At 35.3% G+C, this 72,089-nt stretch overlaps 1 protein-coding gene and 2 long non-coding RNA genes across 4 annotated transcripts; 1 reads left to right on the top strand and 2 right to left on the bottom strand.

The window, feature by feature from the left end:
• Nucleotides 1–25,137: 25,137 nt before the first annotated feature.
• Nucleotides 25,138–32,214, bottom strand: LOC141647362 (uncharacterized). 2 transcript variants are annotated; one of them, XM_074455506.1, is made up of 10 exons: nt 31,882–32,214; nt 31,528–31,672; nt 31,197–31,324; nt 30,487–30,580; nt 28,463–29,031; nt 28,241–28,385; nt 27,557–27,684; nt 27,330–27,456; nt 25,378–26,066; nt 25,138–25,240 (listed from the first exon to the last, which is right to left on the bottom strand). In XM_074455506.1, exons 1-10 carry the CDS (start codon nt 32,101–32,103, stop codon nt 25,220–25,222), a joined length of 2,268 nt encoding a protein of 755 aa, XP_074311607.1. In that variant the 5' UTR covers nt 32,104–32,214; the 3' UTR covers nt 25,138–25,219. The 2 variants fall into 2 exon arrangements, with proteins under 2 accessions (XP_074311607.1, XP_074311606.1); XM_074455505.1 differs by lacking the exon at nt 25,138–25,240 and having other exon boundaries at nt 25,243–26,066.
• A 10,317-nt stretch (nt 32,215–42,531) lies between these two features.
• LOC141645988 (uncharacterized) lies at nt 42,532–47,501 on the top strand. Its single transcript, XR_012545253.1, has 3 exons — nt 42,532–42,683; nt 43,422–43,482; nt 47,300–47,501. It is a non-coding gene; the product is annotated as an uncharacterized LOC141645988 (long non-coding RNA).
• Nucleotides 44,719–46,007, bottom strand: LOC141645987 (uncharacterized). Its single transcript, XR_012545252.1, has 3 exons — nt 45,887–46,007; nt 45,315–45,390; nt 44,719–44,956 (listed from the first exon to the last, which is right to left on the bottom strand). It is a non-coding gene; the product is annotated as an uncharacterized LOC141645987 (long non-coding RNA).
• Nucleotides 47,502–72,089: the final 24,588 nt, after the last annotated feature.

Raw genomic sequence — 72,089 nt, 5'->3', positions numbered from 1 at the left:
TGTCTACTGCTGAAGCTGAGTATATAGCTGCTGGACTGGTATGCTCTCAGTTATTATGGTTAAAGCAACAACTATGTGATTATGGTGTAAATGTTGGTTGTATGCCTATATTTTGTGATAATACCAGTCCTATCATTATTTCTAAGAACTCTGCATAGCACTGTCGTACTAAACATAGACATTAGACACCATTTCTTACGCGACCATGTAGAAAAAGTCAACTTAAACTAGAATTTTGTAATACTGAAAATCAATGGGCTGACATATTAACAAAGGCGTTGGCTAGAAAACGATTTGAGATTTTGCGGTTGGAAATTGGTTTAATCAGTAACAAGTAAATTCGTCATATTTATTTTGCGAACTTACATGACTGGTTAGAATTAGACAAGATTATATGACTGTGTCCGTATATTCAATTGCAAGTATATCTGTGTTCAATATTGTTTTATTTTACGTATATCTTGCATGCTTGAGTATTATATTTTTCTGTTAAAATATGTTCCACAATATTTACCAAAATCCTCAAAAATCTTATTTTTTAGCCGAAAAAATTCCATCTCGAAAACCCTAATATTGCCCGAAATTTTTATATCTTTTAGCCTACTATATTATGCACATATTACATATTTACCAAATATAATCTTATCACATATTTACCATATCTTATTAACATCTACTCTAGATTCCTTTTTAATCCTACCAAAAAAAAAAAACTAAAACCCTACTTTACCATACCCCACGCGGCACACACAACCATCATACAATCACTTTTCCCTTATTAATACTCAATTCCCACCATAATTATCCTGCCTTACTTTTACTCTTCAATTAATTACCACATCATACATCACCCACCATCATCTAAAAAAAAAGAAAAAACCTCAACTTTCATGGCTTCCAATCATTCAACACGGTCCACTACCAAAAATACCAACACCACACCCTCCAAACCTCCATGCATGGCTCCTGATCTCAACCTTTCACTAAACCCAAACCCACAATCCTCTGTTTCGGATGTTGCACAGTCGGGTTCGGTGCTCGAGAGTTCGAAGAGGCGATGGTTGAACAAGGGTAAAAACAAGGTAACTTCTGATTTGAAAATCGTTTCGGAGCATGAAGGTGTTGTGGCCCGTGATGGTGCGAAATGTACCCTGTTTCGCGAGTTCATGCCACAAGCTACGACATCCGGGTTAGACAAGTTGAGATTAACTAAGGAAGAAAGAAAGCTAGTCAATCGGGTTGCTAAGTACAATATCCATGTTGGCCGGAGTTATTGTAAGGTATGGTGTGATAAGCATATAGCTTTGAAATTTTTAATGATTTTCTAACATTTCAAGGTTGGGAGGATGTGTCTCGGTTTTCGGGTCCTATATACCCGATTGAGGTCATCCATTTTTATGCTTCTGTTTCATTTAAATCTGGAGTTTTAAGTGCTGTGGTTAATGGTAGTGAAGTCTCTGTTTCGGTTGATGAATTTTGCACCCTGTTTTCGGTTCTTGATGATGTAGCCGAAATTAATCCAAGTTTGGAATGGGGTGAAATAACCGATGAAGTGAAGCTAAGTGTTAAGAAGTATTTTGATGGTGGTGCTAATATTGCTAGCACAGTCTTGGCGGGTAGTTTTTCGCCAAAGGTGAAGTTCATGTTTAATTTCTTATGGAACACGATTATCCCGCGTCGGGGTGGTCGTGACAAGGTTGGTTCCTATGAGATGATTGTGGTGAAAAAGTGGCTGAAGGAGAAAGGGTTAATTTGACTTTACTTGTATTTTACCGAATATTGCAGACAAGTTACTCGATTACGGAAGATAAGGTTTACACAACCTTGGACTTACCCTATGGCATGTGGATCTCACGCATGTTAGAGGTCAAGAAAGTTGTCGACCGGCTAGCTATGGTGTTGTCCTTCGGGATGACATGAATGATACGTATTTGAAATTTATGAAAATAGCGTTCGTGGGTCCGGATTTGGTTTTTCAAGCTAAGGGTAGTCCGGGTTTGGAGAAACTAGTTGTGGCTGATGTTTCGTCTTGAAACGAAATTAGATGTGTTTATGGGAAGTATGATGGAGCGCCTTGATGCGCAAGATAAAATAATTTGTGATTTTATGGCAAGTATGGTGAAGGAGAAGGCGGCCTCAGGTGGTGTAGGAGGCTCCTCGGGTGGTGAGCTTGGTGTTGAGGTGATGGAGTTTTTACGCAAGTTTGAGGCTAGGCTTGGCGTGGTGAGTGATTGCGCGTACATGAGTGTATTTGTACAACTCATGGGGTCTAAAACTTGACGAGTCAAGGAGGGACGTTGATCATCACGGGTAACACAATGCGGGAAGATATGCGAGTGGTGTTTGAGGCGATCAAGGCTCTGACCTTGAAGATTGTTAACTTTGATACGTGCTACTCATGTTCGGACATGTTTATATCGTCTTGATACTCTCGAGTTTCGCACCTGGCCCGGTTACGTGGACCCGACCAAAGTCCGTTGCCATTTCCCTTGAATCCATCCTACCCGTCCTTATGCCTAAGCTTTATAATTATTTTGCTTGTTAATTATCAAACTCTTTAGCATGTGTGTTAAGTCCATTCGGCCCATTTTGGCTTTTATGTTCTATTCGGCCCATTGGCATAAACTATCCTTTATTTTGCTCCAACTAATCTTGTGGTTTGTAGTTTAATGGATCTTATTTGCTTGCTTATGCGTTTTATGACTCATATTATATTCCATATTTGCATAGTTATTTCTTACCTCGGTTTATATCTTCTAGTTATTTTATATCTCTGTTCTTGTCTTTTCAATGATGCCAAGAGGGGGAATAAATATTATGATTTGAGTCTTTGCTTAAGCTTGCTCCTTGTCAAAACCCGTTATCTCTGAAAGACTTTCAAGTTATAACTTTGACTAGTTTGTTATGTTCTTGCGATCAACTATACTATAACTTTGGTAGTATTATGTTGAGGGGGAACTAGACTTAGTCACAAATCATAGAAGGCTTATAGAAGACTTGTCATCATCAAAAAGGGGGAATTTGTTGGACTTATAGTATAGTTTTGATAATGACAAGTGTGACAAGTGATGATTTAAATGTTAAATAAATGTTATATATCATATGCATGTAATTGTGTGCTTAAGTCTCATTATAGCTAATACCAATTACAAGTTGTGAGATCAAAATTATAACTCGAGGAGATACAACTTTGAAGGTTTTTGAGACAATGTTATAGAAGCTTGAAGTATAACATTGAGGTTCCTAATGCAAAGTTATAACTATTTTGGTTAGAATATTGAAGATTGATTCAAGCTAGATCTACATCAAATAACGCAAAATTCAAGATGGAGAATTTTGTGATCAAGATGAAGCGATGATTCATATACTAAATATCTTTGTGAAGATTAGATAGTATAGGTCGTCATTTGGTAACAATTCCATTTAGAGTGATTTTTAAATAGTAAAGTTATAATTGTTTTACTTATAACTTTACTAATCAAGTTCAACGTTATAGCTATTTCACCTATAACTTTGAATGACACAAATGATGTATGTCTTTGGTAATAGATCTTTCAAATGTTTTCAAAAGATAAAAGAGTATTTTATTTATATTTATCAAGAGTTTAAATTGATTAATGTATTTCTGAATATTCCTATTGGTTAGTAATAAAACTTATGAGTTGTCATGCTACATAGAGTTTCTAATACATTCTATCTCGTTTTGTTATTTAACCTAGAATGACCTAAGGTTTCGTGAGTTGTGTTGGACGGCCTCACGGTGTCGTCTTCCTTCATGCAAATCTTAGGGTTTCAATAAGATATTTTCAACAATCCCCTATTTACTAAATGAATAGGTGAAACTCCCATTTTTCCCGCCTAGAAAATATTTTCTAATTTGGGTTGTATCTGTAACATATACTATAGGTATGATGAGTAATAAATGGGCATAATTTTTTACATGTACAAGATTCAATATATATATTACATTTCCTATAAATATATACAAGATTCTATTTTATGATACCGAAATTATTTTTTTTTTCTTTGAAGAGGTTTATGATAAAAAATTTATTGACATTTAATGATAAGAAGTACGGCCAAAAAATATGTGTTTTATAATTCTATTTTTCTGTTTTATGATACAAAGGTACTACAAGTTGACCAACTCCTTTTGCAATTCATTACTTGAGGTTATTTTTTTGGTTAATGTAATATAAGGTTCTGTTAGAACGTCAATCGTATCTTGTGTGAAAACTATCAAATATTCTTTCTTAGGGAGTATAGCACTTAAACATGTTACTATGCTAATATTTGACATCTTTGTAAGTTATTATCTAAAATACCGCGCATTTGCGCGGAACCTACACTAGTAAACTATTAAGAAGATAAATACATTTCTTGGAAATTAATGTAGGGTTTTTAAAATCTAAAATCTTGCCTCCTTATTTCGGTGGCTAGGGTTTAGGGTTTTACACCTCTTAGACTTTTCTTATAAATACTCTTCACATACAAAGCATAATTAGACTTTTACAATTTTATTTTAAGCATACTTTTGAGCAAAAGTTATTTTAACAATTTTTGTTTGCTTATTTCGAGAAAAAGTCGTGCATCATATTGTCAATCGTTCCAAGTGAAATACGTTATTAGATCATAGTACATCACATAATCTTACTTATTCATTTACTTGAATTTTAATGAGTTATATTGTACTTTCTTAATAACGTAAGTTAGTATATAGTATTTAGCGATACTCAATCTGAGTTATAATCATAGTTTTTTTTTTTTTTTTTTTTTTGATTAGGTAAGAAAACTAGGTTGATCCTCTAGGGTAGGACCAACCTATCTCATCCTTTCGAATGAGGGAGGTAAGTTGAAACCACCGGCTATCAAACCACCTCGAAAGAGTTGGACATGAATGTCCAACTGAAGCCATGAAGTCAGCAACCTTGTTGGCTTCACGAAAGCAATGTTTAATTATCACTTCATCGAAAAAATGAAGGTCTAATTTCACATCCTTGATAATACTAGAAATTTCCCACGGAATTTGCCAAGTACCTCGAATCGAGTTAATAACACATAAGTTATCACCCTCCACAATTAACTTTGAGATTCCTAAGTATTTAGCTGCTAAAATACCTTCTTTTAAAGCAAGTGCTTCCGCAACAAGGATACTATTGGATCCGCACTTTTTTGCTCCCAACAAAACGACTTTACCATTGTGATCTCTAATAGAATATCCTAAAGCAGCTTTATTACCTTCTATTCTCGATCCGTCAAAATTTAGCTTTAGGAAACCGTTTGTAGGTTTTTCCCACCAAATCTCTTCCTTACTATAATTGTTTCTAGCTGACTCTTCTACCTCGGGATTGTTGAGATCCTTAAATCTAGTCACATTCCATGTCTTAGTGCTATTATTACATAAAGTAATAAGTTTGCTGATACTTAAATTAACATTATTAAATATAATATCATTTCTATGGAACCATGAATTCCACCAAATAAAAATAATCTTTATAAAGTCATCTTTTGGAATTGAATCCTTGAGATAATTAAGTTTCGTTAGAAAACTTTGACTTGTAATAGTATCATAAGTTGACAAAAACTTGTTGAAACTAATAATGTTCAGGTCTTGGATGACAGACCCAATCAAGGGACATTCGTAAAAGAAATGATCTTTGTTTTCAATAGGGTTGTTGCACAGAACACAATGAGGTGGGACATCAATATGACTCTTGAGAAGTCTACTTTTCGTTGGAAGGCCGTCAACACAGGCTTTCCAAAGAAAAAATTTCAATTTAGGAGGAATATTCAATTTCCAAATCCACTGAAATTCACATTTGACAAGAGCTTGATCGAACAAACCTTGCGTTAAGCAAGTTGCTGTTTTGGTAGAGAAATTTCCATCTACGGACAACCCCCAAATAAGGGTATCTGGAATATCATTATGTGGCACTGGAATGTTAGTAATCTGATTAACAATATCGTTATTCACTAAACTGAATAATTTACAAACATCCCATTGCTTGTCTGAGGTTATGAAATCTTTAACCAAAAGATTAAGATCGCGGTTACTATCATCATCAACCATACTGCTTGTAAGTGGGTGTGAAAAAACCCAATTATCAGACCAAAACTTAATGTTGCTACCATTACCTACCTGCCATCTCAGTCCTTTTCTAAATAGAGTCCGAAGACTCATTAGTTTACGCCATTGCCAAGAAGAGGCTGAATTAGGCTTATGATCAAAGAGTGAACAATTTTTTAAGTATTTTTTAGATACCACTTTGACCCAAATACTTTCCTTATCCATAAGAATTTTCCATAAAAGTTTCATTTGAAGAGCTTTATTAGCTGCTTCAGAAGATTTAATTCCTAAACCACCAACCGACTTTGGTAAACAAACTTTATGCCAACCAACCAAATTAGGAGAACGCTGGGAAGGATTCTTATTCCAAAGAAAATCTCTATTAATTTTATCTAATCTATTATGGATCGATGAAGGGAGGAGGAAGCTTTGCATCTGAAAAGTTCCCTTCGCTGCTAAATTAGCATTGACAAGAACTAGTCTACCTGCTTGAGATAGAGAATTCGCTTTCCATTTCGATAATTGAGTGCAAGAAGATTGAATAATGTTCTCGAAAGTATTTTTAGTCACTCTGCTATCAATTATAGGACATCCTAAATACTTACCCAAATGAGCTTCCTCGTTCATATGGAGAATGCCTCTAAATGATTCACGAAGAGAGCGCTCTATATTTCTAGTGCATTGAAGAGTTATAATCATAGTTGATTATACGAGTGGGTTGATAATTTTGTAATCCGTAGAGAGGTACTAAAATTATTAATCGAGAATAGTGGACGTAAGTTTCGACTTGTGAAACTGAACCACTTCAAAATTCCTTGTGTCTCTCTTCATTTTGTTTTTCGTTATTTACGTTTAGCATTGATTAATTAATTAGTTGATTTTAATCAATAAAATAAAATAATTAATTACTTATCAAATAAATTGAAACCGCCCCCTTCCCCCCCCCCCTCCCCCCCCCCCCCCTCGCCCCCTTCCCTCTTCTGTCGTATTCGATCAATAGACTCTACAACTTACACTTTTAAAAAAGTGTAAGATTTTAGACTCATTAATGTGATGTCTGCTTTGTCAGACTAAATCAAGGGGTTACAGGTTGATAAATTTGCCTAGAACATACAGACATCTTTCGGGGCCAATACATAAAAAAATTATTATCCTTAGGGGTCTAACTCCCCAAAATTAGAATCAGTTTCTAACTATTAGTGCACTAAGTCACATTCTCCTAAACTCTATGGCGTATAAGAAAGTCATAAGAGGCATTAAATAAAATATATATATATATAGAGTCAAGATCCGGTGCAAACGAACACTCGGTGCAAACGGTGAGAACGAACTAGCTGTACAAACATAAAAGAAAAACTTAACTCTCGCATATGGCATATCTCCAATTGTATACTTATCTATACTTAGACTTCCCGCACTCACGACCCCTCATTTTCCCAATCACAACTCAGCACCTGCCTCAACCACCGACCACCACGAAAACCACCGTAGACACTCTCTCTCCACCGTGTATCTTTCGCTTCACTGATTTATCATTTATCTCGTCGGAACCCTACAACTGGCTATATCTAACCACCACCACCTGTGAGTGTGAAGCCGCTCTCGGATACCACCTCCACCATCGTGACCAATTTCACGCTCCTCCACGCGTATCCCACATTTTGTGGCCGTTGGAAAATGACAGTGACAGTGGCGATGTCAATACGAAGTCGCAAGAGTAGTTCTTCAAGAATATTCTCCATTGCCGATGACATTACGTCTAACAAGCGTGCTGGTGATGGTGACTTGCAGACGGTTGTTGTTGGGTGACTTGCAGACGGTTGTTGCTCATTATTCGTCCTTTTCTACAGGTAATGGGGTTGAATGGCCGAAGTAACCGTCGGCGTAAAGGATTCAGGCGCCATCGTCGGAAGTTGTTGTTGGTGGTTGTCTGGTGGTGCGGTTGGTCATCAGGGGAACCGATGGTGGGTGTTGGTCAATGGTTTATGGCGGTGGTAGTTGCGGTGGTGATTGAGTTTTTTGAATTTAGGGTTTTTTAATTGGGGATTTTTATTTGATTTAGGAATTTTTAATTTGTTTTGGATACATTAAAAACATTATCAGATACATTAATTATAATCCTAAATACATTAATCATAAGTGGAAAAAATGTACTCCCTTGGATGGAAATATATTAGTGATGATTTTACATACTAGGACTGAGATAGGAGCTTGCACGAGGATGACGGAAAGTTGCAGCTAGTTAAATGCACAAGTTTTTTGCACAAGCATGACGGAAACTTCAGCAAAAATGAAGTGTAAACGATATTTTCTGGCCATGACTCTTTGGTGTCTATATCTCATATTCTCATATCTGAGTTTTCGTCATTCGCGAACTCGAAAACCAGTGTCATGAACCATGCATAATAGCTACAAAAAGCGCTCACAAACACAAGTTTATCTGAAACTAATTTTTGTTGTATTTTTCCGCTCTTTTCTTATCAAACTTTTGTTGTTTTGTTGTTTTGTAAGCACACTTAAACCAGTGTCAGGAAGGTATTACATTTCTGGCCCAATTGAAAGCAATCAAGAATTAAAAATATATTTTAAATTTTAATATTAAATAGAGAATATAATATAAAAAAGCCTTTCACATTATTAATGAGTGTATAATTCTGGTAAAAAGTGTACCTACGATAGTCAAAAGTGTATCTGAAATTTGGTAAAAAAAAAATGGTGTATCTACATTATTGAAAAGTGTATATAGAGTGTATATAGAATTCTGGTAAAAAAATGTACCTACGATAGTCAAAAGTGTATCTGAGATTTCGTAAAAAAAAAAAGTGTATCTATATTATTAAAAAGTGTATATAGAATTCTGGTCAAAAGTGTACCTACGATAGTCAAAAGTGTATCTAATATTCGGTAAAAAAAAAAAAAAAAAGTGTATCTACATTATTGAAAAGTTGATATAGAATTCTGGTAAAAAAAGTGTATCTACGATAGTCAAAAGTGTATCTGAGATTTGGTAAAAAAAAAAAAAAAAAAAAAAGTGTATCTGTATTATTAAAAGAAAAAATCTTAGATACACTTTAACCTATCATAGATTCATAGATACACTTTTTTACGTAATTCTAGATACACTTTTTTACAGTATAGATACATTTTTTACAAAAATTATAGATACATTTTATAACGATGTACATACGCTTTTTTTCATTCCAGGTACATTTTCTCCCAAATAAAGATACAAAAAATACAAACTATCTATATACACAAAATATTATCCTAGATACGCGTATTTGTGATCTAGATACACTTTAGTTATAGACAAAAGTCAACCCCAAATAAGAAAATCCTAATCAATTTAAAATCCCCAAATTACAACCCTAATTTCCAAAAATCGAACCACCACCATATCTACCATCGCACGACCACCACCACATATTCTTGGCCAGCATCCGCCACCACCACCATATCTACCATCGCACCACCACCACCACAAATTAGCTCATTTTATTTACTAATTTATAATAATTAATCATCTCAATTTAAATTATTTATTAATCAGTTTTAATAATATTAGTGTTATTATTGTTTTATTGTTTGTAATTTGTAGGTGAGATGGAATAATGAGACGGAGTCAAATGGTAAAGAGATGAGGGTGGAGTCATAATGAACAAATCATGCAAATCAAGTTATGTTGACCAATACTTTTGTAAAAATCCAAACCCACTGTTGCTAAGCCTTTCGTCAATTTCAAATGACTAAAATTTCCACTTAATCTAAGCCAATTCCCATAATCCCCATTATCAATAACTTGATTCATCATCATCACCATTTCCGTAACAATCACTCACAGCATACCACTCCCATCATCATCTCCATTTCGTCATCATCAAAACCATCTGCTCCTCCATTTTCACATCGACATCATCATCATCATAAACTCCTACCTCCATTACTTTCCTGCCTTCATCACCTTGCACCATCACCAAATTCAATCCATTTTCATCCATCGCACCACCACCACCGTCGACAAATTCCTGGCCATCACGTCCCACCGTCGACGAGCATCGCAGCGCACCTCCGACATCCGCCACCACCTCACGCAGCTATACGTTCCAACCCACCGTTTCTCTACCTCAAGCATAATCAAGGAATTCCGACCTCTGGTTCGTCGGAGATGGTGGTAGTCGACGTCCTTGGTTGACACTTTAACCAGTTCGACAACCTTCGTCGGCATCGCAAGGAGGTGACCAAATCGAACCACCAGAATTTAGAGTAGAAGTGAGTATAAAAGAGGATGTCGCGCACCACCGCAAGTTCACAATCACAAACTTGTCGGTTACCCCACTCGACGTCGCGCATTATGCATAGTTGGAGCCAGCAACTGATTTTTCTCCGGCGACGAACCTTGCTTTTTGTAGATCTAACAAAAATGGGAGTGAGCACGATTATATATAGTTGGCAAGTTGTTGGATACAGACGGCGGCGGAAAGAGCAAGGAGGATGAAAGCCGTCGTCGGCATCAGAGCCGCGATAATTAGGGTGAGTAAGGTGGTGACCGGAGTAGGGATGGAGAAGAGAAAGAGAATGGGAGGAGTTTTGTCGCAAAGGGAACGACTGTGTGATGGTGGACACGCATTAACCGACGTCCTGGTGGTGGTGGTTGACAGCGGTGGTGGGGTTGGGGTGGTGGGCTGGTCGGAATGTTTGTTGACGGTGGTGGCTTAATAATTGGGGATAGGATTATGGTAGGATAGTGTTAGTTGTTATAATAAGCGGGGCAGTGGGTTAATAATTGGGTAGTGTATTAGTCCGTTCTCACCGTTCTCACCGAGTGATCGTTCTCACCGGATCCTAAATCTATATATATATATATATATATATATATATATATATATATATATATATATATATATATATATATATATATAGGGTCGGGATCCAGTGAGAACCACTAATATAATGAGAACTGTGAGAACCACTCACAATCATTAGATCTCTCGGGAACAAAGGGCTGACATTAACTTACCTAATTTAACTACCCACACCCTTAGACCCTCCAACCTCCGTCATTTTACATTTTTAATTATCACTCTTCTTCTTGCTTTTTTTTCTCTCTGTCTTCAAACCTCGTAGCACATTTATTTCTCTTTGTTCAAACATCAATCTCACGGACACGCATAGCTACTAATCTATATCTTTCTCCAACGTCAATCGCATTCTTGACTATGTGAATTCAACCTCGTTAGCGTTATGTATTCCTCATCAATGGGCGTTGTGAATTCGACGAGGTAAAGACTTGAAATTGAATTTTATTTTTTTGAAATTAGGGTTTATATTTTTATGTCAATTCAATTTTTCAATGGGTCAATTAAATTTGTCGAATTTGTCGAAATAGTCAAAATTAGGGTTTAAATTAGGGTTTATATTCATCAATTTAATCTTTATTTCTTTTTTGTAGATAATAATTAGGGTTTATATTCATCACTTTAGGTGATGATAATTCGTTGTTGTCAATTATTGTTGTTGATTTTTGGTGTTATGACTGAATTATTTTAGTGTTTAATGGATACATCTCATTTGTTACTGGTATATCAAATCCCGAACTGAAAAGTGGTTACATTAAATCAGGCTTTTTGGCTTTTCTAGTTGATTATGTTTGGCAATCGAAGTATAATTGGGGGAAAAATCTTAGATATGATGAACAAACCAGGGTAAGGTGATAATTAGAAGGTAAATTCACTAAAAAAATTAAGTTTATATTATCTTTGATATAGTCATTACTCATTAGAGTTTCTACATTACGAATATTTACATTTTACTTATATCGAAAGCCAATTAGCTCAAGTGGGAGAGCATTGTGTATTTGTGTAATGCACAAGATGTGGGTTCAACTCCCGTATTGGCTATGAAATACTAGTTTTTCTTTTGCATTTAGATTGTCAGAGACCGAAATGTATGGTCATAGTTTCTTGTACAGCGGTTTCTATACTAGTCTTTGAACTTCTTATCACTAAAAACTTTTACATTCCCTCTTTGGCGTTCTTGCTGCACGTGCGAGTCTAATTATGACATGCTCGTCTTTGCCCAAGTATGAATATATGATTATGGCATTGCCTAATCTTAGCTGAAATGTACAGGTTGCATCTCGACAAGATGAAATCATGGAATTTGTTACGTAATAGGCTATATGGGATTCGAACCCATATCTTTGTGCAAAATTAGCACTTCGTTCTACCATTGAGCTAATAGCCTTTAATAAACGCTAAACAAAGATGAAATGAGGGTTATGTACATAACACAAATGCTCCAAGAAGATAAATAAAAAAATATTACATAAATCGAGATGATATGGCTTCCTTATGTTGTTTTTTTTTTGTAGAATGTGAGTATATATATATATTAATAAATAATCATGAAGTACAAAACCAATCAACATATACAATTTTGTAACATTAGAAAACTAGCATTAAGTATGCTAATTATCTAACTTACACAACCACTTTTAATCTTTAGGATTAATAGGATAAACAATTGTGCTTTTAATTCTTTTCCTAACAATATCAATAATATCCCTTGCCAATTTGTTTGGCCTGTCCACCTGAGCCATCAGTTTGCACCTGTTTCTTTGATCCAAGATATAATACCAGTAGGTGGTAAGTATGAGAACAATGATCTTCCTCATTTTTAGAGCCATAAGTTCTATTCATATTGCAAATAGTAGTCCTGATGCTGCAATGACACCATTCTTCAATCTGCTTGAGGACATTTCTATTGTATATGCAATCCTGAGTTTAATGTTTATGAGTCTCAGGATGCTGATCGCATAGGTAGCATATGTTATTAGCACAAATATCGTGTGCAGTTTTTCCATTACATTCAATGCCTTATGCTTGATGAGCCACACAATCAGACAATGCTTTGGGATTTTCCAGCGACTCCAGATTGCTTTGTGCCAATTGCAGTGAGCATTTTCCTATCTGATCCAGTTATAGCCATCTGCAACACTATAACCTTTTACATCTACAGTCAATGTCCCTTTCAGGTAACCATTCTTGAACTTTTCTTTTACTTGCCAAATCCTTTTTCAGTATCATGTAACATTAGTTTTCGATTGGTATGTATGCTAGTCCTCTCTTTCAAGTATATATTATGTATCTATCTAAACCACAAACATTCAGGCTAATTGTGCACCCAATCTGCCAGTTTGTTAATGGCAGCATAGTTCCAACTAGTCAAGTCTCTAATCCCCAAACCCCCTTCCTTTTTAGTAGTGCAAACCTTACTCCAGGCCACCAAAGGGACTCTCTAAAATTCTGAAGTGTCATCCAAAGTTAATTTCTACAAATTCATTCAATTCTTATGCAACTGAAGAACTTTTTAATGCACGAGGCGGAACAATTGTAATAGTAATTAGTATTATAATATAACAACCTGATGTAACTGAAGAACTTTTTAATGCACGTACATGGTCTAATTATACACTCAAACAAAACCTTATTTTATGTATGTACAGTTTACTTCATGCACATATAACCTTATTGCATGCACATATAACCTTATTTCATGCACATATAATCTTATTTTATGCACATATAACCTTATTTCATGCACATATAATCTTATTTCATGCACATATAACACTTGTTTCATGCATGTACATGGTTATTTAATGCACATATATTGCTTTTTAATGCATCTAAAAGGCTACTTCATGTACTGATACGACTATTGCACCCTAAAATCCTACCATTTTTACTTTCCTGGGGATCAAAAACAAAAAACAAAAGCAGTCATTCAAACGGCGATAAAAAAAAGACAAAACAATACAGATTTTACATATTTCATGCATGTACAAGATTTTTTAATGCACATATATCGCTTTTTCATGCATCTACAAGGCTACTTTATGCACTGATAAGGCTATTTAAGGCTAAACCCTTACTATTAATGCTTTTCTTATTCGATGCATTTGTTGATTTCGGTGAAAAATAATCTTTATTTGACTCACCTCCTTTCACTAGTGGCTTTTTCGTGATCGCAATAGTCTTTCGCCTCATATCTCGCCTCATATATGTCAATGATTTGAGTGCGATTGAGATTTTAAGATTTTAAAAACACAAAGACAAACTGATATATAATGAAGAGATTTTTCAGGTTATCACACTTGACACTCAATTCGTTTAGATCTTGAGACAACGAACTGTTGGAAAGTAGAACACAACACAAGTTGATGAGTACGAAATAAGAGAGATTAGGCTGCGCGACTACAATTTAACAGAAGAACATTGAATCAAAACTAAATGCTACAATATTTTAGATACTAAATGCATACGAACCTAAAACATACATGTACAAAGTTGTTTAATGCACATATGTCGCTTTTTCATGTGTCTACTAGGAGACTTCATGCATTGATAAGGCTATTGCATCAAAAACCGTTGCTATTGTTTTTGGGAAAGAGAGCAAAGACAGCAAAAAAAAAAAAGACAAAAACAGATTTTCATACTTGAATGACTTTGCTCAATAACGGCATTCTTGCTTTGCAGTTGTTGATTTTGTTGGAAAATAATCTTTCACTGTACTGACCCAAGTCCTTGTACTGGTATTTTTTCTTTATTGCAATACTTTTTCGCCCCATATCTGTCAATACATGTGAGGACATATTTCAGGTTAATCAAATCTCTCTAGACTCATGAGAACAAACACGTGTGAGGCTATTAAACAGAGGAAACAACATTACCAATACACGTAGCAGACAACATTACCAATTCACGGCAGACAACATTAACATGTAAGAAGATAAATGTGAGGCTGATAATCATTTGTAACCTCATTTGTAACGAATATAAGCATGTTACATGGTGAATATCTCAAAACATGGCGCGTATATACTACTAAATCAGCATTGTTTAAACTCGAAATGTAAACAATTTCAGCAACAAATCGACAAAGTCCAAATTTTAGACAACGACAAAACAAATGATTCCAACTCAGAAAGCACAATAAGCAACATTTGAATAAGCAAAAACGAACTTGCTAATTAATAATCGAATTTTAAAACTATTATAAACTGTAGAAAAGTGATGCAAGCTAAATTTCAACAATTTACGAGCATAAAACTCATCAACAACAACAAATTTAAAACAAAACTTTATGAAATATTAATCGAAAGAGTTCGTAATGTCATGAGAAGTGCTATACCAGAAACACTGAGTCTTTCACGGTGATTTCCGCTACAAGCGCTTTTTGCGGTATGACTTAAGAATTTCAGAAAGAAGAATTCAACAATAAGCGAATTGAAATGAATCGACCTGAGAATTACATAAAACTGTGAATTTGTATCCTCTTCTAAGTAACCTTACAGACGGTATAATGTTTATTACAGTTACGTCAATCTGCGAATTTGTCATATAAGAATAATAAATTAGCTTAAATTAGGGAAACTGCTGAAAATTAGGGTAGTAACAAGACACAACTTGATGAATCTCATGAAAAATTAGAGGAGCGAAAATGCTTGTTGTGTGATCAGTGATGAATGAGTTCAATCCTAATTTAATAAGCGAATCTGAGAGCGTCGAATATATAATGATCAAAAGGCAACGAATATAGATCAATTATTATCTACTAAATTGAATCGATTAGTAAGTTATTAATCAATATTTAAACGGCATTGAAAAAGCAGAACAAATTAGGATGCAAACCCTAACAAGCTAATTTGAAGCATGAAAATTATAGAAATTGAGGAAAAATAAAGAAAAAGGGGAAATTGAGAAATTACCTAAATGAAGAGAATCGTTGATGAAATGAGAGAACGAAGAAGGAAAGAAGCTTAAAGATGGCCGAGTAATGTGCTGAATATCCTAGCAATGGCGGTTGATCGTCGTAGAACAGCTTGATAATCGAAGGGAGATGAAGAATGAGCTGTGAGTGTGATGTGCGAAGAGATGATGGTAGTAGAGAGAGAAAAAGAGATGAGTGATAAATGGAAATTGCAAAAATTATTTGAGTTACAGGGCTTGGGAGGGTTGGGGGTGATGTTTGATATGTTAGATGCGTTTCTCATCCGTCTAATTCGTCTGATCATAGGGCTGTGACTGGTTCTCACGGTTCTCATTATCTCGTTGGTTCTCACCGGATCCCAAATCTATATATATATATATATATATATATATATATATATATATATATATATATATATATATATATACGTATGTATGTACGTATGTATGTATGTATATGTATATATGTCACAATTTACTAAAATTTTGCCACGTTTATTAGTATTTTATCACAACTATTGTTACGTTTATCAATCTTTTGTCACGTCTATGGTTATTATTGTTGTTTTTGTTTTCGTCGTTTTTTATTAGAGTTATCAATTATTCAAAAAAATATTTTTCGCACTAGGCCTCCAAATTATCAGCTCCGACACTGCTTATTAGTTGTAGGATTAAACTCCATGGAATACTTAGTAAGTGCGAATCGATTAAACTCCACGGAATACACATGGAGGCTAACATTAAAAGATTATATATATATATATATATATATATATATATATATATATATATATATATATATATATATATATATATAGTGTAAAGATCAAGTGAGTCCACCTCTTACATTTGAGTCCATGAGTCTTCCTTAGGGCCATTGGATGAGGGGATTGAAGGGCTAAGATTGAAAGCAAAAAAAAGGCAATTAATGTCTAATTAAACACTTCCCCTCTCTACTTTACTAATCCACTTTAATCAAATATTAATACACTATATAACAATTTTTCACAAACACTTCTCACTCATCCCTCACAATTTCATTATATTTCTCTCTCAAAATACCCTCATAATCTTATTCCTCTTTCCTCTCAAAGAAACCAAAAAAAAAAACCCCAAAAACAAAAAACCCATCCACCACCACCGTCCACTGTCCACCGTGCCACCCCACCACTGGCCACACCACCACCACACCACGCACCTCCCCCACCCCGACTTCTGCCACCAACCTCCTCCTCTTTCCCGCCACCTCATCTGCCCCGACCTCCCTCCCTCACCCCAACGACCACCACCCACACCCCCGCCTGCTGCACCGACCACAACCACCCCCCTCAACCGACCACCAATCGCCTACCATGCTCTTCTCCATCTCTCCCATTTTCCAGATCTGGGGTAGGTATGGTGGTCGTGTGTAGGTGTGGTGGTCGGGTGGTAATGGTGGTGTCGGTCGTGTCACTCGTGTGGTTGAGGCTAGATCTATTTTTTTTTTTTTTTTTTTGGAAATTATTATGGTGACACTTGAGTACTTGACTACTTGTTATTGATTATTGTTGGTCGCCTGGTTGGCGTTATTTCAGGTTTTTTTTTTTTTTTTTTTTTTTTTTTAATTATTTAAGATTTATGGTTATTTTTTTTAGTGTTTTGTTTTGATGTTTAAATTTTAGATCTGTCCATTTTTTTTCGTTAAAAATTGTTGGTCCCTTCTTTTCCCACCTTTTTCGTTTTCAGATCTGTCCTTTTTTTTTTATTTCTTTTTTTTTTTTCTTTTTTTTTTTTTAACTTAGTGGCCTGAGGTAGTGGGGTGTGGGGTGGGTAATGTTATAGTTATTGTTTTGTTTTCTTTGCTCTTTCTTCTCCTTTTTCACGATCAGTTATATTTTTTTTTCTTTTTTTTTTTTTTTTTCAGTTTTCGATTTTTTTCTTGTCAGATTTAGTTTCGCGATTTGACGTTTCAGATCCGGTATTTTTTTTTTTTGAGTTTGTTGCATGTGTAGGCCGTAGGGTGGTGGTGGGTGTCGACGGTTTTTTTTTTACCTTCCCTTTTGAGTTATTAAAGTTAAAATTCTCACTATTAAAGTTCAGATTTTCTTTACAAATTTCCTGTTAAAATTACACTTTTTCCTATTAAAATTACACTTTCTTCTGTTAAAATTACACTTTTCTTCATTAAAATTACACCTTTTTCTGTTAAAATTACACTTTTCTCCATTAAATTTGCACTTTTTTCTGTTAAAATTACACTTTTTTTTGTTGTTAGAATTACACTTTTTTTTGTTAAAATTACACTTTTCTCCATTAAAATTACACTTTTTTCTATTAAAATTACACTTTTCTTTATGAAATTACACTTTTTCTGTTAAAATTACACTTTTCTTCATTAAAATTACACATTTTTCGGCTAGAATAACACTTTTTTCTGCTAGAATAACATTTTTTTCGACTAAAATTACACTTTTTCTGCTAAAATTACATTTTTTTGTTGTTAGAATTACACCTTTTTCTGTTAAAATCACACTTTTCTCCATTAAAATTACACTTTTTTATGTTAAAATTATACATTTTTTTGCTAGAATAACACTTTTTTCGGCTAAAATTACACTTTTTTGTTGTTAGAATTACACTTTTTTTAAAAAAATTACACTTTTTTTTTGCTAGAATAACATTTTTTTTCGGCTAAAATTACACTTTTTGTTGTTAGAATTACACTTTTTGTTGTTAGAATTACACTTTTTTCGGTTAGAATTACACTTACCTCTATTGGACTAATGTTACACTCTCCATGGACTTGGTCATATTCTCATATTCTCATTGGACTAATGTTACACTCTCAATGGACTAAAATTATATTCTCCGTGGACTGAAATTATATTTTTCTGGACTAAAATTACACTTTTCTGGACTAAAATTACATTCTCCTTGACTAAAAATAACAATCTCATTGGACTGAAATTACACTTATCTGGACTAAAATAACACTTTTTGTCATTAAAATAACACTCGTAAAATGCTAAATTACAATAACTTGTGATAAAATGACAAAAATTCAAAATATTATTCGTTAAAATCACTCGGAAAAGATTGAAGTTAAACTTGTAAAACGCTAAATTCTCGAAAATATTCCTTAAAATTACACTTTTTGCTGTTAGAATTACACTCGTAAAATCCTAAAATGTCGAAAACTTGTCTCGAAAAAAAAAAAAAAAAAAAAACGAAAAACAATCGAAAACTTGTCTCGAAAAAAAAAAAAAAAAAAAAAATCGAAACAGAAAAATGTTAACAAATTTTTCATAAACTTTGAAGTATAAGACAAAATATGGTGTTAATTATGTATGATAATGAATTAGTGAATGTATTATTAAAACTAGAGAGAGAAGTGAATTAATTAGGGTTAAGTATGTTTTTTGCTTTCAATCTCAACCTTCCACCATGCATGATCCAAGGGTTGTGGGAGGGACTTATGGACTCAAAAAAAAAAGGGACTTAGAAGAACTTTGCTCTATATATATATATATATATATATATATATATATATATATATATATATATATATATATATATATATATATATGCTTGATGTCCTTCAAAAAAAAATATATGCCGATGTTTCTGATCTTTTCAGATCTTTCTATGATGCAGACTACTCCAAGAATTGTCGGATTGTGTGTGGCGATGACTACTCCAAGAATTGTCGGATTGTGTGTGGCGATCGTGAAGCATGTGATCCATACATTCGCATCCATTTTGTTATTTTGCAAGCTTCTTCTACTTACTACTCTTGGATTTCTCTACGTCGTGCTGCTAATGCTGATGTTTATGCGGATAATCCGTGTCGTTATGCTCTTGATACAGTCATACGAGTTAAGGTTCATGGTGTATCATTTGAGAGTTATTATACATGGTCAGATTCGGCCTTTCTAATAAGCAATGTCAAACACTCTAGTCTTCCCCAAGCTATGAATGCGTCAGTTTACCTAAGCTATTGGAAAAAAGCTCAGTTAAGAGTCGTTGTGAAAGTCTTTAATATTGCACGAGACAATGAAATGGAATCATACGAGGTTGCATTCAGTCTTATAGTCCTATCACTTCTTAAATAAAAAAAACATTGGAACAAATTATGATGATTTACCGATTTACATACTAATTAATCTGAAATGAACGTTTTCAGGCAATTAGCGCACCCAAACATCATTGGAATCATTGGAACATCAACAGTCGCTCAAGACAATGACCGCGACAGAGACAAACGAGCAATTGTATACCATTTTGGTGAACGTGGGCATTTACATGATCACATTAAATAATTGATCAATCACCCTTACAAAAAAAAAAGAAACAAAATCAGAATACAAAAACAATGAAAACCAAAACCTAACCTTTCTTTCAACGTTTTACGACTACAACCACTAATTCGCCAAAGCCACCATCTTTATCATATTTTTATATGGTTACAAGTAACAATGAATATTCAACAGGAGTTAACCAAACAGGCCATAACTCACCCGGTTTTGATCCTTCCTCTAATATGAGGTCCATGGTCTCAGCAAGTCAGTAAGTCATCCAACTAAGGCCTAATCTAAGTACTTTGGAGTCTTAGAAGCAACTTTGTCTAGGGACTTTAAAGCCAAAACCCAAATATTAAAAAGTTAGCTTAAGGGACGAAATTGTTGCTCGGTAAAGGGTGCTTGTTTAGAGAGCATGTGTTGTCACTTTCATCTTTCCTTTTTTGGCCAAGCAAGCTCAAGGAGAGTTATTAAAAGCCTTTTTGGTCTCTTTCTACTAGAATTGATCATTTGCGGGCTTGGGCCAGACACGGGCCGGGCCAACCTAATTAAAAGTGTCCGGCGAGCATATTTTTCCTGTCCGTTATAACATGCTTATTGAAGTTGTTCATACCCGTCCGATATAAATTAGCGGGCCTTCCCATGGGCCGCCGCGCTTTAAAATATAGAAGACACAGACTAAAAATGATGTATTAGCGTACCAAAAATCGAACAATATACTATGTCTTTGTGCTACATATTGCGTCCTCATACCGACATTAGTTGGTTTGAGGCATAATAAATTAGCCAAATTGATGATGCAACAATTTGAGTGTTATTTTTATTTCTTAATTAATCGGGTGTTGTTACATGGACCTTTGTTAATTATTTAGTTTGGTAAATCGTTTTAAGGAAGTAAAAATACAATATAAGCTATTAACGGGCCTAACGGGCTGTCCACGAACATTTTTATTTAGTCTATACCCGCCTATTAATTTAGCAGGCCGAGTTTTACGTGTCCATTAACCATTAATTTAAAAAAATTCCGTGACCAAGCCCGCTTACTTATTCACTATTATTCTATCGATGTGGGACAAAACCCCCTCACACACATATGGGAAGAGAACTCAACAAGCACTCAAGAGCACCAGCAATGCTCTGAAAAATAGACAATACTTGCTCCTACTCTAGCTCTGAATTTAAAATATTAAAATTAGCACAAAGAAAATAGTTACCATATTGAATTGGTGTATGACTTCTAACTGTCCTAAAATGTAGCTAAAGTACTTCAAATGTTTAAGCTAAAACAGGTTAACAAGGCAAGGAATTGTTGTAATTTAGAGCAAGAAATGAACAATGTAATCGGGATATAACTTAGCCAAAGCACACAGCTAATGACTAGGTTTAGAGAGCTATCCCAGCACATAGCAAAGTACAACAACTCAAGCCTCCAGCACTTAGCAAAGAAGCTTTACTCAAACACACAACCAAGAGTAAGTTTAGAGAAACAAAGATTTCAATTTTCATTCAACATAATCTAAATGTTACAATTTTAGCTCCTTGGTTTATATAGGCCAAGAGCTTACATCCTGTGCGTACAATGTAACATCTAAAGCCACAAATGGCTCAGAAAAGAGTACAAATAAACGTCTACAAGGTCTCATGAAGTAGGAAAACAACAACAATAAGCTGAAAAAGCATAAAGCATAAATCATCTTTCCTTGTTTGCTAGCTTAAATAATAAAGGTTGGACTTGTTAGGTGCCATAACCGGACTCCAATTGAAGTAGAAAGTAGAGCTGATCATCTCCGGACTGGCCCGTCCAGCCCGCTACTTAAGCGGGCTTGGTCACGAAATTTTTTTAAATTAATAGTTAATGGACACGTAAAACTCGGCCCGCTAAATTAATAGGCGGGTATGGACTAAATAAAAATGTCCCACATCGCACCTTGCGGTCCCAAGCCGAACCGTCAACTCTAATACCACTTGTTGAGTCCTCCGCACTCCAATTGAAGTAGAAAGTAGAGCTGATCATCTCTGGACTGGCCCGGACTGCCCGCTACTTAAGCGGGCTTGGTCACGGAATTTTTTTAAATTAATGGTTAATGGACATGTAAAACTCGGCCCGCTAAATTAATAGGCGGGTATGGACTAAATAAAAATGTCCCACATAGCACCTTGCGGTCCCAAGCTGAACTGTCAACTCTAATACCACTTGTTGAGTCCTCCGCAGCGGGATTATCAAATTAGGTGCATGAGACCGGCCAACAAGCAAGTGAGGTTTTTTAAATTAATGGTTAATGGACACGTAAAACTCGGCCCGCTAAAACTCGGCTCGCAAGTAAGGTGCGATGTGGTGACGGCTCAAGAAGGCGCGGAGTAGCACCATTCGTTGGACTCTCTCTCTTGGTTGACCAGAGATGCAGAGTAGCCTGGTCGGTTCGACACGGGGTTGTGTTGGGTGAGGAGTAGCGCCAAGTGAGGGGGAGTTTCAGCACACACACACACATGTGAAAAGGGGAGATATGATAGGAGGAGTACCCACTTACTTATAAGATACCCCCTCACTATTATTCTACCGATGTGGGACAATGCCCCTCACACACATATGAGGAGAGACCTCAACAGTGTTGTTCCCGCCAACATCTTACTCATTCAGGTCGGTGTGTGAGAGTCCAAAGACTCCTAACATGTTTTGTAGGTTTGGGACCTAGGTAGCAGCAAAACGGACACGGACACGGTACATGGACACGACACGGACACGTGACACGGCATCCCTTGATATTTAGGACATGGGACACGTTATTTAAATTTAATAAAATATATATTTTATAATTATAAACGTTTGATTTTATTTTTATAAAAGTATTTGATATTAAATTTAAATAAGTGAAGCTAAAACTTGCCCTTGATTATAACTCGTTTTCATTTACCATCCAAACGAATCTTTTAATCAATTTCTTTCGACAGCTCACTTCACGCTTAAAGAACATCATTCAGCCCAAATGATGTCCAAATGTCATGGACACGCGTCGGACGCGGCCGAAATACCATGGACACGCGTCGGACACGTGCTCGAATAAATGTAGAAAGTTAGACACGGCTTTGTAGGTGTCCGACACGTTTTGACGTGTGTCCGAGGAGTGTCGGTGTCCGACACGGTGTCGGACACGGGACGGCTAATTAGGAGAAGTGTCCGTACTACCTAGTTTGGGACTTGGTTACGAACAAAATAATGATTGTACAGCTTATCCTCTGAATTTGCCTTTTTTGTAATTTTTGTATTTCCCCCCATCTATTAGCATTTTCCAGATTTTGCCCTAGCTTTCTAGTTATCTATCATGGTTTATGGATAGCAGTGAGCAAATGATATGAGAGTGAGAATCTAAGGTCTCGTTTGGTTGCCCTCTCAAAAATGGGTGAATTGGAAAATCCCATGAATTGGAAAAATGAGGGATGTTTGGTTACCCCAAATCATGGGATTTTCTTTTTCCCATGAATTCCCAACTCCTCCATAATGGAGGAGTTTAATTACCTAGCCCTTCCTAGGTAATTGGAAACTCCTGTGTCAATTTAATTCCAGGATGTCAACCAAACGAGTTTTGGGCAATTCACATGAATTGGCCAATTCACGTGTTTTGTAAAATCATGGGATATTAATTCCCGTATGGCAACCAAACGGGGCCTAAGAGAGTGAGATTTTCCCACTATCTTAGAGGTCGGGACTGGGGTGTGTGTTGCTTTGCCACTCTTTCTTCAGTTGGCCAAGACTTATGCATGAGTCCCGTAAGATTTTACCCTGACCACGTTAGCCGAGCAAAGTATGACAGCACGATCATACTACAGTTCAAATTAAAATCAGGCTCGCTGTTACAATTTTGTATAATACGGAGTACATGCGAAAGAAATTGCCAAAATAATTTTAACAACCACTATTATTGTTGGAATTTTTGATTAACTCTCAGAGTTTAGGCGTTGGTATAGTCTACTGAACAGGACAATGACTTTGTTAGAAGAAAAACCCATAAAATGAAAGTATGGAGGAGATTGCTGGAAGAAGAAGAGGAGGGAGGACGAAGTTTAAGTCCTCATTGTGTTGCTACTTATGCATCTTAAGTTCTTAATTTAGTTTACACCGGAATGGTAACTAGAAATGTCATTTTTATTTTCTTTTGACCGGTGCCTTTTACCGCTCACCATGACATGTATTATGTATAGCCTGAGAATCTCGTTTCTGCAAATTTTAACAAATTCAAGGTAATTCAAGGTTTCCCATCACCACCAACTCTGGTCCAATTCAGCCTATACACATCTGGGCACAACAAGAAATAGATCAAGGACGATCTATTGTTTCGGACCGTATAAAAAGTACATGCTGCAATGAAGAACACAAAATTGGAAACAAAGATATTGGACATCAGCTTTAACCTCTTGAAGTCTTGAGTATGCCATCTAACACCCAAGCTACTGCTTTACAATTTGGTGAAGAATTTATGAAACTTGAAAATGAGAACAACGTGCTAAAGCTGAAACTATCACCAACTCAGGAGCAAGAGAACCGTGAGAAAGAAGGACAAGGGCAAGATTTATGGAGGGCTGAAGAAAACAGGGAAGATTTTGAAGAACAGGAAGAGTCCTAAAACAGATGCGTCATCAAATGCAACTTACGTAAAGAGTCTGTTGAGTCGATATAGGATGGAAACGATAAGAGAAAAAGAAACTAACCATTATACAGAAACTAATATTATGTACTAACCAGTATACAGAAACCTAACAAGAAAATTTCTCATCGACTTTTCTCATATTTTTGATTCAGACTAGAGATTTTTTTCATTAATAATGTCGTATTATACTATAATACAAATACTTAAGCTGGCGGCCTTGTAATGGCTGAACATGGTCAATGGATGCTGTACAAACTAGGCGTGGTGGTGGTAGAGGGTTGTAGCTTTAGGTACGCAGGGGTAGCAATACTTAAATAGTTAAATGTAATTAATAAAAGACTATTTCACATTACAAAACGATCTTAATCTATAATTCGTGATATTGACAAGAGTGCAAAAACGAGACAAGGACAAAGGTTTCCCACTTGTTACGAAAGCTGCCCGACTTAACTGGTTAAAACTCTAACAGGGGTGAAGGGTACCCTGAAACACAAAGAATAAGCTTATGGCATTGTTAAAAATCATCTCAAATTTACGGCAACAAAACACTTGACCAAGCCAGTATTGACAATTACACAAAAGCCATACAGGTCAGAGGGATTAACTATGAAAGTTTCTACCAACTGCTTAACAAAGTTAGACTGTCTACGCTTCACCTTGTTCCTCTGTAACGCTCTTTGTCTTTCATCATGCTCTATCTCTCTTTTCAGTGACTCGTCAATCAGTTGAATACGATAACAAATTTCCTCAGGAGTTTTCTCATAAATTGAAGGACGTAAGATTCCCGGCCTCTCGATTATCTGTTTTTGTTTAGCGAGCGCATGAGGAGACATTGCCCCAGCCTTACCCGACCGGGAGCCAAAAAAGCTTCTCCTTTTCCACTCCTTGAGCTTATCCCGACTAATACACAGCTTTATAAAAAGCCTGAAGTCATTCCACAAAGATGGATTTTTTTCTCTAATAGAGCATGAATCTATTACCTTGGCCTTGACATCAGTAGAGAAAAGAGACTCAGAAAATAAGGATAGGCTTTCCAACTGTTGGACAATATCACTTGCGGAAGGGCGACTTAAGAGATTATCCTTTTCTAGGCAGGCCATTGCCAACGCCGTCAGTTTGCACCCATCTTTATGATCAAAAGAAGGATGACTCGTGAAGCTTCCGTGAACAAGAGAGGACTCTGATTTGTATCTGTCTTCAACATGCCTATACAAGAAGCTTGTAATCACACTTCTCATGTCTCGTTTACATATGAGTGACATCAACAGAGCACCAAAAGCATAGATATCGGATTGAGGAACCACCAAACCTGTGAATTTTCAAAGTATAGCATCACTTGCAAATTTATTATTATGAGCATATTTCACAACTCCAACTTTATCACCAAACCTGTGAATTTTCAAACACTCCACTTGAACATACATAAAATAAACTAAAACATGCAACATTAAGGAGACATAATTTGGCAAACACGAGGTAATGCCGTAATGTTTACAATTGTGGCCATAAATGGCATCCTTCTTAGTATGGGGGCACACATTGATCAGTAGAAGCATTAGGATTGGGGGTTACTGACTTCAATCGGACCAAAAGCAATCGTAATCAGTCATGCTCGAACTGAGGGAGTAATAAATAAGCTAACAGCAACTCTCCTATAGGACCGTCCTATAACATAGGACGGGACCAATGGAGATATTAGCCCAAAATACAAAACTAAATAATAGACCATTGATAACTCCTATCCTTCGGTACAGATGCAAGCTTCACCTTCCACCAAATCTGAATTCTCCTAGTTCTCTATCAGGTTGCCGCGCTTACCAACATTTTCATCACACCATCTCATAGTTCTCAACTTCTCATCACTTCGTCACCGCCACCGCCTTCACCACCGCCGCCTTCTTACTGTGACTACACCATCGTCACAATTATCGTTCCCATCACTTTCCTTCATTCCCCTCTCTCTCATCAATCAATTGAAGCAAAAGCATGAAGATCGCTGCGAATCATTTCCGACGACCCCTCGATGGCAACCACCACCACCTCGCTAGGTTTGGAAATGATCTTAAAATTTTCAGATTTTAAAATTAATTCAATACTTCAAAAATTAATGGTTATAATTCTAACCTCATGGTTTTACATTGAAAACTGAGTTTTAAGTTCAAAGTTTATAACTTTAACCATCATGTTTTCAAACTTAAAATCCAAGTTTTAAAATTAAAGTGTCCACTTTTACCTTAGATTTTAAAAGAAAGTCAGTCAAAAATTTTCAATCTTAAATCATGAGTTTTCAAATTAAAATTAAGAAAATACGAACATAGAATCGTAATTATTGTTCCCAAAATTTATGTGAAAGAGTTATGGGATAACATTTAAGTTTAAATATTTAAACATGGAAGTAATGCATAGAGAAGTAAAATAAACTTGGGAAATAGGGAGAGAAACGGGTAAAAAGGAAGAGAAAGATGTATCGGTTACTTGATTAACTTACATTGTCTTGGGCTTTTCTTTAGTTGGACTGGTCTTATGCTAAGAGACCGTCCTATACAACAATTTGTGATAAGCGAAAGCATACCTGTCTGCGGATAATATGGGTCAAGGTAGTCAATCGAACAAAGAAGATGAAAACTTCTAACAGCTCTTTCACCAGAAAGAACTTGGCCATGGATCATCGAAAAATCATAAAGAATTGGCGTTTTATCCTAGCAACCAACGACAAAAAGCACAATTACCTCCAACCGAAAAAAGTACATCATAAACCAATTGTTTTGGCAAAACAAAATGCACAAATCAAGATAACACCTGATTAATCATTATATGAGCTCCAGATAAGTTAGAGACAACATACTGTTGTTCTTTACAGTGGAAGAGAACAAGGGTGCGTGCCAGTTCTAGTGCCGCCGCTATTCTATTTTTCCACTCAAACCATTCTGCATGAAAAAGAAAGTAAGAAATGAGACAGGGGCATCCAGCGGAGCAGGAAACGGTAGTAAATTATGCAAACATGATTAGCACGATGCCTACTAGAAGTCAAAAGGGAGATCAAATTAATACAAAACATCATTCTGATATCAGCCATCCAGCAGTTCTGGTTATTTCTGTATCTTGTGTCTCCGGCAACATTGAATTATTCTCCAAAGTTATGTATAGATGATTTTTCACATTCTGAATTTTCCATGTTTTTAGTCTATGTTCTCGCTCATAGCATCTTTATTTTAAAAAAATGGATACATTACCTGCAAAATGCACTAGTATACCACAAATTTTCCAAAGAACACGGGTAGTATCTCTATCGCTACATTATAGATTATGCTGCAGAAATATAAATCGCCTCAGAAATATTTTGAAATATCGACGTTTTTATAGTCATGATGGAAAATGACGTAATGGCAACTTACTTTGAAACACCACTACACGAGCCTCCTCCGCCAAGCATAGGCAAAATTTAATGCCTAATTAACCTAAAACAGAGAAGATTGCACTCACCATCATCAAAAAGGCTCTCCAACGTATACCAGGGTTGAACACTGTAAACAGCTCCCACTTTCTTGTCCTCATAACAATATCCCAACAATTTCACTATACAGGGGTTGTCGATCATGGAGTCCCGAGTTAGTAAGAGAACCTCATCCTGTAAAGATAAAAACAATAAGCAACCAGAAAGGCCAAAAAAATAGCATATAAGAACATATTCACCAGAAGCCATACTCTAAGCCTGCAAATATCATCCACCAAAGTGCTCTTTTTACTATCTCGGCCAGATCTACTAAAATTAACTTCCCCCCACATCTTCACTATGATGTTTTGAGCAGCCACTTCTTTCCAACCTTGCTGAATCCTTCCCCTATATGCCTCTCCAAACTGGGTTATTGCAAACAAATTTTCCAAGGAAAAATTATCTGTCAACTCACAAAGATCACTATATGTGAAATATATCAATGTATGCCCTTTAACAGCCACTTTGCTACAAGATGTTCTGACTGGAAGTGAAAAGAGCACCAGATTTTCCAACTTCTGCACCATTTGGCTTATAGTAAGGCACTTCTCATCATATGCAAGACACTGATTTACCAGACTAAATACTTCGGAATAATCATGTTCATTGAAAAACTTTTGACTCCTAAAAGGAGCATATGAAAGCACACTTGGGATTGGAAATCCACGAGGAAGTTTTGTCCCAGTATCCTCAATATCATTACGTCTGCCACGTATGAGTCGTAGTAAAAGCACACCAAATGCAAAGATACCATTTCGTTTCATCTTGCCAGCTGTTGCATCTGCATTTTGAACAGCCTTAATTATTAAAAGACGGCAGCAGAAAGAAAATCAAGAAAATATTATAAAAAAAAAAAAAAAAAACACATAAATCACAACAAACAGTATTAAGGCCATATCCAGAGAAACCTATCCTAAAAATAATTCACTACCCATATTAGAAGTTGATGCACTTGCTGATAGTTACATCATATTTGTAGCAACTCTAGGAGAAAACACATACTCCCAACATATCAAATACAATATCACAGAAAAGCAAGCACACATATATAGTAATGTTTAAAATGCATAGCATAGGACTGGAAATGATGTAAGATATTGGGCCACCAGATCTTAAGTGCAAGAAGAGAAACCATATGATAAATGAGTTAGTGGGTCTATAATGAAATAACTAGTTGTCGCAGCGTGTACTCGTGTAGGAAAAAGTTCTGAAGCAAAGTAGAAAACAGGCACATCCAATTGACTAGTTTGCTTCCAAGATCCTTCTTACTTCTGTCACTCTGTTTGGTAAGATAGAGAACTACGTCAAATTACCTCCACTCTTCACCCCCACCCCCAACCCTAGTGAAAATTCATCAGAAAATTATCACCACTCAATTGTTCTCCAACTTATGAGGCGTCCCATTTCCTGTTCTATTCATCATCCTTTCCAACCAACTTCCATTCTACATCTTATTTAGCAACAAGGAAGAAGTGATGACCACATAGCATCCACAGAGGATTCTCAGGCACCGACTTACACCCAGCAGCCCACCAAACACAAGTCTAATGTACCCCATTTGAGTTGTTTACTCCAAATCAAAGTCCTATGTCCCTAATTAGGCCATATCCTCTAAGCAATCAAACCCATCAAACCATTTGATAGAAACTTTGCATACAAAGAGCCCTCACTGTCTCAGATTTTGGCCTATTCAAATGTAAAGTCGACTTGATGCAATGAAAATGTAAATGTTCTTAAAAGGCATAAGATTTCTCAATATAAAAAGTGGGATAAAGAGAAAAACATGGTTCCTTTTCTAAATCTTAGAAACCTTTCAAGAATGTCCATCACCGTAAAACCCTGAACTAAAGGACACTGCCAATAATAAAAGTTCCTTTAGATAAGAATGTCCAGAATACCAAGATATCAAGCATCGGATTAGTGCCACTAACTGATTCTTAAAAAAAAAAAAAAAAAGAGAGGTGTTTTGGTGTTACAGTTGCACCACTTTACATACACAAACCCCCTAACATACTCCTAAATTAAGTGGAGATTATGGAATATAACAAATATGTGATCGGTCAAATAGTACAAGGTAACACCATGTCGGATTTGTTGTAAGTTGTAACTACAAAGAATTCCTCCAAAACATCCCATCCAGTCATATGCAGACTCTTTTTCCTACTACTGCAAGACGAGAAAGGCATATTTCTTCCTAAATGTCAAACAGAAAATTAGCTTTCATCAAAAAAATTACCTTTATTCCCTACGGATGAATCTTTATCCACTTCATCAGGCAGCCCAACTCCACTGATCAGCCCTCGAGCATCACACAAAACTGGATTGCTTTCCTACAAATCAACAATATATACTTGAGCATTCAACTATCAATAGGCGAAAACTTTACGCCTCACTTTCCCAAATAAGAACTAAGTGAAGTTCACACAATAACAGAAACCATTCAACAGTTGGTGTTATTCTCGAGTTCGACAGTTGTACCCGTGCTTTTTGACACCATTTTGTGGTAAATAGTGACCACTTTGGAAAAAAATGCATTTTTTAGTAATAAAAAGTAGTCACAATTTAACATAAAATGTCATAAAAAAGTGGTAACGTTTTTGTACACACACATATGAAGGTCGTAGAATAGGTTTTGCTTTAAGCAGTTAAATACTCCCTCCATTCCACTTTTATTGTCCTACTTTCTAGTTATGATTTAAGAATATGTGGACAATATCATTTTTATTAACTGAATCCTTGAAGGTGAACTCCCACTAGAGCTAGGCAAGCTGCACTGAGTTGGCCATATAATTTTTTCAAGTGACAAGAAATATTTGTGTTGCAAATTTCATGCGTGGAAAATGAATTGTGGTTTGTACCATGTACAATATTCCACAGGTTTGTGGGTGTGCAAGTCAAAAAACATCTGAGGATGATATCTAAGGGAGAGCGGAGATGTCAAAATACCTGGTCAAGTATTATATAGCTAGGAAGGGTGGAATGGATCAAGTGACTAGTCCGCTTTACATCAATGAAACAAAAAATTCGTGCAATCCCAAGGGCTGCAATCATTCTATCACGCCACGGATATTCATCTGTGAAAGGCACAACTGTCAGTTGTAAATATAACAGCAAAGATGAAGCATGCTAATTCCTCAGTTTCAATATTGATTGGCCTCGAATTCTCCAACTCTGATTATTGCTTACTCTAACAACAAGCAAAGGATTACTCAAAACTATAAGACTTCACTCAGTAAAAGGACGAATCAAAGAATTATCTCAGAATAAGAGAAATAACCTTTATCCAAGAGATTATCAAGAGTATCAACAGAGTGTAGCTTATAAACCGTAGCAACATGCTCACCCTCAGCACAATATCCCATTAACGTGGCGATGTTCGGACAATTAATCAACCTTGGCTGACCTAATATGGTGATTTCCTTCTGTAATTTTCCAATATCAAGATTTGTATCATGAAATCTTCAATACAAATTAATCGCTTTCAATTAGAGTTCTAATCCAAGTAAAATTGTAAGTGATTGATATGTTTTATCCTAAAATGCAAGAATTTAGCAAAAATAAACAGAATTCAAGCAGTAAATTGAAACAACAACAACAACAAAAAATGAAAAATCAGGAATAAAATACGAACCCTAAATCGTGCAAGTTTATCAGAAGAATGCCAAATTTTAATAGTAACATGTTCGATCACGGCAGATTCAGATTGTGGCGTAATAATACCGCGAAATAGATCAAAATTCTGAGTTTTTACAAGTATATTATCGTCGCTGAATTCATTAGTCATAATCCTCAATTCGTCAAAGGAAAACCTAATTCCCGCTCCATCGACGTGCTCCTCCTCCTCCTCTCCCATGCCTGCTTCGTGCTTCGCAAGCAACTATCTGTATCAAGATTTGTTGAGAATGGTGAGCTTACTGCAACTATTAATATGTATCCTACCACGTCATTTCTCATCCTAAAAAAATCACAAAATCACATTTGTGACGGCACGTATCCGTCACTTTGGAGTGACGGATACCATTTTCCCTTACAAATGACCCAAATAGAGGAGAGAGGGAAGCGCATGGGGGTGCCCCCACCTTGTCCCCCTATCCGTTTTGTGAGTGGCATTATCCGTCACTTACTCCGACCCGTCTTCAGCAAGACTAATTGAAAAAAAATATAGTTCCATGTTCGTTTATTGTTAATATGTTATTTTCAATGAAATAAACTATGTTTCTAACTCACAGGTTTACTATTTGTAATATATTTTTCTACAGCATATCTTGTAATTATGATGAAATGTAAAATTTATTTTCAAATTATGAGACACGTTCACTACCCCGCTATTAATATTATTACTTTTACGACATTCTTCTTAATATCATTATGTTCACTACTCCTGTGGTTACTATTATTTCTTTTACTAATTCCTCTATTTTTTTCTGTTAAATTCATTATTCCCGTTAATTTTATCCGGCCTATATTTAAATAAATAAAATATTTCCTTGAGTCGATTGGTTATTTAATTGTTCATCTTTTTTCTCATTGTTACCACTATTACTTTCACTACATTCGTAGTTACTTTCATTACTCTCACTATCATTATTATAACTGTCACTACTCCCACATTAATACCGTTAATTTTATTAATCTCGTTGTTGCTAGTATGACTTTTACTACATTTAATTTAATTTATAATTCTATGATGATACTAATTAATTACATAAGTGGGGCATGTTAATTTTAAGGAAAATCACTATATTCTTGTGTTTTCTAAATTTAATTACTTTAATTTAATGTAATTTCCATAAATATTCTTCATCAAGGCATCTTTATATTATACTTTTAACTAAAACTATATAATATTTACATTGAGGTCCCTTTATCAAGTCCATCACACGGTGCTCTCGATTTAAAACTATATAGTATAATTAATTTGTATAGATTTCTTTAATTACATTGAAATCCCTTGGTTTCTGGAATTAATATATAGTATTGATTGATTACTAAAATAATTTTGTGTGTATCGCAGGAAATATATATATGAAACGGTGTTTAGTTTTTGGAGTTTTGAGTTTGGACCGCTGAGGAGGACCGAGAGTTCTTTAGCCTTCAAAATATAGTTTTATTGGTGTTCGTACCTTAGTTTGTATGCTTGAATAATTAGGAACGATAAACACCTAAGAGGGGGAAGGGGTGAATTAGGTGTACCTTTTTTCAAATTTGTTCTTAACTTAGTTAATTGATGACTTAAGCAAAGAATCTTGAAGTACAAACCTTGAGAAACTTAATAGAATGTAAGTTCACAAGATAATACATCAGTTTTATGTCACGGTATAGTTGACTGTGACACAGAACTTAAATAAGTATGAACGAGAAAGAGCAAAGTAAGAGAACGTAAAAGTAAATGAGCAAACAAACGACATTTTAAAAATTGGTTCAGCCTTTACTCTGAGGCCTACGTCCAACCGTTATTTTATTGCTTGTTTAGAAATTTACTCAAACAACTAAACCCTTACAATGAAAATAACTCGCCAATCTACCCCGATTGCACTCAAACTTAAAGCTATTCCGCTTCAAGAGTTTATATGTTCTATCTCACAGGTTTACAGAGTCTTTGAATCTCAAGGGTTCACTTAATGAACATGAAGATCACGATTAAGACTTAAACACGAGAATCATGAAACAAACTCATTATGTCACAGTGCAGCGAACTGATACTTGGAAGTTTACGGCTTTTTGAAAACAAATGAAGACTTTTAAAATCTGAAAAAGTTTTTGCAAATGCTTAAAGAACAAGACTTTAAATGCACAAATGTTTTGTAAGGGTTTACAATAAATGCTTTAGAAAGTCTTGAGAAATAAATGAAGCTAAGGCAAACTATTTATATTGGATTTGATCCTCTAAGAAGTACACCTTAGGTTAATTAAATCCAATATAAAATAGATAGCCTTTGAGTGATGGTAAGTGTTAGGCTTTAGACTTAAAGCACAAGTCTTTAATCAAAATCAGAAAACTCTTCCCAAAACACTCAACATGTGACATTTTACCAAATTGGCAAAAAACTTTTCTAGCTTTAAAACTTTGACAAGTTCAACTTACCGTTTTGGTAAAAAGCAAATGCACAAATCTAGAGGATTTAACAATGGAGATTAGTGACTTTAATTTCAGATTTGTTTTCAAACTTTGATAGTTCAAATGTTAAAACTTTGAGAATGTGGAATTTGTAAAGATTTCAACACTTAAAGTTTTCGTATAAAAGTCCCTCCATACGATAGTATCAGAAACCACAGTGTAGTGCACTGTTGCATGGTTTTGTAGCCACTTGATGTAAATGATAATGTTACACTTAGCCCATGGTTAGTCGGTCTTTGGTCATTTCAACATAATTCATAATTTAAAAACATGATCAAGGTATGTGAAAGGGTCAACATGCTTGGCTAGGTAGATGATAAGTCCATTTTATATAAAGTTTAACTCCCTATTTTAGCTCGGTTTTATAATATTATTGCACTTATATTAGTGTATTTGTGAGCTAATCTCGTGTTCTAGGCGTTTTGCATGTATTCGTTACATTTTGTAGGAATTGGAGCTTTTATAGCTTTTTCCCGTCAAAATAGCAAACATCGGAGTTCACGAGGCTAAAGAAAGCAAGTTGTGACCATGAAAAGGTGTTTCGGGAAGTATAGGGGCATTTTGGGAAGAAATGGAAATTCCGAGCTCAAAACCAACTTGGGTTGGTGCAAGAATATTCAAGCTCAAATAAAGTCCAAGAAATTAAATGGATTTGCATGAGCTTTGGATGCTAAATGAAGCTCTTAAGATGCCCCCGGACCCTTAATCACGCATACATTGGATTCTACATTATCATAAAGCAAGAATTTAAGACGAAATTGAGAGAAGTGACTAAAACCACATGACCCCGATCGGGGTGTGGTGTCCTCGATCGGGGTGACCTTTGCATTGATTGTTTACGTTTCGTCCTTTGGTCCTATATAAAGGGTGTTGCATTCCGTCATTTGGACAATCCCCATTACGTTCTAGTTCACAAAATCCTCTAAAATTCAGATTAGTTTTAGTTATTAGGTTAGGTCTAGATTAGTTTAGTCTTTATTTATGTTGTTTACATTTCCTTTAAACATTTCAAGTTATAATTCAATTTCTATTACAAGTTATTTACATTTCATTCTTTATTCTTCATTTGCAAGTTCTTTTATTATCAAGTAATTTCACTTCTTGCATTACTTTTATTATTCAATTGTCATTAGATAATTTACATTATGCCTGAGTAATTTCCTTAATCTAGGGATTAAGGAAGCAATGCTAAATAACTAATCACAATTGTTAAAATGAGATGTCACGATATCAAACAATAGTTTCTATAACATGTTTGCATTATATTGTTTAATCTTTGGTTATTGGCCGTAATCATAGATTAAGTTTGTGAATTCATTCTATTAGTCGAGAGGCACAGAATTAAATTAGACTAAACATGCTATAGTAGAACGACCTAGCCATATCGAGAGATCGTTAGGACCCGATCTATGGTCGACGCTAATATCGAGAGATGGGTGTCTAAAGGCCTAAACAATTTATCATTATCAATGCATTTCTAAATTAACATGACTAATTAGTAATTTGCATGTGTAACCCGACTTCCCTAGATGCTTTCTTTATTATTGTTTTTATTTTATTTGTATAACCAACCAACCAACCAACAACCAACAAACCGACCTCGATAGAATTCAATCCATAGCAACTTGTTTAGCAAACTCTCATCTCCTTGTGATTCGACCCCTATTACTGCATTCATTTGTATTTAGGGAATTTATCTTTGTTAGGTACACAACAAGCCTATCAGTAGAACATCTAATCATGGAAGCTAAGACATAACCACGATGAACGTTAGCCTAAGAGTTACGAGATCACACATAAGCACGTTAGAACTACTTCCCCCTCTTGACATCATCAAGGAGGGATATAATAAAACATGTTCAAACTAGCTACACGATTCAAACCACATGTAAATATTATTCGAGCAAAATAAAAAACATCCAATGTTGCAAGAGAGTTCAACAAACATTAAGCCAAGGGAATGAGGAATAAAGGGATTAGGGAGGCAACTGTTTAGGCCTTGTCTTTCGGATTTTTGTCATCAAGGCGTTCAAAGATGTCCTCATTCATGGTACGGAGATCAGTCACTTCATCCCTAAGCTTTGCATTTTCCTTGATTAAGTGATTCACAAGCCCAACAAGTTGATCCAACTTGGCAACAACCACTCCCTGATCAACAGTTGACCCAACTGTTGCATCACCTGCACCTTTATTTTTCCTCATCAATTTCCCATTTCGAATTTCCATATTCATCCGAGAAAGTAGATCCAGAGTTATTTCATCACTCAATTTTTCAATGGCGGGACTTTCTTTCATCACTAAGCCTTCATTCATAAAGATAATAGAGAGCCATGTGCCATATGGTACCATGACATTCTTGTCAAAGTTGTCATTTTGGAATTCGGTGGACATCTCTTAAATTCGGTGGAACATAAGACGAGGAAGGTTAATTGGTTTGTGTTTAACGATGTGATGAATAAGGAGAATGTCAAGGAGATAGCATCTCCCTCGATTGTTATTGCTTGGGATAAGGTTGCGAAAAACTAGGTTAAAGATGAACCTAATTGGTGCGGTTAATTAAAGGGCATAAATATTGGTTGGGCCATTATCATCGTGAGGTGGAAGAACTTTCATGACTTGGGTGGAGGTAACATCATCAATCTCACCTCAGTCACGCTTTGGGTAAGTGGTAAGCCCGACATCACATACTTCAAGGTGGGCAGCAAGTTGTTAAACAGTTAAGATAAAAGATTTTTGGTTAATGTAAGCTGGAAGGGTTCCAAGTGCAACATCGACTCTGACTGTGGCATAGAATTGAATGATCTCAGATAAATACATAGGGCTGTATTTATCCAATAGATTCACCCAACCCTGAGTATACATGGCTTCTTTGAAATATTTGAAAGCATGAGAAGTATCATACCAAGATTTCTTGTACCTCCTTCCACTATGGAAGCAACAGATGAGCATACCGTGACATAGCTTGAGTACATCTTCTGGAAGATCAAGTGAGTTGATGTGATTAAGAACATCATTCTTGAACGATTCTCCATATGATGACACAACAAGGTCCATGCATGTGTTGAGAGGCACCTTTGTTTCAATTATTTCATCCTCATTAACCACACCTTCCTCTAAACCGGGTCGGGTATGGTCCGTGGGTACCTAGGCTTTTTGGGTGCCCGAGGTTTTGACCCGGATCCTTTCTTCTTTTGCCGCCGGTTTGGGTTTTGGAGGAGATGATTCAGGTGTCACTTCATCATCATCACTAAAAATCTCCACCATTTTCCTTTTGGATCGGGTCGTAGAGGAAGGCTTTGAGAACAGTGGGTCAAAGCCATCATCAATCACTTCCTCGGCATTACCTTGATAATCACCATCTTCAACATTGATGATATTTTCAACATGCATCCCCTTTGTTGCATCATCTTTAGGAGGTTCATCAATGTTTTCGGCTTTATCACCGATTTCTTTTTCTCTTTCATTTTCTAATTCCTTTAGAATTACACCAACTTCATCAATCTTTTCTTTTTCTCCCTCAACATCCTTGATATCCTCATCAATTCCAACTTCATCATTTTTCTCTTTTTCGTGCTCATTTTTCTTTTCATTTTCTTTTGATTCTTCCTCTTTTTTTTTATTCTCCCTCTTTTTCTTTTGGTTCTTTCTCATGAAGTTCCCCTTTTTTCTCTTCTTTCTTATCACTCAAGTGTCCCTTTTCTCCTTCTTCTTTTTCACGCAGCTTCTCAATTTCCTCCTCCTTTTCAATTGTTCCCACTTTATTAGTTTGCATGGTAGTGGGTTCCTCCTTATCAGTATCAACATCAACCTCTGGATTCAACTGTAGCGAGATCGGAGTCTCCTTCCATGACCTCCTCTGTCGCATCCACCACCTCTTTTAGCAGTTGTTTTCTTTCGTGCAACGGTGGACTTGGCAGTAGCAGGAGCGGTTACATCAGTGTTTGCAGCGGATTTTGGAGCCATTTTTCTATTTGCAATATATTTGGGATTGAACGTGTTTCTTAAGTTGAGAATTTCTTTGGAATATTTTGGTTTGGAGGGCATTTCTGAGTATAAGAAGGGTGAGGCACTTTTGACGGTGTAATACTCGGATAATTTGGGACCCACAAAGGACCTAGGGACACGTGAGGGAACCCACATATACTCGAAAATAAAGGATGACCCCTCCTACGAGACCAAGTAAGACCTAACCTAGACCTAGTAGACTTCCAGTGGACCGAGTAGAACTCTAGGTAGACCAAGTGAGTTGGCACTCGGTCGAGTTATGGTATACTCGACCAAGTGAGTGTCACACGGTCGAGTGGTGCTGAGCTGTACCCGAGAAAGGATATTTCGGGATTTCATCCCATCCAAACTCTATCCCCTTCATTCTTCTTCTTCTTCTCCTTTCTTACTCTAAAATAGTCTCCCCTCTCTCTAAAATGCTCCCAATGCCCCTCCCTTGGCCTTCAAGCTTGGATTAATGGAGGAACACCTCTCCTAATTTCCGATATACCTTTGTAAGTAGAAATCTCACCTTTTCCTCTTTGTCTTATGAGTAATCTCGAGTTAGGGTTTACTAAGAAATATTAATTAGTATTTAGTTATGTAAAATGAGTAATTAGTGACTAATAATAAGGGATTTTATGTTGTATTATAGTATAGAGTGGTTTGTGATAGTTATTATATGTTTTATGTAGGATGAGACGGTTTTATGAGGTGGATACTTGGTGATTTCGATTAGCTTATGGATTATGCGAAAAGGTAGGTTATCCTACTCGATTTCAATATTCTGTATGCATATTTGCGTGTCTTTCCCCACTAGTGCATTCATGAGTCGGTTAGTATGTATGTGGGATTGAATTCATGAATTTGGTTGTATGTTAAATTTTGTTCTTCCATTAGTCATATATGATTGTGATTGTATTTGGGTGGAGGTCTTTGGTGGTGATACTTGATTGTTGAGGAGACGTAAGATGGTTGGGAAACCGTCTTGCACTCGGGTCGCCCCTTGGAGCTTCCCACTCCAAGGGGGATGTGCACATTAATGACTTGAGTCACGAAGGGACTCGTGTGGTTGAGGCACAACGTCTGGCAGGGGATCCGGTTGGCTTCCGGACCCGGTACGTCTGGGCGTGTCCCGGTACCTTTGTGTGAGGTGTGGTGTCGTGGGCGTGTCCTTGGCACTGGTGGTTGTGGGTACGTCTAGGCATGTCCTGGTACTAGTATGGTGATTGCATAGTCTAGCCTCATTCACATAATTATGTCGCGTCTACACTTATCGAGTCATGTCTTATGTTTGTGTATTAAATCTGACTTTGGTTGTGTCCGTGTAAATGTCACCTATTTCCGGAGTGGCCTGTATCGATCCATATGATATTTCCGATCATATGGGGAGAATTTATGTACAGGTTAGCTTTGGTAGTATGCGAGAGAAGGGACGAGCCGTGATGACATTCGAGCCGAGTATAGTTGATTAGATTAGTCTTGTAGTCATGAGTTGTATTATTCATTTCATTTATTCACTTATGTTATGTAATCCACTAAATATTTCATTTATGTTAATTGTTTCTAAATTGCAACTCCAATTTCACTACCTCGGGAAACCGAGAAGGTAACATCTCTCAATTACCTTGGCCGGGTAATAAGGGGGTGCTACAAAGTGGTATCAGAGCTTTGATTTTGGAACCTAAACGAATGAACCAAATTGAACCTAGGTGTGTCTAATAAAATGAACCCAACATGAGTACAATATGAGATCTGTTTTGGATGAGTGGGTGTCCTTATATCAAAACTAATGCTTATTCTCTCGGTTGGTCACAATGTTGTGTGATTGCATGAATGATATGGTTGTGGTTAGACCCTTGCATGCTATGAATTTCACATGTGTATAGAAGTTGAATGCTTAGATTAGTGTGAGTAGCATGTTTGAGAAATGGTTAACATGTGTTGGTAGACGGATAATGGTTTCAATCTTTGCATCACATTGTGTGTTAATTGAATGCCTATTAGTGTCATTGATCATGTATGATTAGTATTGGATGCCAGTGGAGTAGCCACTAGTGCTATGGTAGTGCACCATAAACGGTGAGTAGAATGACGTATGAACTAACTCGGGACGAGTCAACGATAGACGGTGGACTCCCGAACCTTGTATTATCTTGCAGGAAACCCATCGATAAGATTTTATTGAGAATTTAAACCTAACGGAATCACTTGACCGAGTGCGAGTACCAACTCGGCCGAGTAAGCAAGCACTCGACCGAGTGGACCCTTGACTCGACAGAGTGGACCCAATTCCAGGAGGTAATACATTCAGAAAAAACCCGCCACTCGATCGAGTGGGTCATCCACTCGACCGAGTGGAGTCGTACTCGACCGAGTGGGTTCACACGGGTTGAACTACTCGGCTAAAAGCCCTTATTTCCCCCCAATTCTTCACTCTTATCTTTATATCTCCATAAACCATATCTTCATCTCTTTCTTCACCAAAATTCCCCAAAAACCTCCACTGTTGTTCTATTTTGCTTGGAATTCATCCAATTACTCCACTTTTCTCACCTAAGTCCACTAATTGGTCAAGGTAAGCTTATTCATCTTCTTCCATCTTTTCCCCAATTTGAGTTTTCTTTAGATCTACTCTTAAATCCTTTGAATTTTGTTAATTAGTTGTTCATTTTGCTTAATTCATGATACTAGTGAGATTTTTACACCATTTTTGTTGATAAAAATCAAATTTTTGGGATGAAATTTTGTCCAACATTGTTGAGCTCGAAAATGGTGTTCTTGAGTCAATAATGGGATTTTGTTGATTGTTGTTGTCTCTAATTGGACAACAAAGGCTTAACCTTTGTTGTCATGAACGGATCTTGTTTGTAAACTTCTGCAGGTATTGATTATTCGAAGGCATTATTGAGAATGAAAGCAGAGAAATGAGAACTTATTTACGAGATGTATCGGAAACACTCACAGGCTGTCGGTTTCAGCATTAAGAAAGTAACATATCGCAGAGCCAACGGGCCTGGCACACCCGAAGTCGAGAGATACTTTGTATGCTCATGTGAAGGGAAACATGAGAATGGTAGTAGGCTAGTTCAAAGTCTTTAATTATGAACCGTCTTAGATAAAAAATTTTACCATTTTACAATATGTAACCATATTAACCAGAGTAAGTAACCATTTTATGATATGCTTTGATTAGATTTGATTAAAATAGTGATATGGGTGTATGTTTAAAAAATGTTACTAACTCATTTAGGATATGTGAATACAAATGGTGACATGAGAGTATGTATGTAAAATGTTATCACGTTAGTCTGAAGACATAACCATTTTACAAGATGTTTTACAATATGTAAGAATTTTAGTCAGAATGTTACCATATTAGTCAGTGTATGTAACCATTGTACATTACGTTTATTTTGAATTGAAAGCATCTCAATCTGGTAACATATAAGGATACAAATAATGACATGGAGTATTTGTATTATATGTTATCATGTTAGTCGAAATATGTAACAATCTTACAATATGTTTGATTTAATTTAAAGGATCTTGAAATAACGACATATATGAATACAAATGGTGACACAAGAGTTTGTTTACGAAATGTTACCATCTTAGTCAGAATAGTCATTGTACAAAATATTTTACACTACATAACCATATTAGTCAGTGTATGTAACTATTGTATAAAATGTAACCATATTAGTCGAATGTTGTCATATTACTTATTAGTCAGTGTATGTAATCATTGTAAAGTATGTTTGATTATAATTGAAAGAATCTTAAACTGGTGAGTGGTGAATATGTAATCATATAAGCTCTGAATGTTGCTAACAAATGCGTTCTACTAATTATATCACTTTCAGGAACTCTCTATTAGTATTATTGTAACATCCCCGTTATTTTCCGGATTTGTTTATAAAGCACTACTTTATCATTCTTTATTGATTTTTTTTCTTTTGGATTTTAAATCGGAAACCTTAAAAAAATAATAATAATATTAAGTTTTATAAATGTCATGAATAATAATAAAACTATTTTGGTTCTTTTGAAAATAAATCAATTTAAATAATTTTCGATTATTTTCCTCTTTTAGAATTCGACTCGGGCTTTGACCCAACTTATGACTTAATGAAATAAACGACTTTTACTAAAACCTAATACGGTGCCCTCCCCTTACACAACGTTTCCTATTTGAACTCCTTCACAAGGCTAACCCATCTTTCTCCAAGCTTGTTTTCCTATTCTCCACATCGAGATTGTCGATCCCATCATAATTTCAACCACGGTTTTGATCATCCTTCTATTTTTCCTTTGGTATTATATAAATGGTAAGTATTTTCCTTGATACTCCGTATTACTTTACTCGGTTTGTAAATCGAATTTCGTTTAGTAAGTACCAAAATTGCCCATATACTATCACAAGTTGCCCGTTTTTTGTATGGATTACTGGCTATTAGTTGTACCGTCAATAATAATAATGACCGAATTTCATGAGATTAGAATTTATGTACGGTGCGGGGTGTGTTGGTAAGAGAGTAGAGTTTGCAGGATAATTGGTGACTTTGGTTGCAAAAGTTCACGTGTGAATTATTTGGTGGGTTTTGGTAATTCATTAAATTGTTCATATACTACTAAGTGTTATGGTTTTCATTATAATAATGATGATAATGGTAATATTTGATTCTAAGTTCTTGTTGATTGGTGCATCATGGGTCAATAATTGGTTGATTATCGATTAGGCCTAGATATTGAGATGGAAATGGTTTACAGTAAGCAAACTTTGTTGCAAATGAGGCTTGTTATCTTGAATTTATCATGGTGATTTAATATGGGTTTCAAGTAATTTGGAAATTTGGTTGTTGCTATTAGTAATTTAGGAATTGGGATTAATTCGATGAGTGAACATCGTTGGATGTGTCTATAGTACTCCATAGTTAGTAAGGTGTAAGAGGAACTATAAGAGTAATTTAGTGAGTGTTTTAGTTAATAGGTCTTATGTATTAAGCTAGGGTCATTTGAATGAGTAACGAGATTTGTTAACCCACTTTATATTATACTACATGTAGTTGGTGGATTTGAGAAGAAAGACCTTTTGGATTGAGCTAATTTGATTTGCTATCTCGAGAGGTAAGGACTTTTACTCTTTTTAAAATTAAGAGCATGTTTGGTTTAACACTTAAAGAGTTTTTACATACTTTTGGTAACGATGAATTTATATTAGCATTTCTGAATTTTTTAAATATTGTTCTATGTGACCATGGGTCACCAGTTGGAAATTATTTGGCGCAAGCCGCCTTGGTGATTATGTAGCAGAATCTGGGAGTTCTGTTGGTCTAGCAGGTTCTAAGGTGCGTCTAAGATGTCCCTGGGATTACGTCCCGAAATCTGAACTCTTGGCCCGAGTTCCATTTGGGTGGGGTTTGACCGGCCCCCACTCGCTAGGGGGTTAGACTTTCTCCTTTGGCAGCCTCATCCTACTGACTGCCCAAATGTGAGAGATGCGCATTCTTATAAGTCTGACCAAGCACATGTGATACCTCTAGACCGTGTCAAGGGTAGGAGCTTGGCACACAGGTGGTGAAAGTTTTGGTTTTGGATGTTTTGAAAATTGCTGTTGGAAATGCTGTCTTCGGAATATTATTTTATTCTTATTCAATCTTATTTGATTAATTTATCTTTGTAAACTTAACATTGTTTATTATTTCCTTAAAACTCAGCTTTGCTGACGTCCTTATGTTTTGGGTCGTTCCACTACAAGGGAAAATCAAAATAGAGACTGAATATTCTGTAGCAAACCATCAATTTTCGGTAGCTAATTTGGTTAGAGACGGAGTTGGATACAGAATTTGATCCGTAGCTAAACAGCTCGTCGCTAATTTAGAGACGAAATTAGCGACCATGTTTAGCGACAAACGTAGCGACTGAGTTGCTAGTAGCTATAGTAGCTACACGTTTAGCTACTAATATTGTAGTAGATATATTAGAGACTCATTCGATAAGGTAGCTAAAATAGCTACACACATAGCGACTAACATGTTAATAGCTAAATTAGAGTCAAACTATTTGGTAGCTAAACATTTCACAATTAGAGACCGTTTTTTATTAGTAGCTAAATACAATTGAAATTAGATACGGATTTGATTCTCCTTATATTAGCTAAAAACATTGGTAGCTAACGTAGCTGTATCAATTGAATTATTAATAGCAAAATCATTTATCACATTCACCGGTGCTACTATATCGACCAAGATTATATGCTTAATAAAAAAGAAGATATTTCATAAATGTGTGGTTAATGTACAAACATTTCGTATAATATCTTAATTTTCTCTGAAAGAATAGAAAGAAATACATAATGCTTAATATATATTTTTAACAAGAACAAAAAAATATACTCCATGGACAAATAAGTCTACTCTCCCCTACATAAGTGTGGCACTCTATAAGCATCTTTGACATGCGAGCCATTGTTTTCTTTAAAACCAGCCTCTTTCTTTCATTCTCTTTTACTGCTTCAATTGTTGCAGTGTAGCCTTGAAATTGTCTCATGTAGTCTTGAGTTTCTCTTCTAATTATATTATGGAGTAGAACTGTAGAACGTCTGAAAGAGATAATTCAACATGTTAAAATCTTGAAATATGAGACCAAATATATAAAAAAAAAAATGGAGAATATACAACTAATTAGCGAGGTATGGGGATACCTATTTACACATGGTCATTTCAACAAACACCTTCTATACAACCATTAGAAACTAAATGGACAAAATCCTAAGATCTACCTATGGAAATGTAAAGTAACTCACCCATCAAGTATAAACATGACATTGAAAGCAAAGAAAAGCGGGTATGAGTGCCGTCACTAAAATCAAATATCCAGAAAGTAGTAAAACATTCATTAAAAAAAAAACATCATATTCATGAAAACAAAGCAAGCAAACACCCAAAGGAGACATTTACATCGTCTTAGTTTTACTGCTCTAGTGATCGTCGTCAACGCTGCAAGAGTCTGCTTCCAGGTCGCTGACTCCGTCACCTTCACCGTGAGAAAAACTTAGGGTCCGTTTGGATACAATTTTAGGAGGGAAAGGGAGGGAAGGGGGAGTGAGGGGAGGTGAAGGGAGGGGAGAGAAGGGGAGGGCAAATGGAATGTGGATGTTTGGATAACAAAAATTATGAAGGGAAATGGAAGGGGAGGAAGGAGGGAGATGAAGAATGGATGGAGGATTGAAGGATGGTGGTGGTATAATTAAAGTCCAAATAATGTTTTCTTTCCAAATCTTGCCACCCTTGGAAAGATTATAATTTGTTCTATAGGAGGGAAAATAAGTCCTCTCATTTCTCTCCCCTTCCATTTCCTTTCTCCCATATTTTTTATCCAAACAAAGGAAATTAAATCCCTCTCATTCCCTTCCCTCCCCTTCTCTCCAATTCCTTCAATCCAAACGGACCCTTAGTGTTAGATTAATGAAACACGCCACAATATAACTACATTTTTGCATTACAATTTACAACACAGTACGACGACTCACCGGAATGTGCTGGATTACAGACGAGAATTTTGGCTGAGATGAAAACGATGACGATTGATGGAAGCAAGAAGAAATGAAGGGAAGGAGTCGATTCGAACGAAATGAAGGGAAACTAAAGTTGCGCCGCAAAGGGCGGTTTCATTATGGAAAATGAGTGGGGGAACATGGGTTTGGTTTTAGGTTATTTTTATATTAATAATATATTATTTATTAAATTATTAAGTATTTGTCAAGTGACTCAAGTATATAGAAAACTTTAGTAATATTAATCACTAGTTTAAATGGTAGATACATCATGTAATTTTTATTTAAGACGGGACAAATATTAAGAATGAGACAACAGCGAAATGCATAGGCGATACAAAAGATTTGTCTTATATATTGAAGTGAGATGATATTTAACCCGTTTTAATTTTAACTGATAAATCCGTTTCAAGGGAGACTAACTGAAAAAAAAAATCAACAATGTAACTTAATAATCTCAAAACTCATTAATTCATAAAAGGGAATAAATGTTGAGCGTAACTCCTCACTTTAGCTACGCTACTGTAATAAAAGGGAATAAATATTATCGTGTTTTTACTTAGGTTCATGCTCTTTAATGTGGGAATCATCGTAAATTATTTACAAAAATAACTACGCGTTCAAGTGGTGAAAAACATAACTCACCATTAGAGTATGATCAAAATGCGCTGGAAAAGAACAATGTTAATTAATTTGTGGACCAAGCACATAATCTGACGAACTAACGTGAGTGACAATTTATAGTCGAGGGACTGGGTTAGGACTCGGTGTTACCACCTCACTATCGGACAACTACGTAGATGCAACTAAATTACACGAGTAAAGCGTAAAACACAACCCAGTAGGCAATAGCGATGACTTTAGCTACTAGTAATATATTTTGTCCGCCAAACTAGATACTCCGTTTGTCCCAATCATTTGTTTACCTTTTATATTCTTTGTGCGAAGTATTTTAATTAAAAGCAAACAAATGATTGAATTGAGAGAGTACTAATGAAATCACTAGTCTCTAAATTAGTCGCTATATGATATTACTATTAGCTACTTTGCTTTATTGGTGCAAGTAGCTAAAATAGCGACAGATGTAGCTACGAAATTACTTTGGTAGCCATAATAGAGACTAAAATAGACGCTTGTCTCTAGTTTAGTTGCGAAATCATATGATTAGCTACAAGCTTATCGATCGTAGCTAATTTAGAGACATCCTTAGCTACTGCCATACATTGGTATCCAAATTAGAGACTACTTAAATTGTAGGTCTCCAAAGTAGTCGCTAAATTAGATAACTAGCTACTATCTAATCATTTGTAGCTAAATTAGTAGCGAACCAACTCTTCTCTTGTAGTGTTCCCCCACTGGAACCTGTACCTATTTATGTTTTGGGTACAGTTGATAGGTACAATTGAGATGTTTGAGATGCTGCATGGGTGCATACTGGAACCGGGGATTATTTGAGCGAGGAAGGAGTTTGGCGTTTTGGACTTTAACTTATTTAATATTCGAGATTTTGATTTACTCGATTTATTTATTTGAGCTTGAATTTAACTGTTTTGAATTTTGTAAGACTTAAAACTTCCGCTGCAATGTTTTATTTAACATGTATTTCAGAAATCTATTTAATATTAATTTTCCGTTCTGTATTTACCTTGCACTTGGAATTGTAGCCAAGTGCGGAGTGACAGCTTTGAATTTTCTGTGGTTAGATCGTTACTATAGGTCACGAAAATTTAGGGCTGTTACAGTTGGTATCAGAGCTAAGGGTTTTCCAAAAGATAAGTTTTACAAAATTTGAAACAAAATAGTTTTATTAAAAAAAACGATGGATTTACAATTTTTTTATTTTTTATTTTAAATAATAATAATAATAATAATAAAAGAGAGTTGGGGGTTGGATGGTTGCATTGCATATGCATGTTTGATTTATTGTTACTTATTGTTATGTTTCTAATTATTGGCAAGTTGAATAAGTAAACATGTAGGTCATGCACCTTGTATATTGTTGTTATTACCTTTTGAGCTTTTGGAAGAGCATGGTGTGATATTTGCTTTCTGTCTTATGTTCACTGTATAGACTGCTGTGACTTAAGTATAAATTTATTTAGAGGAGATAGTATACTTATCTAATAATACATTGAGCTCTTAGAGAGGCGACGATTTAGTAGAACCTTTAAAATTGGGTCATGAAGGACCCTAAGGTAAATGGTTTTAGTTGCTTATATATGCCTATACATCTCGTAGTAATCATTTATACGAAGGTGAAATACATGTTGATTCCCTACCTGCCCACTTGAACATTTTATTAGAAGTAATATCATTACGTGAGGAAATGTAACCCTAACTGATGTGAGCAGACAAGCTTTTGAATAACTAGTATTGCAAATTGCCCTTAACTTTGGACTCGTAAGCTTAGTACGCATGGTGAAAAGTGGCTAGATTGTGAAAACCCCTTAATCTCAATTATTTGGTTATTAAGCTTAAAGATTGGGTTTCTGGTGTTGGTGACCTTGCTTGATCAAGAGATGCTCATTGTTCATTTCTTTCGGTATGCCGATTAAGAAAGTATAATAAGTGGTTATTCATGAACTATAGTAAAGAAATCTTGGAAACGTTTTCTACTTTGGATTTGGACTTTAATTCTTAATTTACTCTTTGTGGTATCTGTTTAGTATACATAGGTACAAGGCACATTTGGCAGAAACCACCATATTTTACTAAGTCATAAACTAAACTTGAGATTACTCTTGTGAGTTATAGTTGGCATGTCGAAGGATCTCATTCACATGGATGATAGTGAATAGGACTCTGTCTATTTACGCTTTTGACAAGTATTCAATTATGCATTAGTTTATGTATTAAGTATTGTGGTGAAACTTAGTGTAATGCAAGAGTGACCGAAGATTGTGTTAATTATGGTATAAGTTAAAGATGGGATGAATTTGGGTACACAAAACCCATGAATACCAAAGTCAGTTTGTGGGTAAATGTTTGGAAAAAAAGGGGTGTATTATACTTGATTGATTAAAGCAAGTTATAGAAAACAAGTGAGCACTTGAAGTAATAGGCTGTAAAACGTACAGTAGACGGCGAAGTGGACGGATATTTTGGCAAACCTGTGTGTATTAGTAAATACATACGGAATTAAATCAAGGAAACTTATAGTATATCATGTCTGGAGTCGGTTTCTTAGGAAATTCTAGTTCAAGTAAGAAGTCCAAAGTTCTGCTACGATGAAAATGGAGCTAGTAAGTGAGAAATAATGAAATATGTGCAAGGTATTTCCGGAGTTTAATAGTCCCTAGAATGCAGAATGCATCTACTGTAAGACTTTAGTATTTGTAAAAAAAAAAAAAAAGGGTAGTATAATTATAAAAATTGGTTTTTGACCACACGTAATATATCCATCCATTAGAGTGTTAAATTGAGCTTATGGGAAACCTATATGCAAAGAAAGTAAAGGATACAATGAAAAAGAGCTTCGTTATAGACAGAATTTCAGGACCTTGGAACCATACAGGGCAATGATAATATGTAAATAAGGCTCGGACTCTAGTTTAATGCCAAATTGGATGAACTTTTGGATGTGGGCACACACCTTTGGGTTATACGAGAACGTGGAAAAGGGTGAGTTTGCGCACTTACAATAGGAGAACATTTGTGAATTGGATCGAGCAACTTAAAGATGACATATCTCGAATGTTTATTTTATGGTTAAGGAGGCCAGAGATAATAATGATAATAATAATGATAATGTTGGGTAGGTTGATTGTTCTCTTGAATCCTAGAATACGTAGATGATGCACGTTTTAAATTGGGAATGAGTTAAGTATAGATGGGCTAGTAGGTACAATTTTATAATCGTCAGAGAAAAATTGTTATATAAGTCAATCAGGGACTCTGAAAGAATGGAGAATGAGACACTCCTACGATTGGATTTTAATATGAATACGAGAGCGAAGGTGATGAGATTAAGAGATTAAGAGATACTTACTAAACATTGAGTGGAGTGCTCACTGGATAAATGAATTACAATAATGGTGCAAAAAAAAAAAAAAAAAAAAAAAAAGTGGTCTCAGGATGGTGTGTAAAATGCGAATGGGTAATAATATGTTACTCGTGTATATTTGAGTAGATGAATTTTCGTTGAGCCGTGATACATGATTGAAGTTGTCACCAGGGTGATCGTATTCAATATAAATCGAAAATAAGGATATGGGATTTAAGGCTCCGGATTGAGATTATAGATTAGAAGGCTTGCGGTTGTCGTTGAAGAGTCTATTGATCCAAAATACTCAAGAGGGGGGGTGAATTGAGGATTTAAAACTTTTTGAAAGCTTTTTCGATTATGCTAATGTAATTGATTATTTAAAGTTTATTGATTAAACTTTAACTAATCAACTAATGAAGGTAAACGTAATAAACGAAACAAACGAAAGAACGAAGAGACACAGGGTTTTTGAAGTGGTTCAGTTTCACAAGTCGAAACCTACGTCCACTATTCTCGATTAATAAATTTAGTACCTTTCTACAGATTACAAATTTACTAACCCAACTCGTACAACTAACTCTAGTTGTAACTCAATGAGTACCGTTAAATACTCGAGTGACTAACTTACGCTAATAAGAAAGCACTAATGATTCTAACAAAGGTTCACGTTAATGAACAAGTAATAAATCAATTATGCACTATTATCTTATAACGATAAATGAAGAATGAGTATGCGAGTTTTATAACACACGACCTTTCAAAATAACAAAACGGTTTGTCTGTTTAAAACACACGGTTTTGCTTTGTAAAGATGAAAACAATTTTTATGCTTAAGGTCTCTATTTTAGATGTTGTAAATAGCAAAGTATTTATAGGAGAAAGAAGAGTAGGCTACACGGTTTGTCAAACCCTAATAGCCGAAATATTAAGATATAAAAACAAATTATATCTTCTTATTATCTCTTTCCTAAAAGTCTTAAAAGATAAAAAAGAATATTCTAAAAGATAGAATATAATCTTTCCAAATATTATCTTTACTATAAATTCTAAGATTATGATAAGATTTCCTAAAACAAGAATATCTTTTACCATAAACAAATATATTAAGTAAGATATATAAGATATGTAAAGATATTATTATAGAATAAAATATTTACCTAATATACCCTAGGTAACACGAGATGTCACGGCTCATGTGCCTCGTGACTCGTGCAAACCCTAGTCTTAACATATGATTAGAATTTAGGTTTTAAGAGAGGCTATACATAAACCTTAATTAGTAGCAAGGTCCAACTCATAAGTTGATCCATCAAGACTACCAATTAACGTTTACTATAAAACCGGACTCCTCACTAAACCGGGCTTTATAATATAAATACTTTTATTAAAACATTTAAAACAAACTTTAAACAATTAAAAAACAATTTTCGAAACAATTATAAGTCGTGTATAAAAACTCAGCATTTCAATGTTATAGTAGAAGAGCTATAACATTGAGCTCTTTTACTAGTAATGTTATAGCTGCAAAGCTATAACTTTACTAATCAAGAAACTCATTCTTGATTACCATTACGAGATAATCACCTATACTATTCTAATCTTCAAGGAGATCTTCGAGTATAGACTACGTCATCATCCAAGCTTGATTAAACTTTAGACGAACTTCGTCTTCACATAGTTCTTGAATGAATCTTGAATCGTTTGATCTTGAACGAAGGCTCTTGAACTTCTTACGCAATTGTCACATTCTTCTTTGTTGCTCATAATAGGTTAGTTCTAAAATACTTAACAAATTATTACACGCAACAAGTATATAAAATGTAAAACACCTTGACATCATCAAAACATAAACATATAAACTATATGGTTCAACAAATTCCCCCTTTTTGATGATGGCAAGTCTCCTAAAATTTTGACTAAGTAAAAAGTTCCCCCTCAATATAATACCGTTATCTTGATAATAAAGATTAACGCAAGATCAAGACAATTTTTCAGAAACCGAAACTTAAGGACTTTAAGAGACAATTGGTCTTGACAAGGAGCAAGCTTAGGTAGATGCTTACTAGAGACGTTCTTTCCCCCTCTTGACATCATCGAAAAGTTAAGAACAAATCAAAAATGACTAGAATAATATAAGACGAGACAAGAGATAAAAACGCCATAAGAAATAAAAACAACACGCAAGACTATAAGCATCCAAAAGGTAATTATCATACAAACTAGGAATTAAACATGTAAAAGCCAAAGTGGGCCGAATTAACACATGTCTAATGAAACACTTGGGCCATAACCTCAAGTGCATTGCCAAAATGGGCCGAATAAGAAGTTTGTTAAACACACCATGAAAAGAAATAAAAAGAAAGCTAATTAAGGTAAGGGCTAATTATGGTAAGGCAGGGAGATCAAATGTTACGGGTCTTATACGGGTTTACGTAGTCGGGCCTAGTACGATGCTCTAAGGCATCAAGACGGTCAAACGAGCTTCGAACCAGCTGAGAAAGTGTACCAATGCTCCTCTCAAAGTTAAGCACTTTCAAGGAAAGAGCTTTTGTGGCCTCCAACGTAAGAGCTTGATCACCCGCCATAGCTTTCTCGTGCATCACCAAAGCTCCACCCTGACTCGTAAGGAAGGTGAGACGATCACCGTGTGGGAACACTTCCCCACAAATTGCCTTCAACTCCCTCTCAAAACCCGCTAACCTCTTGTCCACTTCCTTCATCCAAGAGTACACCCGAGTAGCATCCAAGCCCGAGTCTAAAGACCGAGATGGTCCAACCCGTGACAACACCGTAGCCAAATTAGTCGAATGCTCCTCGAATTGCTCCATTAAGCCACTCATAAACCCATCCAACTTTGACTCCATAGCTCCTAAACCCGAATCTCCCGAGGTTTTCTCAACATCTTTAGCAAGAAGCAATTCGGGTCCATCAACAACAAGACCCATTAGCTTGATCAACTTGTCACACATACAATCCCGAGCACTAACACCGTAACTGTCAGGCCCCACAACTCGTTTTATTTCCAACAATCGGGATATCCACATACCATATGGCAAATCGATTGTGGTGCTCAATTTCTCCTTAGTTACCGTAAGACTCGTCTGAATTATACGGTGCAAGACAACACTACCCAAATTCACCTTCTGACCTTCCAACCAAGAATAAACCATTATAGCTTCATAACTCGACACCTTATCACGGCCTCCTCTCCTCGGCACCACTGTGTTCCACAAAAAGTTCAAGAGGAACTTGATTTTTGCCGAGAGAGGACGTACCACGATATTACCTCCCTCTTTCATCTCCTCAAAATACTTCTTTACCAACAACTCCTTTTCACTCACAACATTAGACCACTCAAGACTCGGATTTAATTCAATTCCTTCATCGGGAACCGAAAAGGCAGAGCAAAAATCCAAAACAGAGACCGTCACATCCACGCCACTAACAACTGCATGGAAGACTCCTTTCTTAATTGAAACACTAGCAAAGAATTGAACCACCTCAACTGGGTAAACTGGACCCGAAAACTGACTAATGTGACTCCACCCTTGAAAATCAAGAAAATTAACAAAGAAAGCAAGAGCGGGAACACTAACCAACCAAGATTTCGGATAGTACCTACCACCATGAATGGAATACCTCAAAACTCGATTAACTAGGATGCTTTCATCATGAGTAAGCCGAACACGATTTAACCCTTCCTTGGTCGCGGCTTTGGAAGCATCCCTAAGCAAGGTACGAGCAACACCATTCCGAACTATCACCTCGGGTTCCTCCACAGCTTCACTATCATCAACAACTACTTTATTTTTACCCTTGAAAAGACGACGTCTTTTGCCTTCGGACACCGATTCGTCCCGACTACGAAACAGGGGCGAATTTTGGTTTGGTTGTGGTGAAGGACAATTAATGGAACGAGGATCATGGGGTGGTAGAGGTGATGTTTGGTTAGGAAAGGGGCGGTTTTGGTGGTGACGGGTTGAGGATCGGGTATTTTTTGCATGAGATGGATTCATGATGATGGTGATTGTTGAAAAAGGAGGTGATGGTGATGGTTTGAGTAAAGGAGATGAGTTGTGATGATGGTAAAAGTTTGAAGGAAGGAAAAGTATGCAAGTGGGGTTGGGTGGACGGGTAACAAGCAATAAGGAGGGTAGAAATAGGTGTTGGCTAGGTATAGGGTTAACAAGTGGAGGTCAATTATGGTAAGTGTCTTTAATTAGGAATAGGTATTATGATAGGTATAGGAATTTATGGTGATAAGACAAGAATTAGGAAATTGATTTTAATTAGGAAGTATGAGACGTGTATATGAGAGCTATTTGGAAGATTTTTATGAATTGGAAAGATAAAAATATGGTGTGTTTTGTTTATTGTGATAAAGAATAAGTTTGTATCACAATTAAATTCTAAATAGCAGATAGAATCTTATGATAAAAATATTTCTATAAACGAAATTTATTCATGCAACGCAATATACGGACACAGTCATACAATCTTAACTTAACTAGTCAGCCATGAAAAGATTGAACAAATATCGAAGCTTAGGTACCACTGACTAAACCAATTTCCAACCGTAAAGTCTCAAATCGTTCTCTAGCTAATGATTTTGTCAAAATGTCTGCCCATTGTTTTTCAGTACTACAAAATTCAAGTTTTATATTCCCCTTCTCAACATGGTCTCGTATAAAATGGTGTCTTATTTCAATATGTTTGGTACGTGAATGTTGTGCGGGATTTTTAGAAATTATTATCGCACTAGTATTATCACATAAAATAGGAATACATCCTACGTCAACACCATAATCACGTAATTGTTACTTAAGCCATAAAAGTTGAGTACATACCAGTCCTGCGGTTCAATATATTCGGCTTCAGCAGTTGAGAGAGCAACCGAATTTTGTTTCTTCGAACCCCACGTGATGATACACGGTCCGACAAACGTGGCGACACCCGACGTGCTTTTTCTGTCTAGAGAACATCTTGCGTAGTCAGCATCAGAATAACCGACAAGATCAAAATTGCACTCCATTGGGTACCATAGGTATAAGTTGGCCGTTCCAATCAAGTAACGTAAAATTCGTTTTACGGCCGTCATATGCGATTCTTTGGGAGACGATTGATATCTCGCACAAACGCATACGCTAAACATAATATCGGGTCTACTTGCGGTCAAATATAACAGTGACCCAATCATCCCACGGTAAGTAGTTTCATCAACTGATTTACCTTTTTCATCCAATGTCAATTTCTTGTTTTCGACCATTGGAGTAGGCATAGCGTGTGAATTTTCCATTCCAAATTTCCGAATCAACTCCTTGATATATTTATGTTGATGGATTTTAATGCCTTCATCAGTTTGTTGTATTTGCATACCTAGGAAGAATTTCAATTCTCCCATCATACTCATTTCGAATTCGGAAGTCATTAACTCAGAAAAATATTTGCATAGGCTTCGGTTGGTTGATCCAAAGATGATATCATCGACGTATATTTGAACAACCAAAAGGTCAGAACCCTCAGTTTTTAGAAATAGGGTTTTGTCGACGGATCCTCTACTAAATCCACTGTCAAGTAGAAACTTAGATAATCGATCGTACCAAGCCCTAGGTGCTTGTTTTAATCCATATAGGGCTTTATCCAATTTGAACACGTGATCCTCAAATTTGATATTCTTAAAACCAGGGGGTTGTTCAACGAAGACTTCCTCTTGTAAATAACCATTCAAGAATGACGTCTTGACGTCCATCTGGAAGAGCTTCATTCCCTTGTGTGCGGCGAATGCTATCAGAAGTCTAATAGCTTCAAGACGAGCAACAGGTGCGAAGGTCTCGTCATAATCTATACCTTCTTGTTGATTATACCCTTGGACCACCAATCTTGCTTTGTTTCTGACAATGACTCCGGCATCATCTAATTTGTTCCTGAAGACCCACCGAGTTCCAATGACTGTACGATCTTTTGGTCTAGGAACTAAATGCCAAACCTTGTTTCTTTCGAACTGTTGTAGCTCTTCTTGCATAGCTATAATCCAATCTGATTCAGCAAGAGCTTCATTGATGTTCTTTGGTTCGATCATGGACAAAAAAGAGTAGAAAGAGCAGAAATTGTTCAAGGAATGTCTTGTTTGAACACCCTTCTTAATATTTCCAAGAATATTGTCCATGGGGTGTGAGTTCTTGTATTTCCACTTCGTTGAAGTGCTTGGTTCTTCATCGTTATTTGAGCTTGTCCCGACTTCATTTGGTTCGGAATTAGAGGAAGTTCCCCCTGAATCCAATCCAGGTGTTGTATTTGAGCCGATTATAACCTCGTACTCTATACCTTGATTTGGATTCAATGTTACAGTAACATCATCTATAACATTGGTTTGGGAGTTCTTGTCTTGAGTCAATGTTATAGTATCATCAACTATAACTTTGTCTTTCTCCTTTTTATCTTTTGAGGAACGAATAAGTTCATCACTTATTCCCTCAATTTCGTTATCCTCTAATTCCAATTCCGGGGGGTCGTCTCTTGAAAGACGAAAGTCGGGTTCATCCAAGTCTTCTTCCTCATCCTGTAAAGGCTTATCGAACACGTTATCTTCATCAAAAATAACGTGGACACTTTCTTCAATACAAAGAGTTCTTTTATTGAAGACTTTGTAAGCCTTGCTATGATCTGAGTATCCTATGAAAATCGCCTCATCACTTCTAGGGTCGAATTTGCTTAAACGGTTTTTACCATTATTGTGCACAAAGCACTTGCTCCCAAAGCAACGAAGATGGGAGATATTAGGTTTTCGACCTCTAAGAAGTTCGTAGAGGGTTTTCTTGAGGATAGGTCGGATCATAGCACGATTATGGATGTAGCAAGAAGTACTTATGGCTTCAGCCCAAAAATTACGAGGTAAACCACTACACAGAAGCATTGTACGTGCCATATCTTCTAAAGTTCTATTCATACGTTCAACGACACCGTTTTTTTGAGGAGTTCTTGGTGCAGAAAAGTTATGACATACACCATTAACTCTACAATATTCTATAAAAGTTTGGTTGTCAAATTCGGTGCCATGATCCGTACGAATAGATACAAGATTAGTCTTATATTTGTTTTGAACACGTTTCATAAGATAATCAAATTCATCAAAAGTTTCGTCTTTTGAATGAAGAAATATAGGCCATACATACCTTGAGTAGTCGTCTACAAGAACAAAGACGTACCTGGATCCTCCTCTACTCCTTACCTTCATAGGTCCACATAAATCCATGTGTACCAATTCCAAGGCTTGATTTGTGCTTACTACTCTTTTGGGTTTGAACGATGACCTTACTTGTTTGCACCTTGCACACGTATCATACATCTTTTCTTGGTCGAACTTGATCTTGGGTAATCCTTCTACCAACCACTTCTTGAGCTTGTTCAAGGTTAGTGAGCTAATGTGACCAAACCGTTTATGCCATAAACAAGGATCATCAAGAGTAACTTTCATGCATGAAAAAGAGTTAGTAGGCACAGCATTTAAATCTACCATATAAACATTTCTTTTCCTGTGGCCTTCTAGAATAACATTGCTAGTTCCTTCGATAATAATGCGACAACTATCAGTATGAAAGACTACTTTGTTACCTTTGTCGCATAGTTGAGATATGCTTAGCAAGTTATGTTTTAGACCATCCACGAGATAAACATCACTGATTGCGTGAGACTTAGAAATTCCGATTTTGCCAACTCCAATTACTTTTCCCTTTTTATTGTCCCCGAACGTCACTTTTCCTCCATTAAAGGGCTTGAGTGAAAGAAACAGATTCTTGTCTCCGGTCATGTGTCTTGAGCATCCACTATCAAGATACCACTGATTGTTTTCTTTCACTTCTTCCTGCAGAAAAGATTAGATACAGTTTTTAGGTACCCAAGCTAAGTTGGGTCCTTTATGATTAGTTACTCTATATACTAAATCCTTTCGAATCCAAACACGTTTAATGACCGTTTTTCTAACCTTAGGTTTGTTTCGCTTAGAAGGAGTTCTAGGGTTAGGGTTTTCTCTAGGTCTAGGAATTTCTCTAGGTCTCTCTTGACTACTTCCCTTGTGAATAGGTTTACTAGGTTGAGGTCGACAAGGGTTTTGTGAAGTGCTAGGTTTCTTAGAGTAGTCAAAGGCCATGTCATAGAACCAACGAAATTTATTGTTCCTTTCTTCGTTAGGTTCGTTAGTGGGAGTTTCCTTATCCTCGACAACTGTGTCAACAGTTTTCGCATGTTCGGCATTTTTTCGTAAATCATGAGGCTTTTTGACACAATTGATTTGGATATGTCCCGTATGACCACAGTAATTGCAAATCAAGTATTCAGGAAGATCAGCATACTTCCTTTTTCTAAAATCAAAATCCGAAGGTGTTGATTTGCATTTAGAGTGATCTCTACGGCTGTAGCACTCATGTCCTAACCCCATCTTCATATTATTATCAGATTGTTCGGTTAGGAAGTTTAGGACTTTTGTGCTACCTTCCCACTTGTCATGGACCTTTCTAGCGTGTAGAAGAAGGTCTTTTAGGGTTTTAACTTCCTCTTGACATTTCGTGTGATCTACATCATTGTCCTTTTTAAAGTTATCACGAAAGTCTTGGAATCGTTTATTAAGAATGAACACAACATCGGTGTGGTGTTTCTTAACATTGATCATATTGGTCTTAGATTCTTTCAATTGCTTTGAAAAAGAATCTATCTCTTTCTTTTGATCTAAGATAACTTTTTCATTAGATGTGACCTTAGTTTCCAAAAGTTCTTTGACTTTTCTAAGTTCTAAAGTTATAGCTTCATTAGCTATAACTTTGGCTTGAAGGTGCTTGATGTTAAGCTTTAGGTCGGAAGTTATAGCTTCATTAGCTATAACTTTGGACTCTAATTCCTTCTTTTCAGCCATGGTAGAATCTAATGTTGTAGCTTTCTCAGCTATAACTTTAGATTTCAACTTCTTAGTTTTAGTCTTGAGAGTATGATTCTCTTCCCCGATTTCGAGAATCTGTTCCTTTAGATCTTTCAATTCCAAATCCTGTTCGTGACATTTATCAAGAGATTGTTCAAAGAATTCAATTAAGGCACTTTTAGACAATTTCCTAACACGTTTTTTAAGCTCAAGATAACTTACCTCTTCATCGTCGTCTTCGTCTGATTCTCCGAGAAAGCAATAGTTTGAATGAGAAGTTGTGCTTTCATCGTCACTGTCGGAGATTAGGTCAAGACTAACACTGCTGAGACAAAGGTTTTCTACTTCGTCGTCTTCAGATTCCTCGTCATCTTCTGAGTCAAGGTCTCCCCAACACGAAGCCATCATAACTTGTTTGAATTCTCTCTTTGTCTTTCCACGCTTCGTATTGTCCTTTATCTTCTCCCATGTTGGACAATCCTTGATCATATGACCAGATTCTCCACACTTGAAGCAACCTCTATTTGCGAAGGACGTCTTTGAGTCATTAACCTTTTTGTTGAATGACTTGTTGTTGTTGTTGTTGTTATAAGATGATTTTGTTTGTTTATTTCGAAATATCTTATTTTTAAAGCGTCGTGCAAACAAGACAGTTTCATCCTCTAGTTCAGAGTCAACTTCTTCACTCTTTAAAGCCATACTCTTATTGCGACTTGGTTCAGCGTCATCTTTGTTAAGAGTAATTTCATGGGCCATGAGAGCACCAATGAGTTCTTGATAGGATAGGGTTTCAAGATCTCGTGATTCCTCCATTGCAGTGACCTTAGCACGCCACTTCTTAGTAAGGCTCCTAAGAACCTTTCTAGCAATGTCCTCGGTACAGAATTTCCTACCTAGGTTTTTTAATTCATTTATTATACTTGAAAACCTTGCGGACATACTATCTAGAGACTCATTAGGCTCCATGATGAATAGCTCATATTTTTGCATAAGCAAATCAATTCGGTACTTCCTAACAATGGAAGTACCTTTATAAGCTAATTCGAGCCCATCCCATATCTCCTTGGCCGTGTAACATGAAGAGAACCGATCAAACTTGGTAGAAGTCATTCTGTTTTGCAGAAGACTTATTGCTTTGGAGTTCTTTTCGGCCTTCTTGTAGTCGGCTTCGACATAGTCCTCTTCTTTCTTTTCATAGGTAGTGCCTTCCTCGGATGCCACAAGAATTTTGTGTGATCCGTTTTGAATAATCCTCCAGTACTCCCAGTCGTGTCCTTTCACATAGTGAGTCATCATGTTTTTCCACAGTCCATAATTCTTCCCATCAAAGACGGGACACTTGAGATATTTGGAATCCATTTATCACGTGATAGGCAGCGGAATATAAAATGATAAGATAAATGAAAAACAAGATAGATCAGCCTCTTAGCGGTTAGGCAATCAAGAGCACGAGGCTCTGATACCAATTGAAGAGTCTATTGATCCAAAATACTCAAGAGGGGAGTGAATTGAGGATTTAAAACTTTTTGAAAGCTTTTTCGATTATGCTAATGTAATTGATTATTTAAAGTTTATTGATTAAACTTTAACTAATCATCTAATGAAGGTAAACGTAATAAACGAAACAAACGAAAGAACGAAGAGACACAAGGTTTTTGAAGTGGTTCAGTTTCACAAGTCGAAACCTACGTCCACTATTCTCGATTAATAAATTTAGTACATTTCTACGGATTACAAATTTACTAACCCAACTCGTACAACTAACTCTAGCTGTAACTCAATGAGTACCGTTAAATACTCGAGTGACTAACTTACGCTAATAAGAAAGCACTAATGATTCTAACAAAGGTTCACATTAATGAACAAGTAAGAAATCAATTACGCACTATTATCTTATAACGATAAATGAAGAATGAGTATGCGAGTTTTATAACACACGACCTTTCAAAATAACAAAACGGTTTTTCTGTTTAAAACACACGGTTTTGCTTTGTAAAGATGAAAACAATTTTTATGCTTAAGGTCTCTATTTTAGATGTTGTAAATAGCAAAGTATTTATAGGAGAAGGAAGAGTAGGCTACACGGTTTTGTCAAACCCTAATAGCCGAAATATTAAGATATAAAAACAAATTATATCTTCTTATTATCTCTTTCCTAAGAGTCTTAAAAGATAAAAAAGAATATTCTAAAAGATAGAATATAATCTTTCCAAATATTATCTTTACTATAAATTCTAAGATTATGATAAGATTTCCTAAAACAAGAATATCTTTTACCATAAACAAATATATTAAGTAAGATATATAAGATATGTAAAGATATTATTATAGAATAAAATATTTACCTAATATACCCTAGGTAACACGAGATGTCACGGCTCATGTGCCTCGTGACTCGTGCAAACCCTAGGATTAACATATGATTAGAATTTAGGTTTTAAGAGAGGCTATACAGAAACCCTAATTAGTAGCAAGGTCCAACTCATAAGTTGATCCATCAAGACTACCAATTAACGTTTACTATAAAACCGGACTCCTCACTAAACCGGGCTTTATAATATAAATACTTTTATTAAAACATTTAAAACAAACTTTAAACAATTAAAAAACAATTTTCGAAACAATTATAAGTCGTGTATAAAAACTCAGCATTTCAATGTTATAGTAGAAGAGCTATAACATTGAGCTCTTTTACTAGTAATGTTATAGCTGCAAAGCTATAACTTTACTAATCAAGAAACTCATTCTTGATTACCATTACGAGATAATCACCTATACTATTCTAATCTTCAAGGAGATCTTCGAGTATAGGCTACGTCATCATCCAAGCTTGATTAAACTTTAGACGAACTTCGTCTTCACATAGTTCTTGAATGAATCTTGAATCGTTTGATCTTGAACGAAGGCTCTTGAACTTCTTACGCAATTGTCACATTCTTCTTTGTTGCTCATAATAGGTTAGTTCTAAAATACTTAACAAACGATTACACGCAACAAGTATATAAAATGTAAAACACCTTGACATCATCAAAACATAAACATATAAACTATATGGTTCAACAGTCGTTTGAAGATTTGTAAGTGCTTTTATTTTAAATAAATTTGGAAATTTTAGGCTCACAATATTATGTTTTTGGAGTTATAAAATGGAAACATTATAGTGAACATGTTATATACTCGAGTAATTTGAAGTTGTCATTTGAGGAATATTTATGATCTTGAAAGTTATGTTGAATTTAAAGAATGTTATAAATGGTTCGTCTATTATCATTGATGGAGTTTAATACATAGTATTGAAGTGATATATTTTGATATATATGGGATTGTGAAAATACTCGTGGAATGAAAGTGTGTAGGTGAAATCAGCGGTGGTACTAGAAATAAAAAAAAAAAAAAAAAAAAAAAAAAAAAAAAAATTGCGACTGTAAAAGGAGTATGACCATTATGGATTTTATAGATAGCCTACCAATGTTTCTCGGAAGGGTAATATATATAATGACTTGAGTGATTATTCATAAACCAATTAAGAGTTCTTATGTAAATATTGTCGCTTTGATGAATAACTAAAAACGTTAATAGTTATTATATTTGTGTTTGGATTTTTTACCTTGAGATTGGTGGTTTGATATATGGTGGGGTGACATGTAGGCGATATGTCGTAGTTTCTGACTTAAATTGGTCATTTTGGGTGACAGTAGCAACGTTCGCAAGATTCAGAGTGGATTCTGGCATTTATAGTTTATGGTCATATATTATTCATGTATTGAGAACTGACTGTGGGTTGTCATTGTGATAGTTGCATGAGCATCATTATAGTATGAATAAATGTGAGGGATAATCGCTTGAGACTGATTATGTCTAGACGTTAAGATTAATGATTGAGCCTTAGAACTGATATTATATGGCGTTAATTGTGGTCGAATTTACAGGGAATGATATTTGGGTTGTTTGGCATTGTGTTTTGTTGTTGCCTTCTTTGACTATGGCATAGAGATGAGTAATTGGGTTTTACTCTAAGTGTTGAATGATTCTTAACGTAACCTTTAAAATATGATGATAGGATGAATTATTTACGTTATGAGTTTTCCTTACGAGCTATATTATTATTGGATTGTATGAGATGTTATGAGAGAGTTCATAACGTGATTCACGCCCCTCAACTAAGAAGATATGTTAGTTACTTGTCCCATTAGATTGTCGATCTTGATGACACGTTGATTTGCGAGGAGACTCTTATGCAAACGATTAAGTTCTGTGAATCTTTATTGAAGTAAAAAAGACTACTTGGAATTGAATATGCCATGAGAGACAAGTACCTCATCTTTTTGCCTAAGACAATTTCGTACTTCGAGGACGAAGTTTTATTTTAAGGGGGATAGAGAAACCGCATGCTTACTTTTCCTTTTTTTATGCTTTTTGTCTCTTTGCATGCTTTGTGTCGCTGTGTCACATTTTAATAATGTGAATTGATATTGTTGTTTAACTTTGATCTTGTTTATAATGGGTTTGCTGGTGCTTATTACATAACACTGGTTATTGTTATTATTGTTGGTGCTTACACAAGCCTAGTTAATGTTATTACAAAATTGTTGGTTTATTTGTGCACAACGCACATATTGGTGATTTGTTTGTGCATAATGCACACAAATAAAATTGGTGGTCTATTTGTGCATAATACGCAGTTATGGAAATTATTTTTGAATTTGTGAAATTTGAAAATTTGAAACTTATCTTTGTATTCCTAACAAGGAAAAAAAAATATAGCGTTTGATTGTCCGACATGCTCTTAACTTTCATAATAGACCTTTTACCTTGGAGTTGAGTAAATGACAAGGAATTTGAGTTATATGGTATTTGGGAGTATCTTTTGGAATTAAGAGGTGGTAGAAATGTGAGATATCGTTAAGATCGCGTATCTTAGTGAAATTTATGTAGATGATGTATAAGTGAAACTTGGGAGTATATTTTTTTTTTGTGAAGGGTGTAAGCTTCGAGGACGAAGCCTTGTTTTAGGGTTGGCATAATGCCACGATCAGTATGGATAATCCACGGATACTGTTTTCTCTTAAAAAATACCCATGAGAGGAGTGGGGGAGCACATGGGGGTGCCCCACCTTACCCAACTTATGACTTAATGAAATAAACGACTTTTACTAAAACTTAATACGGTGCCCTCCCCTTACACAACGTTTCCTATTTGAACTCCTTCACAAGGCTAACCCCTCTTTTCTCCAAGCTTGTTTTCCTATTCTCCATATCGAGATTGTCGATCCCATCATAATTTCAACCACGGTTTTGATCATCCTTCTATTTTTCCTTTGGTATTATATAAATGGTAAGTATTTTCCTTGATACTCCGTATTACTTTACTCCGTTTGTAAATCGAATTTCGTTTAGTAAGTAACACAAATTGCCCATATACTATCACAAGTTGCCCATTTTTTGTATGGATTACTGGCTATTAGTTGTACCGTCGATAATAATAATGACCGAATTTCATGAGATTAGAATTTATGTACGGTGCGGGGTGTGTTGGTAAGAGAGTAGAGTTTGCAGGATAATTGGTGACTTTGGTTGCAGAAGTTCACGTGTGAATTATTTGGTGGGTTTTGGTAATTCATTAAATTGTTCATATACTACTAAGTGTTATGGTTTTCATTATAATAATGATGATAATGGTAATATTTGATTCTAAGTTCTTGTTGATTGGTGCATCATGGGTCAATAATTGGTTGATTATCGATTAGGCCTAGATATTGAGATGGAAATGGTTTACAGTAAGCAAACTTTGTTGCAAATGAGGCTTGTTATCTTGAATTTATCATGGTGATTTAATATGGGTTTCAAGTAATTTGGAAATTTGGTTGTTGCTATGAGTAATTTGGGAATTGGGATTAATTCGATGAGTGAACATCGTTGGATGTGTCTATATTACTCCATAGTTAGTAAGGTGTAAGAGGAACTATAAGAGTAATTTAGTGAGTGTTTTAGTTAATAGGTCTTATGTATTAAGCTAGGGTCGTTTGAATGAGTAACGAGATTTGTTAACCCACTTTATATTATACTACATGTAGTTGGTGAATTTGAGAAGAAAGACCTTTTTGGATTGAGCTAATTTGATTTGCTATCTCGAGAGGTAAGGACTTTTACTCTTTTTAAAATTAAGAGCATGTTTGGTTTAACACTTAAAGAGTTTTTACATACTTTTGGTAACGATGAATTTATATTAGCATTTCTGAATTTTTTAAATATTGTTCTATGTGACCATGGGTCATCAGTTGGAAATTATTTGGCGCAAGCCGCCTTGGTGATTATGTAGCAGAATCTGGGAGTTCTGTTGGTCTAACAGGTTTTAAGGTGCGTCTAAGATGTCTCTGGGATTACGTCCCGAAATCTGAACTCTTGGCCCGAGTTCCATTTGGGTGGGATTTGACCGGCCCCCACTCGCTAGGGGGTTAGACTTTCTCCTTTGGCAGCCTCATCCTACTGACTGCGCAAATGTGAGAGATGCGCATTCTTAAAAGTCTGACCAAGCACATGTGATACCTCTAGATCGTGTCAAGGGTAGGACCTTGGCACACAGGTGGTGAAAGTTTTGATTTTTGGATGTTTTGAAAATTGTTGTTGGAAATGCTGTCTTCGGAATATTATTTTATTCTTATTCGATCTTATTTGATTAATTTATCTTTGTAAACTTAACATTGTTTATTATTTCCTTAAAACTCAGCTTTGCTGACGTCCTTATGTTTTTGGCCGTTCCCCCACTGGAACATGTACCTATTTATGTTTGGGTACAGTTGATAGATACAATTGAGATGTTTGAGATGCTGCATGGGTGCATACTGGATCCGGGGATTATTTGAGCGAGGAAGGAGTTTGACGTTTTGGACTTTAACTTATTTAATATTCGAGATTTTGATTTAATCGATTTATTTATTTGAGCTTGGATTTAACTGTTTTGAATTTTGTAAGACTTAAGACTTCCGCTGCAATGTTTTATTTAACGGGTATTTCAGATATCTATTTAATATTAATTTTCCGTTCTGTATTTACCTTGCACTTGGAATTGTAGCCAAGTGCGGAGTGACAGCTTTGAATTTTCTGTGGTTAGATCGTTACTTTTGGTCACGAAAATTTAGGGTTGTTACAATTATATACGAATATATAGTCATATATGGTAAAAATGGTTATAATTTTGTTCATTATGTCACTCTGTCAACTTTAGTCAGAATGATCAAATGATCCAATATGTCATCATTTTGGTTGTCCAAAATAAAGTCCCCAAACATCAAACACAAGCTGTAATACATCGTAAAATGGTTACATACTCTAACTAATATGGTTACGTATTGTAATACGTTTTGTAAAATAATTACAAATTCCAATTAAGATGGTAACATTATAATACACAAATACACAAATATATGGGTAAATTAGACCCATATTAAGTCACGGACTTGCCAAAGTTAGTGTTCAATGACATGAACAATAAATGGTGTCCAATCAGTATGTCAATACCAAACACGTACATATAAGAAAAACATATTGTTCATCAAACCACAAAGCCAAACTACGTAATATGAACATTTCCACGCGCTATCACTAAGTTCTGCCCAACCTTCCTTCGCCAATGCCCTTCTTGTAATCACCCGACTTGCTGCGCCTTTTTTTAGTACTCCTTGAGAGCACCTCTTGCTAAACTTCGGAAAAAAAAACCGATAACGACATATCAAACAAATTTGATAACATATAACAAAATATAGAAATAGATTTCATAACAAATAAATCAACTACAGTTTTAAACATAAAAATACATTTCATATCCAACAAAACCGGTAACATAACCAATAAAATGGTAACATATATCAATAACTTATATCAATCATTACACGATAACATATTTAACAAAAATGGTAACATATTACTACAATGTTCTGATTTAATACCCGAAAAATGGTAACATATCAATATATATCAATAAGTTAGATTACTAAATGATAACATACTCAACAAAACTGATAACATATCAAGTAAACATTTAATCGAACTAAAGTATCAACAAACCCCAAAACTGCTACTACTTTAGCTAAATATGTCACCAACAGCTACCAAATTATAAATTCATATAAACGACAACAAACAACAATAAAACGCTAACATTAAAAAATATTACTAACATAATCTGAAAAAAATCAATGAAAATCAAAAACCCGCCTGAACGAAATTAAAAATCAATGAAAATAAAAAAATCCATAAATAAAAAAACGGACTCGCATGAAAATCAATAAAATAGAACTATTGAAAATAACGAATAACCCAACCGAAACCAAAACAAATGAAAAATTAAACTAAAACAACAATGGATCACTTGCATGTATCCATAATTAAACAACAAACAAAAAAAAAACATAAACAAATAAACTGAAATAAAAAATATAAAAGGAGAATACCAGATCCATCATCATCGATTGCATTTTTTCCTCTAATATGCTTCTTAGGTGGTTGTTTTTTTTTGCTGTTGTTTCCTCCCCACCATGCTAACAATATTTAAAGAAATGTTTTGGATTTTTGTTGGTTTGTTGGGAGAATTTGGTTTGAAAGGGAATAAGGGAATTTGAAATGGGTCAAGATGAATGAAAAGTTTTATGAGAGAGAAGTTGAAAGTAAGAAAATGTGACAGTAATTGATAGAAATAAGTTAAATGTCTCTCTTTAATTTTTGTGGTAAAAAAGAAGCATTGGGAAGGGGAGAGATTAATTGATTTTTTAATAGCAAGAAATTCTTTCAATCCCTATTCAACGCGCATAACAATTTGGTGGGACTGCTATACCATTTTGCATATTTACGGTACTATCCGACCAGTCGCAAGCTTGTGACGGATACACCCGTCACAAGCAAGACGGATTGTTTGATTTATTGTTTTCGTTGTCGTTTTGGTGCGTTCTAAAGGACTTGACCGTATTTGTATCGGGCGAAAGAACAAAAGGGTGGACATCTAAGTCTATTCCTTAATACATAACTTATTCTAGTGAAAAGAGAGATAAATTAATGTAAACACGTAAAATCTCTAAATGAATGCATAGTAATAATATTTTATCTCTGAATTTTACATATTGTCTTTAGTCAATTAGAGACAATATGAATAATACATAGAAAGCATTTTGTTAAAATACAACTTTACTTCCGTCTTACTAATTAGGCTAAAAATTACATGTCTATTTTCCTAAATGTAATGAAGTTTGTTAAACTTCTTTGGCAAATACATTTGCAATTCCTCTCAACATTGCCGAGGATCCTCTATCCCACTTTTGTGTCCCACTGGGTGTGTCACACCACTTGCATTTCGACACATCAGTTGTGGCACACACAATGGGACACCAAATGGGACAGAGGATCCCCACTGCTCAACATCCTCCTTGTCATTTCAATGGATTTCCATCGTATTGGCAAGAAAATTAGTGAAATGACACTTATATAACCTTTACTCGGATGAAAGTATTTATATAACCTATCGACGCACTGCTGGCTCACATAATATATCAATAGTCTAATTTGTACCCACTAATTCTCGCCTTAATTTCAACAATTTATTTGGGAAAAGAAGAAAGGTTTTCTATATGAAAGGAAAGATAAAAAGTTATAATAACATAATTACAAAGTATAATAATGGTGATTAACAAACATATCATTAAATAAAAGAAGTATATGTTAAATAAATATGATAAATTAATGGGTAATTTGATAATGTATACCTTGAATAAGTAACTTTTTCAAATCTTATACCTAAGATAACTATCTTTAAAACCTTATACCTAAAATAACATTTTCTTCCAAACTTGATACCAAATATGAAAAAAAGTCTTGAATTGACAAACTTACCCTTACTAATTAAACATTGTCATCATTTGCCTCACCTATTAACACACACATCCAAGATTACCACCACTAAAAACCATCAAATTAGTAAGGGCAAAATCGTTAATTTAGGGATTTTTTTAAGATTTGGTATCAAATTGGAAGAAAATGTTATTTTAGGTATAAGATTTTAAAGAAAATTATCTTAGGTATAAGATTTGAAAAAGTGAGTTATTCAAGGTATAAGTTATCAAATTACCCTTAATTAATAACCAAAGTTATGAGTGGAAATAAAAAGATTGTATTAAATTTAGTTTTTGTGTTTGCAACTAATCTTTTTTTTTATTTGCACTTATAAGCACGTGACATATAACATTTTTTTATAGTCTTGTTTTTTTTATAATATTGTAGCATGATTTATTTTGGTAGTGCGGTTTTTACTCATCAGAGTACTTTTCATTTACTTATCATTAACTTAAAAAACTCTAACCTAATTCTCTACAATAATCTAACCATACAATGTGAATTTGTAGAGGTAGCATCACTTTTAGAATTTGTTAACCCATGAAATATTTAATGTACACAATTAATTTAAGAATAATGATGATAATAATGACATTTTTGTAAGACATTTTAGTATACATGAAATATGTAACCATGTCACATTAGTTTGATTATAAATTTTAGAATAAGACGGTCTCACACAGTCACGCTATGAGACGGTCCATTTTTATAAAAAAAAATTATTCGTTTAATGCTAATAAATAAGTTGCCTTTTTATATAATGGGACCACCTCACACAAGAATTAGGATTGTTGTGATAGTTATATAAGAACGTGTTTGTAATTAATTCTCGCTCGAATTAATTTCAACAATTTATTTGAGAGAAGATGAAAGATTTTGTGAATGAAAGGGTAGACAAAAAATTATGATAATATATAAAGTATAATAATGGTGAGAGAAAAAATAAGAGAAAAAAAGTAAGGAGTAGAACTTTAGAGGTGGATTTGACAATTATTAGTAGTGGAAAATTAGCAAAACTAACTACATATTCCCAAATGGCATAATCATTAGAGATTAAAGCATACTATAAGATATGATGTGATATGATTCAAACATACTTTGTAAAATTTAAGCATAGTTGTTTTCTCTTCATTTATTCAATATTACAATCATAACAATACTATTACACTTCATAAAAACTACTTCCTTTGTTCCTAAATAATTGACGTTTTCAATTTACGAGGTGAGCCTTTGAATTCAATTTATACAAAAATATATTGGTCGGAAAATTATAAAAATTACACCATAAAATTCCTTATGAGTAGAGCTTTAATATGCGTATACATTTCAACATATTTAGTCATATAATTTGAGAGATATTGAAGAGAGAAGTGAGTGTCTCGAAAAGTGAGAATGACAATTAAAAAAAACAGAGGGAGTATTAGTTTTCTCAATTCATGAGAAAAGAAAATATACACAAATTAAAAAAAAAAATCTCGAAGGAATATTGCAAGTTGCTAGAATAATATATTTGATGGGAAACAAAAAAAATGATTTAAAGGCATGAAAGTATTCAAAGTTGAAACAACGAATTGGAGAATGAGCATTGGTTTCAACCAATAACAATAATATTTACTCCGCATATGACACTATTAAAAGATCAAATTGACATATTTGCAGCATACTTCAAGACTTCGACTAAAATATTTGATTTATAACCTGTTTGACAAAATACAAGTAGAGTTAGAAGTTTTACATGGAAAACTAAAAAGAGTAAAAGAGTAAAAGACAATCTACTACAATTTACGAAATTTGTCAATTAATAAATTAAGGGTTATAATATAGGGTTATTTAATGGGGATACTCTAAACTACGGGGGTCCTTCTCAAAATATTATGACCTATAAATTAACTGTAAATATCATCAACTAATGTACCCATTCTCTTGTAATAGAGTTTCCCATTTTGTTACCTGATGCAATAAGTACCTTTTGATGTGGGGCCTTTTATTTTGTGTGTGTATGTGTTTTTATTAGTAACTTCATCTCTTTCCCCTCACAGCTCCATTTTCTTCCTTTTTCTTCCCTGTACAACGACTACCTCTTATTTCTCATTTCTATTTGTTTTATCTTATACACAATCCCAATTTTGCCTATATCCTTTACACTAAATTCCTTCATAAATTATAACCATCACCCAAATTCCTTCATAGTTAAAGCTTTTTCCAGTTTTCATAACTTACCTGGATTCTCCAAATCTAAATCCAATTTTATTCCATTTCCAAATCAAATCAGTGTTTAATCTCTAATTCACATATAAAACCCATCATTAATTCCAATTAACATCGCAATTAAACTCAATATTTCACCTCTTACCCTTCATCAATATCAATCCCAAATACTCCGAACATTCAAAAATTACAATAATTTTTCCAAATTTAATTGATAAAACACTAAATTTTCAATCTTTAAAACTTTTTAAATTGAATAACAAAAAAACCCAGATCATAAATTCTTCAAAAATTCAATTTTTTTTTATATTCTGCTCAATGATGTCGAATTGATGACTCGACGGTTCTGGGTGGCATTAGGTTGCCTGGGTCAGGCCATGGTGGCAGGTCGGAGGTGAGCGTGGGCTTGCCTGGTTATTGTCGCAGCTGTGGTGTTGCGTGAGATGTCGGGTTCGGTTCTGAGCCGAATTTGCAGTGATGCTTGTTGTAATCTTGGTTGGAGGGTGAGGATGTATTGATGAAGATTCAATTGGTGAATTATAGGTTGGTTTGTGCATCGATGCCGTAACGGAGTCGAAACTTGTATTCGCTGGTGATGATGCTCATGGAGGTTCATGGTTATCCGGGCAGCTTGGGTGGTTGATTGATTTTGGGCAAAGGAGTCTGACACATGGTGGCTGGAAGAAGATGGTTGGCGAGGTGTGGTGAGACTTGAGAGGCAGGGTGAATGGATGGGTGAGTTTGACTGTTTGTGGGTGAAAGGGAGGTTAAATATCTTTATATTATTTATACTATTTATATTGTTAATTAAAGTGGCAATGACATGTTAAGCAGGTAATCGGTCATCTAATTCTATTTTTAGAGAGGATACCCAAAAGTTGGTGATATTCATAGTTAATTCATAGGTCAGAGTATTTTGAGAAGGGCCCCTATAGTTCAGAGTATTCATATTAAATAACCCTATAATATATAATATAACATGTCACCACATATCATATATTCATACTACCATTTTATATTGCACACACCATAATAAAAAAAAAAGAAAAAAGAAAAACCCGACAAAAATGAAAGAGTATTCAAACCAAAAGAAGATCCATTATCATTATTTTCCAATTTCATGTAATTTTATTGATATGTGGGTATGTCATCCCCTGCAATTTGAATACAAACACAAAACAATAACTAAGGCTCTGTTT

This window comes from Silene latifolia, chromosome 3, assembly GCF_048544455.1.
Source record: "Silene latifolia isolate original U9 population chromosome 3, ASM4854445v1, whole genome shotgun sequence".
Lineage (NCBI taxonomy): Eukaryota > Viridiplantae > Streptophyta > Magnoliopsida > Caryophyllales > Caryophyllaceae > Silene > Silene latifolia.
This window is presented reverse-complemented; position numbering and strand designations above follow the sequence as displayed.

Excerpts from the sequence above, each read along its gene's own strand:
- LOC141647362 (XM_074455505.1), bottom strand. The coding sequence starts at position 32,103 with ATGGGAGAGGAGGAGGAGGAGCACGTCGATGGAGCGGGAATTAGGTTT. Across the intron at positions 31,325-31,527 it reads TGATAATCTCTTGGATAAAG|ATGAATATCCGTGGCGTGAT; the intron begins GTTATTTCTCTT and ends TGCCTTTCACAG. Across the intron at positions 27,685-28,240 it reads GGAGAGCCTTTTTGATGATG|AATGGTTTGAGTGGAAAAAT; the intron begins GTGAGTGCAATC and ends TTTTTCATGCAG.